The sequence below is a fragment of the Triticum aestivum genome, chromosome 2B, assembly GCF_018294505.1.
Source record: "Triticum aestivum cultivar Chinese Spring chromosome 2B, IWGSC CS RefSeq v2.1, whole genome shotgun sequence".
NCBI classification, from domain to species: Eukaryota; Viridiplantae; Streptophyta; class Magnoliopsida; order Poales; family Poaceae; genus Triticum; species Triticum aestivum.
The window spans coordinates 27,808,020-27,876,303 of NC_057798.1; the positions used below are offsets into that span (position 1 = coordinate 27,808,020).

Here is a 68,284-nt window from a genome sequence, read left to right on the forward strand (position 1 = left end):
CATGGGGCAGGGAACCAGCCCCTGGAGGGCTGGGCGCGCCCCCCCTTGGGCCCATGCACCTAGGGTTGGGGGGGGGACCCTAAAGGGGGCGCACCCCCTTTGCTTGGGGGGCAAGCCCCCTCCCTGGCCGCTGCCCCCCCCTCTAGATCTCATCTAGAGGGGGCCGGCCCCCTTCCCCCTTCCCCTATAAATAGAGGGGCTAGGGGAGGGCTGAACACCTGATCCAAGGCGCAGCCCCTCCCCTCCCCAACACCTCTCCTCCTCCGTTAGCGCTTGGCAAAGCCCTGTCGGAGTACTGCCTCTCCACCAACACCACGCCGTCGTGCTGCTGCTGGAGCCTTCTTCCTCAACCTCTCCTTCCCCCTTGCTGGATCAATAAGGAGGAGACGTCGTCCGTTCCATACGTGTGTTGAACGCGGAGGTGCTGTCCGTTCAGCACTTGGTCATCGGTGATTTGGATCACAGCGAGTACGACTCCATCATCCCCGTTCCCTTGAACGCTTCCGCACGCGATCTACAAAGTGGTATGTAGATGCAATCTCTCTCCCATGACTCGTTCTTAGATGAACTCATAGATGGATCTTGGTGAAACCGTAGGGAAAATTTTAATTTTCTGCAACGTTCCCCAACAATGGTATCAGAGCCAGGTTTATGCGTAGTTCTCTATTGCACGAGTAGAACACAATTTTGTTGTGGGCGTAGATGTTGTCAACTTACTTGCCGCTACTAGTCTTATTTTGCTTCAGCGGTATCGTGGGATGAAGCGGCCCGGACCGACCTTACACGTACGCTTACGTGAGACAGGTTCCACCGACTGACATGCACTAGTTGCATAAGGTGGCTAGCGCGTGTCTGTCTCTCCCATTTTATTGGAGCGGATTCGACGAAAAGGGTCCTGATGAAGGGTAAATAGAAGTTGACAAAATCACAATGTGGTTATTCGTAGGTAAGAAAACGTTCTTGCTAGAACCCAATTGAAGACACGTAAAAGATGCAACAACAATTAGAGGACGTCTAACTTGTTTTTGCAGCAATTGTCATGTGATGTGATATGGCCAGAAGTTGTGATGAATGATGAATGATATATTGTGATGTATGAGATCATGTTCTTGTAATAGGAATCACGACTTGCATGTCGATGAGTATGACAACTGGCAGGAGCCATAGGAGTTGTCTTTATTTTTTGTATGACCTGCGTGTCATTGAAGAACGCCATGTAATTACTTTACTTTATTGCTAAACGCGTTAGCCATAGAAGTAGAAGTAGTCGTTGGCGTGACAACTTCATGAAGACACAATGATGGAGATCATGATGATGGAGATCATGGTGTCATGCCGGTGACGAAGATGATCATGGAGCCCCGAAGATGGAGATCGAAGGAGCTATATGATATTGGCCATATCATGTCACTACTATATAATTGCATGTGATGTTTATTATGTTTTATGAATCTTGTTTACTTAGAACGGCGGTAGTAAATAAGATGATCCCTTATAATAATTTCAAGAAAGTGTTCCCCCTAACTGTGCACCGTTGCTAAAGTTCATCGTTTCGAAGCACCACATGATGATCGGGTGTGATAGATCCTTACGTTCACATACAACGGGTGTAAGACAGATTTAGACATGCATAACACTTAGGGTTAACTTGACGAGCCTAGCATGTACAGACATGGCCTCGGAACATAGAGACCGAAAGGTCAAACATGAGTTGTATGGAAGATACGATCAACATGGAGATGTTCACCGATGATGACTAGTCCGTCTCACGTGATGATCGGACACGGTCTAGTTGACTCGGATCGTGTAACACTTAGAGACTAGAGGGATGTCTAATCTGAGTGGGAGTTCATTAAATAATTTGATTAGATGAACTTAATTATCATGAACTTAGTCTAAAACTTTTGCAAAATATGTCTTGTAGATCAAAATGGCCAACGCTCATGTCAACATGAACTTCAACGCGTTCCTAGAGAAAACCAAGCTGAAAGATGATGGCAGCAACTATTCGGACTGGGTCCAGAACCTGAGGATCATCCTCATAGCAGCCAAGAAAGATTATGTCGTAGATGCACCGCTAGGTGAAGCATCCATCCCAGAGAACCAAGACGTTATGAACACTTGGCAATCATGTGCTGATGATTACTCCCTCGTTCAGTGCGGCATGCTTTACAGCTTAGAACCGGGGCTCCAAAAGCGTTTTGAGAAGCACGGAGCATATGAGATGTTCGAGGAGCTGAAAATGGTTTTCCAAGCTCATGCCCGGGTCGAGAGATATGAAGTCTCCGACAAGTTCTATAGTTGTAAGATGGAGGAAAACAGTTCTGTCAGTGAGCACATACTCAAAATGTCTGGGTTGCACAACCACCTGTCCCAGTTGGAGATTAATCTCCCGGATGAGGCGGTCATTGACAAAATCCTTCAGTCGCTCCCACCAAGCTACAAGAGCTTTGTGTTGAACTACAATATGCAGGGGATGGTGAAGACCATTCTTGAAGTATTCTCAATGCTGAAGTCAGCAGAGGTTGAAATCAAGAAAGAACATCAAGTGTTGATGGTCAATAAGACCACTAAGTTCAAGAAGGGCAAGGGTAAGAAGAACTTCAAGAAGGACGGCAAAGATGTTGCCGCGCCCTGTAAGCCAGTTGCCGGGAAGAAGTCAAAGAATGGACCCAAGCCTGAGACTGAGTGCTTTTATTGCAAGGGGAAGGGTCACTGGAAGCGGAACTGCCCCAAATACTTAGCGGACAAGAAGGCCGGCAACACTAAAGGTATATTTGATATACATGTAATTGATGTGTACCTTACCAGTACTCGTAGTAACTCCTGGGTATTTGATACCGGTGCCGTTGCTCACATTTGTAACTCACAGCAGGAGCTGCGGAATAAGCGGAGACTGGCGAAGGACGAGGTGACGATGCGCGTCGGGAATGGTTCCAAGGTCGATGTGACCGCCGTCGGCATGCTACCTCTACATTTACCTACGGGATTAGTTTTAAACCTCAATAATTGTTATTTAGTGCCAAGTTTGAGCATGAACATTGTATCTAGATCTCGTTTGATACGAGATGGCTACTCATTTAAATCCGAGAATAATGGTTGTCCTATTTATATGAGAGATATGTTTTATGGTCATGCCCCGATGGTCAATGGTTTATTCTTAATGAATCTCGAGCGTAACACATATTCATAGTGTGAATACCAAAAGATGTAAAGTTGATAACGATAGTCCCACATACTTGTGGCACTGCCGCCTTGGTCACATTGGTGTCAAGCGCATGAAGAAGCTCCATGCTGATGGACTTTTAGAGTCTCTCGATTATGAATCATTTGACACATGCGAACCATGCCTCATGGGCAAAATGACCAAGACTCCGTTCTCCGGAACAATGGAGCGAGCAACCAACTTATTGGAAATCATACATACTGATGTGTGCGGTCCAATGAGCGTTGAGGCTCGCAGAGGATATCGTTATGTTCTCACTCTCACTGATTACTTAAGTAGATATGGGTATGTCTACTTGATGAAACACAAGTCTGAGACCTTTGAAAAGTTCAAGGAATTTCAGAATGAAGTAGAGAATCAACGTGACCGAAAGATAAAGTTCTTACGATCGGATCGTGGAGGAGAATATTTAAGTCACAAATTTGGTACACACTTAAGAAAATGTGGAATTGTTTCACAACTCACGCCGCCTGGAACACCTCAGCGTAACGGTGTGTCCGAACGTCGTAATCGCACTCTATTGGATATGGTGCGATCTATGATGTCTCTTACGGATTTACCGCTATAATTTTGGGGATACGCTCTAGAGACAGCTACATTCACTTTAAATAGAGCACCGTCTAAATCCGTTGGGACGACACCGTATGAATTATGGTTTGGGAAGAAACATAAGCTGTCGTTTCTGAAAGTTTGGGGATGCGATGCTTATGTCAAGAAACTTCAACCTGAAAAGCTCGAACCCAAGTCGGAAAAATGCGTCTTCATAGGATACCCTAAGGAAACCATTGGGTATACCTTCTACTTAAGATCCGAGGGCAAGATCTTTGTTGCCAAGAACGGATCCTTTCTGGAAAAAGAGATTCTCTCGAAAGGAGTAAGTGGGAGGAAAGTAGAACTCGATGAAGTACTACCTCTTGAACCGGAAAGTAGTGCAGCTCAGGAAAACATTCCTGTGGTGCCTACACCGAATGGAGAGGAAATTAATGATGATGATCAAGGTACTTCTGATCAAGTTGCTACTGAACTTCGTAGGTCCACAAGGACACGTTCCACACCAGAGTGGTATGGCAACCCTGTCCTGGAAATCATGTTGTTAGACAACGGTGAACCTTCGAACTATGAAGAAGCGATGGCGGGCCCAGATTCCAACAAATGGCTAGAAGCCATGAAATCCGAGATAGAATCCATGTATGAAAACAAAGTATGTACTTTGACTGACTTGCCCGATGATCGGCGAGCGATAGAAAACAAATGGATCTTTAAGAAGAAGACGGACACGGATGGTAATGTAACCATCTATAAAGCTCGACTTGTCGCTAAGGGTTATCGGCAAGTTCAAGGGATTGACTACGATGAGACTTTCTCTCCCGTAGCAAAGCTTAAGTCCGTCCGAATCATGTTAGCAATTGCTGCATACTATGATTATGAGATATGGCAGATGGACGTCAAAACGGCATTCCTTAACGGGCATCTTAAGGAAGAACTGTATATGATGCAGCCGGAGGGTTTTGTCGATCCTAAGAATGCTAACAAAGTATGCAAGCTCCAGCGATCCATTTATGGGCTGGTGCAAGCATCTCAGAGTTGGAACATTCGCTTTGATGAAATGATCAAAGCGTTTGGGTTTATGCAGACTTATGGAGAAGCCTGCGTTTACAAGAAAGTGAGTGGGAGCTCTGTAGCTTTTCTCATATTATATGTAGATGACATACTTTTGATGGGAAATGATATAGAATTCTTGGACAGCATTAAGGCCTACTTGAATAAGTGTTTTTCAATGAAGGACCTTGGAGAAGCTGCATATATATTAGGCATCAAGATCTATAGGGATAGATCGAGACGCCTCATAGGTCTTTCACAAAGCACATACCTTGATAAGATTTTGAAGAAGTTCAAAATGGATCAGTCCAAGAAAGGGTTCTTGCCTGTACTGCAAGGTGTGAGATTGAGCTCGGCTCAATGCCCGACCACGGCAAAAGATAAAGAAGAGATGAGCGTCATCCCCTATGCCTCAGCCATAGGATCTATTATGTATGCCATGTTGTGTACCAGACCTGATGTAAACCTTGCCGTAAGTTTGGTAGGAAGGTACCAAAGTAATCCCGGCAAGGAACACTGGACAGCGGTCAAGAATATCCTGAAGTACCTAAAAAGGACAAAGGACATGTTTCTCGTTAATGGAGGTGACGAAGAGCTCGTCGTAAAGGGTTACATCGACGCTAGCTTCGACACAGATCTGGATGACTCTAAGTCACAAACCGGATACGTGTATATGTTGAATGGTGGAGCAGTAAGCTGGTGCAGCTGCAAGCAGAGCGTCGTGGCGGGATCTACATGTGAAGCGGAGTACATGGCAGCCTCGGAGGCAGCGCATGAAGCAATATGGGTGAAGGAGTTCATCACCTACCTAGGAGTCATACCCAATGCGTCGGGGCCGATCAAACTCTTATGTGACAACACTAGAGCTATTGCCCTTGCTAAGGAGCCCAGGTTTCACAAGAAGACCAGGCACATCAAGCGTCGCTTCAACTCCATCCGTGAAAATGTTCAAGATGGAGACATAGATATTTGCAAAGTACATACGGATCTGAATGTCGCAGATCCGTTGACTAAACCTCTTCCGCGAGCAAAACATGATCAGCACCAGAGCTCTATGGGTGTTCGATTCATCACAATGTAACTAGATTATTGACTCTAGTGCAAGTGGGAGACTGTTGGAAATATGCCCTAGAGGCAATAATAAAAGGATTATTATTATATTTCCTTGTTCATGATAATTGTCTTTTATTCATGCTATAATTGTATTATCCGGAAATCGTAATGCACGTGTGAATACATAGACCACAATACGTCCCTAGTAAGCCTCTAGTTGACTAGCTCGTTGGTCAACAGATAGTCATGGTTTCCTAACTATGGACATTAGATGTCGTTGACAACGGATCACATCATTAGGAGAATGATGTGATGAAGACCCAATCCTAAGCATAGCACAAGATTGTGTAGTTCGTTTTGCTAGAGTTTTCTTAATGTCAAGTATCTTTTCCTTAGACCATGAGATCGTGTAACTCCCGGATACCGTAGGAGTGCTTTGGGTGTACCAAACGTCACCACGTAACAGGGTGACTATAAAGGTGCACTACAGGTATCTCCGAAAGTGTCTGTTGGGTTGACACGGATCGAGACTGGGATTTGTCACTCCGTATGACGGAGAGGTATCACTGGGCCCACTTGGTAGTGCATCATCATAATGAGCTCAAAGTGACCAAGTGTCTGGTCACGGGATCATGCATTACGGTACGAGTAAAGTGACTTGCCGGTAACGAGACTGAACGAGGTATTGGGATACCGACGATCGAGTCTCGGGCATGTAACGTACCGATTGACAAAGGGAGTAGTATACGGGGTTGATTGAATCCTCGACATCGTGGTTCATCCGATGACATCATCGAGGAGTATGTGGGAGCCAACATGGGTATCCAGATCCCGCTGTTGGTTATTGCCCAGAGAGCTGTCTCGGTCATGTTTGCATGTCTCCCGAACCCGTAGGGTCTACACACTTAAGGTTCGGTGACGCTAGGGTTATTAGGAAGACTTGTATGTGATTACCGAATGTTGTTCGGAGTCCCGGATGAGATCCCGGACGTCACGAGGAGTTCCGGAAGGGTCCGGAGGTAAAGATTTGTATATGGGAAGTTGTCATGCGGACACCGGAAAGTTTCGGGGGCATATCGGTATTGTACCGGGGCCACCGGAAGGGTTCCGGGGGTCCACCGGGAGGGGCCACCCCTCTCGGAGGCCCCCATGGGCCGCATGGGGCAGGGAACCAGCCCCTGGAGGGCTGGGCGCGCCCCCCCTTGGGCCCATGCGCCTAGGGTTGGGGGGGAACCCTAAAGGGGGCGCACCCCCTTTGCTTGGGGGCCAAGCCCCCTCCCTGGCCGCCGCCCCCCCCCCTCTAGATCTCATCTAGAGGGGGCCAGCCCCCTTCCCCCTTCCCCTATAAATAGAGGGGCGAGGGGAGGGCTGAACACCTGATCCAAGGCGCAGCCCCTCCCCTCCCCAACACCTCTCCTCCTCCGTTAGCGCTTGGCGAAGCCCTGTCGGAGTACTGCCTCTCCACCAACACCACGCCGTCGTGCTGCTGCTGGAGCCTTCTTCCTCAACCTCTCCTTCCCCCTTGCTGGATCAAGAAGGACGAGACGTCGTCCGTTCCGTACGTGTGTTGAACGCGGAGGTGCTGTCCGTTCAGCACTTGGTCATCGGTGATTTGGATCACGGCGAGTACGACTCCATCATCCCCGTTCCCTTGAATGCTTCCGCACGCGATCTACAAGGTGGTATGTAGATGCAATCTCTCTCCCATGACTCGTTGCTTAGATGAACTCATAGATGGATCTTGGTGAAACCGTAGGAAAATTTTTAATTTTCTGCAACGTTCCCCAACAAGGGCTAGGCGCTGCACGTCAAAGTGTGGCACCTAGCCCTTAGGCGCTGCAAAGTTGTGTGTGTGGCCGCAACTGGACCAGGGCTGCCACGGTGGCAGGAGGTGCGACGCCTAAAGGAAGGGCGCTGCACAGTAGGGTGCGGCGCCCAGCTGTCGGGCGCCACACCAAAGGGTCAGCAGAGTGAAATTTTTTCATGACCAGGTCAGTTTGTGATTTGATTTGGGTCTCAGGTCAAATATGTGATTTTTGCCTATATATATATATTAGTTAAGCCCGTGTTGACTAATTAATTGATGCTTCCATTGTTTTGGTATATGTACACATATTAATTACTCTCGTCTTTCTTCCTTATAATTTCTAGCCCTCCGGATCGAGCACAACTTCGGTAAGGAGACGAGGCCCGAAGAAAAGTTGAGCTCGGATGAAAAGTTTGAGATCATAGAAATCGCGCCCGACGGCGAACCGATTGAACCCATCCGGACAAGGAAGGCATTTTTTTCTCAGTGCGGGGTTCTTGTTAGGGAGAAGATCCCGATCAGCATCCAGCAATGGTATAAGCCTAAGGAGGAAGACCCTGAGGTGTCTTATGTCAATGATATGCAGAAAGAATATCTTTGGACTGAGTTGAAGGCAAATTTCACCCTACCGCCAGAGGAGGATCCGGAGAAGCCAGTTAAAGAGGAATTAATCAAGTCTTGTGCTCTTAAGAAGATGGCAACCCTAATGAGGAGGTGGAGGAAAGAGCTGAACCCGTTTGTCAAAAATAAAAAGACACCAGAATTCATCGGCAAATATGAGAAGATCAAAGATCACTGGCCCGCATTTTTGGCCCACAAGACATTGAAAAAGAGTAAGAAGATGTCGGAGACAAACAAGAAAAATGATGCGAAGAAGACGCTTCACCATCGCACGGGGTCAGGTGGCTACCTGCAAGCCCGGCCTAAGTGGTCCAAGGCTGAGAATGATCTGCTTGAAAAAGGGATCGAACCAGAGACGATGAGATGGCCAGACCGTCGTCCGACTTGGTTCTTTGGGTCTGGCGGAACCTTGGACCCTGTAACAGGGTTTTGCTAGTGGAAGGATGAGCAACTGGAAATACCAGTCAAGAACGTTTGACACTATATCGATGCAGTGCAGCGAGGGACATTCCTTCCAAACAGGAAGAAGGACGAGCTCACAATGGCCCTTGGGAATCCTGAGCACCCTGGACGGACACGAGGCACGCCAGGCTCCATTCTGTGGAAGGTTGGTTTTCCGGACGCAGGGGGTTACAAAACCCACGAGAGGAGGAAGAAACTGGAGCAGGACCAACTGCAGGCGTTGCACAAAAGGGTAATGGGGCTAGAGGATCGAGAAGAGGAACGAGAAGCAGCAGATCGCAGCAAACGACCTGCCGAAGCATCCCCCGAAGCTACCCTGCCATCTCAGCGGAGAAGCAGCGTGGCTTCCACCGAGCTGCTTTAGCCGGAGCATGTCTTGATGGCTCCTGCCAGCTATCCCGTGGATGGTATCATAGAGTCTCAAAATTGCCACATGATGGCGCGATGGATGAATTTGAAGGTCAAGGTGGCTGTTGGCCAAGTTTATCCTAGTGGACCCGGCACAACTTATCACTGCCAGCCGATTCCAAAAGGATATGCTAAGGTGATGGTGGATGAAATAACGGAGAGATTTGAGGACCTCATGCTTGACAACCCTAACGGTGAAGGGGAGACTTGGCTGGGTTCTGCTCTGAAGACTCCATGCCTATGGAAGAAGGAGCTCATCAACCTTCTGAACTGGATGCCTCCGCCTCCTCCTCCTGCTCCGGCGAGTCAGGGCACTCCACCTCCTCCACCGCCTCCTCCTCCGACGAGTGACGATCAGGGCATGCGTGGCGGCACTCCGCCTCCTTCTCCGGCGCATGGCGGCACTCCGCCTCCTTCTCCGCCTGCGCCGACGCTCCCGAGCAGCCAGCAGCATCCTCCTTCTCCGCCTCGCCAGCAAGGGCGGAAGAGACCCGCCGCCGCCCCGGCTGCTCCGGCGCGTCGTACTCCTTCTCCTCAGCCGCAGCCGCTCCGTCTGCTCCGGCGTCTAGCAGCACAACCAGAGGCGGGAGGCAATACAAATACGGTCCATCATCTCTCAAGCCTCTAGAGAAGTTACCGTACGAGAGGTCCGAGGAGGAAAACGATACGATTGTGCGGACCCACGTGAAGGAGTTCTTTGAAGGGGTGAAAGCAAAGAGACATCCACCTCCGGAGGAGAAGGTAGTGTTGGGGAACGTAGTAATTTCAAAAAAATTCCTACGCACACGCAAGATCATGGTGATGCATAGCAACGAGGGGAGAGTATGATCTACGTACCCTTGTAGATCGCAACGGAAGCGTTGACACAACATAGAGGAAGTAGTCGTACGTCTTCTTCGCGATCCGACCGATCCAAGCACCGTTACTCCGGCACCTCCGAGTTCTTAGCACACGTACAGCTTGATGACAATCCCCGGGCTCCGATCCAGCAAAGCTTCGGGGAGGAGTTCCGTCAGCACGACGACGTGGTGACGATCTTGATGTTCTACCGTTGTAGGGCTTCGCCTAAGCACCGCTACAATATGATCGAGGTGGAATATGGTGGAGGGGGGCACCGCACACGGCTAAGGAACAATCACGAAGATCAACTTGTATGTCTAGAGGTGCCCCCTGCCTCTGTATATAAAGGAGCCAAGGGGGAGAGGTGCGTCGGCCAGGAGGAGGGCGCAGGAGGAGTCCTACTCCTACCGGGAGTAGGACTCCCCCCCCCCAATCCTATTCCAACTAGGATTCCCAAGGGGGAAAGAGGGAGAGGGGTGGCCGGCCACCTCTCCTAGTCCTAATAGGACTAGGGGAGGGGGGGAGGCGCGCAGCCCTTATGGGCAGCCCTTTCACCTTTCCACTAAGGCCCAATAAGGCCCATATGACTCCCGGGGGGTTCCGGTAACCTCCCGGTAATTCGGTAAAATCCTGATTTCACCTGGAACACTTCCGATGTCCAAACATAGGCTTCCAATATATCAATCTTTATGTCTCGACCATTTCGAGACTCCTCGTCATGTCCGTGATCACATCCGGGACTCCGAACAACCTTCGGTACATCAAAATGCATAAACTCATAATAACTGTCATCGTAACGTTAAGCGTGCGGACCCTACGGTTCGAGAACAATGTAGACATGACCGAGACACGTCTCCGGTCAATAACCAATAGCGGGACCTGGATGCCCATATTGGCTCCTACATATTCTACGAAGATCTTTATCGGTCAGACCGCATAACAACATACGTTGTTCCCTTTGTCATTGGTATGTTACTTGCCCGAGATTCGATCGTCGGTATCCAATACCTAGTTCAATCTCGTTACCGGCAAGTCTCTTTACTCGTTCCGTAATACATCATCTCACAACTACCATATTAGTTGTAATGCTTGCAAGGCTTATGTGATGTGCATTACCGAGAGGGCCCAGAGATACCTCTCCGACAATCGGAGTGACAAAACCTAATCTCGAAATACGCCAACCCAACATGTACCATTGGAGACACCTGTAGTACTCCTTTATAATCACCCAGTTACGTTGTGACGTTTGGTAGTACCCAAAGTGTTCCTCCGGTAAACGGGAGTTGCATAATCTCATAGTTATAGGAACATGTATAAGTCATGAAGAAAGCAATAGCAACATACTAAACGATCGGGTGCTAAGCTAATGGAATGGGTCATGTCAATCAGATCATTCAACTAATGATGTGACTTCGTTAATCAAATAACAACTCATTGTTCATGGTTAGGAAACATAACCATCTTTGATTAGCGAGCTAGTCAAGTAGAGGCATACTAGTGACACTTTGTTTGTCTATTTATTCACACATGTATTATGTTTCCGGTTAATACAATTCTAGCATGAATAATAAACATTTATCATGATTATAAGGAAATAAATAATAACTTTATTATTGCCTCTAGGGCATATTTCCTTCAGTCTCCCACTTGCACTAGAGTCAATAATCTAGATTACACTGTAATGATTCTAACACCCATGGAGCCTTGGTGCTGATCATGTTTTGCTCGTGGAAGAGGCTTAGTCAACGGGTCTGCAACATTCAGATCCGTATGTATCTTGCAAATCTCTATGTCTCCCACCTGGACTAGATCCTGGATGGAGTTGAAGCGTCTCTTGATGTGCTTGGTCCTTTTGTGAAATCTGGATTCCTTTGCCAAGGCAATTGCACCAGTATTGTCACAAAAGATTTTCATTGGACCCGATGCACTAGGTATGACACCTAGATCGGATATGAACTCCTTCATCAAGACTCCTTCGTTTGCTGCTTCCGAAGCAGCTATGTACTCCACTTCACATGTAGATCCCGCTACGACGCTTTGTTTAGAACTGCATCAACTGACAGCTCCACCGTTCAATGTAAACACGTATCCGGTTTGCGATTTAGAATCATCCGGATCAGTGTCAAAGCTTGCATCAACGTAACCTTTTACGGTGAGCTCTTTGTCACCTCCATATACGAGAAACATATCCTTAGTCCTTTTCAGGTATTTCAGGCTGTTCTTGACCGCTGTCCAGTGATCCACTCCTGGATTACTTTGGTACCTCCCTGCTAAACTTATAGCAAGGCACACATCAGGTCTGGTACACAGCATTGCATACATGATAGAGCCTATGGCTGAAGCATAGGGAACATCTTTCATTTTCTCTCTATCTTCTGCAGTGGTCGGGCATTGAGTCTGACTCAACTTCACACCTTGTAACACAGGCAAGAACCCTTTCTTTGCTTGATCCATTTTGAACTTTTTCAAAATCTTGTCAAGGTATGTGCTTTGTGAAAGTCCAATTAAGCGTTTTGATCTATCTCTATAGATCTTTATGCCTAATATTTAAGCAGCTTCACCGAGGTCTTTCATTGAAAAACTCTTATTCAAGTATCCCTTTATGCTATCCAGAAATTCTATATCATTTCCAATCAATAATATGTCATCCACATATAATATCAGAAATGCTACAGAGCTCCCACTCACTTTCTTGTAAATACAGGCTTCTCTGGAAGTCTGTATAAACCCAAATGCTTTAATCACACTATCAAAGCGTTTATTCCAACTCCGAGAGGCTTGCACCAGTCCATAAATGGATCGCTGGAGCTTGCACACTTTGTTAGCTCCCTTTGGATCAACAAAACCTTCTGGTTGCATCATATACAACTCTTCTTCCAGAAATCCATTCAGGAATGCAGTTTTGACATCCATCTGCCAAATTTCATAATTATAAAATGCGGCAATTGCTAACATGATTCGGACAGACTTAAGCATCGCTACGGGTGAGAAGGTCTCATCGTAGTCAACCCCTTGAACTTGTCGAAAACCTTTTGCGACAAGTCGAGCTTTATAGACAGTAACATTACCGTCAGCGTCAGTCTTTTTCTTGAAAATCCATTTATTCTCAATTGCTTGCCGATCATCGGGCAAGTCAACCAAAGTCCATACTTTGTTCTCATACATGGATCCCATCTCAGATTTCATGGCTTCAAGCCACTTTGCGGAATCTGGGCTCACCATCGCTTCTTCATAGTTCGTAGGTTCATCATGATCTAGTAGCATCACTTCCAGAACTGGATTACCATACCACTCTGGTGCGGATCTTACTCTGGTTGATCTACGAGGTTCAGTAGTATCTTGTTCTGAAGTTTCATGATCATTATCATTAACTTCCTCACTTATTGGTGTAGGTGTCGCAGAAACAGTTTTCTGTGATGTACTATTTTCCAACAAGGGAGCAGGTACAGTTACCTCGTCAAGTTCTACTTTCCTCCCACTCACTTCTTTCGAGAGAAACTCCTTCTCAAGAAAGTTTCTGAATTTAGCAACAAAAGTCTTGCCTTCGGATCTGTGATAGAAGGTGTATCCAATAGTTTCCTTTGGATATCCTATGAAGACACATTTGTCCGATTTGGGTTCGAGCTTATCAGGTTGAAGCTTTTTCACATAAGCATCGCAGCCCCAAACTTTCAGAAACGACAACTTTGGTTTCTTGCCAAACCACAGTTCATAAGGCGTCGTTTCAACGGATTTTGATGGTGCCCTGTTTAACATGAATGCGGCCGTCTCTAGAGCGTATCCCCAAAATGATAGCGGTAAATCAGTTAGAGACATCATAGATCGCACCATATCTAGTAAAGTACGATTACGATGTTCGGACACACCATTACGCTGTGGTGTTCCGGGTGGCGTGAGTTGCGAAACTATTCCACAATTTTTCAAATGTACACCAAACTCGTAACTCAAATATTCTCCTGCACGATCAGATCGTAGAAACTTTATTTTCTTGTTACGATGATTTTCCACTTCACTCTGAAATTCTTTGAACTTTTCAAATGTTTCAGACTTATGTTTCATTAAGTAGATATAACCATATCTGCTTAAATCATCTGTGAAGGTGAGAAAATAACGATATCCGCCACGAGCTTCAATATTCATCGGACCACATACATCTGTATGTATGATTTCCAACAAATCTGTTGCTCTCTCCATAGTACCGGAGAACGGTGTTTTAGTCATCTTGCCCATGAGGCACGGTTCGCAAGTACCAAGTGATTCATAATCAAGTGGTTCCAAAAGTCCATCAGTATGGAGTTTCTTCATGCGCTTTACACTGATATGACCTAAACGGCAGTGCCACAAATAAGTTGCACCATCATTATCAACTCTGCATCTTTTGGCTTCAACATTATGAATATGTGTATCACTACTCTCGAGGTTCAATAAGAATAGACCACTCTTCAAGGGTGCGTGACCATAAAAGATATTACTCATATAAATAGAACAACCATTATTCTCTGATTTAAATGAATAACCGTCTCGCATCAAACAAGATCCAGATATAATGTTCATGCTTAACGCTGGCACTAAATAACAATTATTTAGGTCTAATACTAATCCCGGAGGTAGATGTAGAGGTAGCGTGCCGACCGCGATCACATCGACTTTGGAACCGTTTCCCACGCACATCGTCACCTCGTCCTTAGCCAATCTTCGCTTAATCCGTAGCCCCTGTTTCGAGTTGCAAATATTAGCAATAGAACCAGTATCAAATACCCAGGTGCTACTGCGAGCATTAGTAAGGTACACATCAATAACATGTATATCATATATACCTTTGTTCACCTTGCCATCCTTCTTATCCGCCAAATACTTTGGGCAGTTCCGCTTCCAGTGACCAGTCTGCTTGCAGTAGAAGCACTCAGTTTCAGCCTTAGGTCCAGACTTGGGTTTCTTCTCTTGAGCAGCAACTTGCTTGCCGTTCTTCTTGAAGTTCCCCTTCTTCTTCCCTTTGCCCTTTTTCTTGAAACTAGTGGTTTTGTTAACCATCAACACTTGATGCTCCTTTTTGATTTCTACCTCCGCAGCTTTCAGCATTGCGAAGAGCTCGGGAATAGTCTTGTTCATCCCTTGCATATTGTAGTTCATCACGAAGCTCTTGTAGCTTGGTGGCAGTGATTGGAGAATTCTGTCAATGACGCAATCATCTGGAAGATTAACTCCCAATTGAATCAAGTGATTATTATACCCAGACACTTTGAGTATATGCTCACTGACAGAACTGTTCTCTTCCATCTTGCAGCTATAGAACTTATTGGAGACTTCATATCTCTCAATCCGGGCATTTGCTTGAAATATTAACTTCAACTCTTGAAACATCTCATATGCTCCATGACGTTCAAAACATCGTTGAAGTCCTGATTCTAAGCCGTAAAGCATGGCACACTGAACTATCGAGTAGTCATCAGCTTTGCTCTGCCAGACGTTCATAACATCTGGTGTTGCTCCAGCAGCAGGCCTGGCACCCAGCGGTGCTTCCAGGACGTAATTCTTCTGTGCAGCAATGAGGATAATCCTCAAGTTACGGACCTAGTCCGTGTAATTGCTACCATCATCTTTCAACTTTGCTTTCTCAAGGAACGCATTAAAATTCAACAAAACAACAGCACGAGCCATCTATCTACAATCAACATAAACAAGCAAGATACTATCAGGTACTAAGTTCATGATAAATTTAAGTTCAATTTATCATATTACTTAAGAACTCCCACTTAGATAGACATCCCTCTAATCCTCTAAGTGATCACGTGATCCAAATCAACTAAACCATGTCCGATCATCACGTGAGATGGAGTAGTTTCATCGGTGAACATCATTATGTTGATCATATCTACTATATGATTCACGCTCGACCTTTCAGTCTCCGTGTTCCGAGGCCATATCTGTATATGCTTGCCTCGTCAAGTATAACCTGAGTATTCCGCGTGTGCAACTGTTTTGCACCCGTTGTATTTGAATGTAGAGCCTATCACACCCGATCATCATGTGGTGTCTCAGCACGAAGAACTTTAGCAACGGTGCATACTCAGGGAGAACACTTCTTGATAATTTTGTGAGAGATCATCTTATAATGCTACCGTCAATCAAAGCAAGATAAGATGCAAAAAAGATAAACATCACATGCAATCAATATAAGTGATATGATATGGCCATCATCATCTTGTGCCTGTGATCTCCATCTCCGAAGCACCGTCATGATCACCATCGTCACCGGCGCGACACCTTGATCTCCATCGTAGCATCATTGTCGTCTCGCCAATCTTATGCTTCCACGACTATCGCTACCGCTTAGTGATAAAGTAAAGCATTACATCGCGATTGCATTGCATACAATAAAGCGACAACCATATGGCTCCTGCCAGTTGCCGATAACTCGGTTACAAAACATGATCATCTCATACAATAAAATTCAACATCATGTCTTGACCATATCACATCACAACATGCCCTACAAAAACAAGTTAGACGTCCTCTACTTTGTTGTTGCAAGTTTTACGTGGCTGCTACGGGCTTAAGCAAGAACCAATCTCACCTACGCATCAAAACCACAACGATAGTTTGTCAAATAGACTCCGTTTTAACCTTCGCAAGGACCGGGCGTAGCCATACTCGGTTCAACTAAAGTTGGAGAGACAGTCGCCCGCAAGCCATCTATGTGCAAAGCACGTCGAGGGAACCGGTCTCGCGTAAGCGTACGCGTAAGGTTGGTCCGGGTCGTCTCGTCCAACAATACCGCCGAACCAAAGTATGACATGCTGGTAGGCAGTATGACTTGTATCGTCCACAACTCACTTGTGTTCTACTCATGCAAATAACATCAAACCATAAAACCTGGCTCTGATACCACTGTTGGGGAACGTAGTAATTTCAAAAAAATTCCTACGCACATGCAAGATCATGGTGATGCATAGCAACGAGGGGAGAGTATGATCTACGTACCCTTGTGGATCGCAACGGAAGCGTTGACACAACGTAGAGGAAGTAGTCGTACGTCTTCTTCCCGATCCGACCGATCCAAGCACCGTTACTCCGGCACCTCCGAGTTCTTAGCACACGTACAGCTTGATGACGATCCCCGGGCTCCGATCCAGCAAAGCTTCGGGGAGGAGTTCCGTCAGCACGACGGCGTGGTGACGATCTTGATGTTCTACCGTTGCAGGGCTTCGCCTAAGCACCGCTACAATATGACCGAGGTGGAATATGGTGGAGGGGGGCACCGCACACGGCTAAGGAACGATCACAAAGATCAACTTGTGTGTCTAGAGGTGCCCCCTGCCTCCGTATATAAAGGAGCCAAGGGGGAGAGGTGCGCCGGCCAAGAGGAGGGCGCAGGAGGAGTCCTACTCCTACCGGGAGTAGGACTCCCCCCCCCCAATCCTATTCCAACTAGGATTCCCAAGGGGGAAAGAGGGAGAGGGGTGGCCGGCCACCGCTCCTAGTCCTAATAGGACTAGGGAAGGGGGGAGGCGCGCAGCCCTTATGGGCAGCCCTTTCACCTTTCCACTAAGGCCCAATAAGGCCCATATGACTCCCGGGGGGTTCCGGTAACCTCCCGGTAATCCGGTAAAATCCTGATTTCACCCGGAACACTTCCGATGTCCAAACATAGGCTTCCAATATATCAATCTTTATGTCTAGACCATTTCGAGACTCCTCGTCATGTCCGTGATCACATCCGGGACTCCGAACAACCTTCGGTACATCAAAATGCATAAACTCATAATAACTGTCATCGTAACGTTAAGCGTGCGGACCCTACGGTTCGAGAACAATGTAGACATGACCGAGACACGTCTCCGGTCAATAACCAATAGCGGGACCTGGATGCCCATATTGGCTCCTACATATTCTACGAAGATCTTTATCGGTCAGACCGCATAACAACATACGTTGTTCCCTTTTTCATTGGTATGTTACTTGCCCGAGATTCGATCGTCGGTATCCAATACCTAGTTCAATCTCGTTACCGGCAAGTCTCTTTACTCGTTCCGTAATACATCATCTCACAACTACCATATTAGTTGTAATGCTTGCAAGGCTTATGTGATGTGAATTACCGAGAGGGCCCAGAGATACCTCTCCGACAATCGGAGTGACAAAACCTAATCTCGAAATACGCCAACCCAACATGTACCATTGGAGACACCTGTAGTACTCCTTTATAATCACCCAGTTACGTTGTGACGTTTGGTAGTACCCAAAGTGTTCCTCCGGTAAACGGGAGTTGCATAATCTCATAGTTATAGGAACATGTATAAGTCATGAAGAAAGCAATAGCAACATACTAAACGATCGGGTGCTAAGCTAATGGAATGGGTCATGTCAATCAGATCATTCAACTAATGATGTGACTTCGTTAATCAAATAACAACTCATTGTTCATGGTTAGGAAACATAACCATCTTTGATTAACGAGCTAGTCAAGTAGAGGCATACTAGTGACACTTTGTTTGTCTATTTATTCACACATGTATTATGTTTCCGGTTAATACAATTCTAGCATGAATCATAAACATTTATCATGATTATAAGGAAATAAATAATAACTTTATTATTGCCTCTAGGGCATATTTCCTTCAGGTAGATCCGGTGAAAGCAAAGCGCACTATCGATGCCCTGAGGAAACCACCAAAGTCTCCACCGAGAACCAACTATGAGCGCATTACTGAACAGACATATCTCCAAGCCCAGCGGTCGGGAACTATTGTCAGTGCTAAAAGGTCAAAAGAACGAGCAAAGGGAAAAAAATTGCCCAGCTCGGCGAACAAGCACAGCAATCGTGCCCCCCGCTCAATGTGTCTAATGCTCCGGGGACGGTGGCCGGTTATGGCAATCTTGACGATTACCTGCCTGACGATGCACTTCCTGATTTCTTGGAGGTGGACGAACACAGATACGAGTGGGAAGCCTCTCGTCAAAGATGAAAAATCTCTGACAACAATGATGCGAAGATTCCATAATTGGTACATGGAAACCTGCAGAGATTCTGAGGGTAAGAATGCTTTGTATCTGCATATTAAAGAGGAGCACGATCTCGTTGCAAATGATCTGTTGACTGTTCCATTTAATGAGTTCTTCGCGTTCTTCAATCAAAAGGCCCTCGATAAACTAATGGTCTTTTGCTACTATCTGTAAGTACTATTTCTGTCATTAAGTCTCTATATATAGCTCGGCTCTATCATTTCATGTATTTATAATTAATTATCCTCAATATATTATGCAGATTGAAGATCGTCGAGTGCAAAAAACAAGAAATTTATGATATTGGGTTCATTAACACAAATATCATAGATGAATTTCTGGTTAAAAAGGACATCAAAGAGGCCGAGGACAACGTTCTACAATCATTGATAAAAAATCAAGACAAAGATACCATACTCTTTCCTTACAACGGCAAATGAGTGTTACTGTCGTGTGCATATTCGGTTTCCCTTATTACTCGAGCGAGGTTATAGTAATGTAATTGATGAGTTATGCATGCGTGCGTAGGTACCACTATATTCTTCTGGAGATTAAGCTTGAGCGTGGACTAGTAACCGTCTTAGACTCGAGACGGAAAGATCCCAAATCCTATGCGGACATGACTGAAATGCTCAGCAAGTAAGTTCAATCGATCATTATCGCACCATATCGGCAACTTTTTGTTCATTTCCTGATATCTCAAGTAATAATAATTATTTTCTTTGTCTTGCAGGGTTTGGAAACAGTTCACCGCAGAAGCTCCGGGACTGCCGAAGGAGCTGCGATATACATACCCGAAAGTAAGTACTAATGGCTAGCTAGTTGCGCGCATCTCCCGTTGATTCTATAGCTATACTTTCATCAATGCCACTACAAGAAATATGTCAGCTTATGACCACCACTATTGGTCACTGAAAGGTCACAAACTTCCATTTATGACCTTTTTGTGACCAAAAACAGAAGGTCAAAAGCTGGCCGTCATAAACTGACTATAGCGACCTTTCTTCTGGAATGGTCAAAGACGTTTACGACCAAAATATTCCTACTGTGGCGTTTTGGTCACTAGCAACCTCCCCAGGCCACGTAGGCATCCAGCGTGGCAAGCTGATGTGGCACAAGATTCAGCCCGGTCCGATTTGGTGTTCTACATGGGCTGAGCCCATTAATTCGGCCTTTTTAGTTATCATTTTTTTGTCATTCTGGTCTGCTACATGGGCCTGGCCTAATATTTCAGCCTTTTTTGTTTTTGGGTCAAGGCCTTTCTGGCTCAACGGTTTGTATTTTTTTAGGAGATGGGTCCAGTACTCAAATGGGTCCCGATTGTCATGTTCTAATATGTGGGTCCATGTTTTCTATTCATCGGTAAATAAATAACCAATATTCAAATCAAAACAACCAGAAAGCATAGATAATACTTCAAATATCAGCCAAAATAAGTCTGTTACATCATATAACTTAGATACAATGGTAATCACAGCCACAAGCTCTACAAGTCTCTACAAGTGTAATCGCAACCACAAGCTCTACAAGTGCCCTTTGACAACTTCAAGTAGCCCTTCGGTTTCTATCAGTCCCGATTTGAGGAACACACCAGGCTTCAGGGTCTTCTCCATAGTGTCGACCAAAGATCTCACCCTTCATCGGCATCAGAGTGATGCACCTGAACATGGCAGGGAAAAGGATTACCTGCCAAAAGCCAAATTTATACAAGATATCAGCCTTTCAGTGGTGCAGAATATCAGAGAACCATGCTTCAGCATTACAGGGCATGGAAACGTAAAATGCAATTTTTTCACAAAAGGCGTACAATCGCAAATTTACTATCCACAAAATTAAATTGGAAAAAACAAGTGAAACAGTGAAGTGCATGTCAGCCTTAGTGTTTCTATTTCCTACAAATGACTGAGACCATGGTGTTTCAACCTTTTGCAGAACACTATTCTATAACAATATATATTGAGCATGCTACAGCAGAAGCTTGAATTTATGGTTTCTATACTTCTACATTATACATCCTCAGTAATATAGACCTTTTTGCTACATACTGTACACGGCAATAGGAGAAAAATTCTAATAAATTCATTACACGCTTGCCAATAAAAATGACAAGTTAACTACACACCAGGGAACATAAACTTGAGAGGTTGAGATCAAGGCCTATCAACTACATCATATATATGCATTAAAAAAGAAGGCCATATGGACGACCAATGCATCATAATTATCAGTTTTAAACACTACAGGACCAGAAAGTAGGTGCTACTTCAAGTTTTAGAACTCAACCATTCATCAGTAATAGTAGCAATTTAATCTTACTAAAGATAGGCACTACAGCCAGAACTTACACGCAAAGATCCTGGAATTTTATGCACAACACCAGCAGATTAGCTATATGAACACAATACCAGAATTTTATGCATCATGAATGAAGAAATCAAAATAGGATGCTTCGCTTTACTTGTGTGCGGAGGATAAGCAAAAGTAGCAGCACATGCTTTTCCTATTTGCTTTGCTTTCCTATTAGCATCTCCGGTCAATCAAACAGGATGCAGCAAGTGATTACATTAACCCCGATTCAAATATTTGAAGTACTGGACAATCATTTCATGCAGCCATTCATAAACATACTACTACAAGGGAATTACAACTTTTATTTTAAGCATAATGTTTAAGTACGTAAACTTTCCTCAAGAGTCCCTACACACTACTACTCAACTACTATACGTGCGTAGTACTCTGTCAGTAAGCAGCAGAGGAGATTGAAACGTAAGGACCATGTGTGTGTGTGTGTAGAAAACACACACAATAAACACTGAACATCACTAGTCACCCTACACACAGCAAGCTTCAGATGTTTAGAACAGATCAACATGTTGAGCAGTTAGGGAATCACGAGAAGGAAGTAGGAGGGTGGATCACGATGGTCTCACCTTGTTGCCATCGTCCTCATCCAACCCCGGCGACCAAGTACACATCCAAGCCAGTTCACGAATCCATGGGTGCTAGCTTGCCTACCAGCACCAGCATTGTGCCCCTGGATGCCACAAAAACAACCTGACTTGTAAGCATAGATAGAGAAGAACAAAAGCGAAACAACACACTAATGCTACAGTGCCTCCGAGTATAATCTTAATATAGCCAGCAACACTTAAAAGAAATAATATCTATAGAAGATTCCATACAAAGTAGAACAGTTGTACTTGGCAATGCACACATAGCTACTGGTAACTGGTTATTTTGGTTCATTGTCATCAAATTAAAAAAGAACCAAAGGAACATACAAAGAGTACAAGAACAAACAAAGCTCATTGTCTGATTTCATTTTAGCTAACAGAATGTTGTGACAGCAAATGTGAAATGCTTGATGATGTACATGAATTCACATTTAGAAGGAAATAACTGAAACTACTCATCATTCATGAACATACATATGTAATCTTAATCTATGAAATTACTGCAGAAAGAACTACTGTAATGGACCATTCATCAACATACATCTATAATCTTAATCTTTTGATATTGTGTTGGAAAGAAAGAACTACTGCAGATTCATAGTACAACGAAGGAACTGCTGTTGAACTGAAAATACTGCAGAACCAACACCAAACAGCTATTGCAGACAACACTGACAAAGAAGGAGACCGGGGTTGCACTCGCAATGCGCTAGCGTGTAGACCAGGGTTCAGTAATAGGAAACAACTGAATATGACATAAGGATGCAACAAAACTAACATGACAGGGTAACATGGCATTCAGCTACCCCAAACCATCTAGATCCCAAAATCCGGGGCATTTCCCACTCCCAAATCGCTGCATCCTCCAACTTAAAAGGATGCAAACACTTGACAGTAACTCCATCCTAGCTATGTAATTCAAGTTCAGCAACAGAAAACAAAACCGCTGGATATGACAGTAGGATGCAACAAAATTAACATGACACGGCACGGGGACGAAATAAACAAGTTCTAACTGAGATGCACAAAACAGTCTACTGCCTCAACCCATCTGAACCCCGAATCCTAGTACCAGCAATTCAATCGAGTAGAGAGGAGGAGAGGACGAGCTCACCTACAGCCAGAATAAGATCCATGGCTGATACATCCCGACAAGCAGCCATGGTCGAGCACTCCCTCCCCAGGCGCCATCCATCCTTGTTGTCCAGTCTATCTACAATCCATCCTTCCTCCTGCATACCTACAATCGAAGAACAGAGCAGAGTTAGAGAGAGAGAGAGGGAGAGAAAGAGGAGGGGATGGAGTCACTGGAGGAGAGCTCGAGTACCCCATGGCCACCGGGCGGAATAGCACCATCCAGGGGCTAAGCCACGTGTGAGGGCGCGGCAGATGTCGGGGAGGAGCTGCCAAAGTCGCCGGAGCCGTGCTGACGATGGATCTGGAAGGGAGGCGGCGCAGATGTGTCTGATTTGATCTGGGCGGGGCGGGGCACACCGGCGTCAGCCAGGCCCAGCCGCGAGAACGCCTCTGCCAGGCACACCGGCGTCAGATCCGCCCACTCCCTCTGCCCCTCCTCCTCCACCGGCGCCGCCTCGCCGGCCTCGCGTCCGGTCGCCATCTCGCCTCCGCTCGCTTTTCTCTTCGGGTTGGTGAGCTGGTTGGTTCGGTTGGGTGGTGAGGGAAGGGGAGGGGCGAGAGGAGGGGGGCGTGGGGGAGACCATGAACGACGGCGAGCTCCGCCGGAGGGAGGTGGCGGTGGCGGCGATGGATCTGGAAGGGAGGCGGGGATGGATTGGGTTGCGGGGCTCGCGGTGAGGTGAGACGAGGGAGAGATGGTGAGGCGAGGGAGGGACGAGGTCGGCAGCAGTGGGTGAGGAGGACGGCAAGGTCGGCGGTGAGTGAGGAGGAAGGCGAGGTCGGCGGTGGATCGGGAGGCGGCGGAGTGAGATTGGATCGGGAGGTGGCTGCGGCGGCGAGCAGATGGGGGAGAAGGGTGCGATGGGGGAAGGGGTGTGATGTGAGCTAGGGTTTGTGCTGCGGTGGGGTGGATGGACGGATGGATGGACGGATGGATGTGGGATGGTGAGATGGATGGATGGATGGATGAGTGCCATGTCATCGATCCGTGGGAATGGTTCTGATTGGTTCGGAAAATCAGTGATTTAAAAGAGTTTCCAAGTACAAAAACTAGAGGGATTTTGTGAAGTAGCTATCAAAAATATTTTGCAAAAGGGTACCACACAAATTTTCACTAGAGTTAGACCACATTTTATGGATAAGGACCAATTTGTACGCATTTCTCATCTTTCTAGCTATTTTTAATCATTTTTCGAGTGCCCCAAATGATGTTTTTTTGTGAAGAACCTACCAAATAATTATTGCAAAATTGCACCAAATCATTTTTCTAAAATACTAGGTCATATTTAACGCATAATTGACCAAATGGTTGGGTGTAAAAAGTTTTGATCCACATCTGGTGAAAAAGACAAATTTCCGCCGATTCAGTTGGAAGCGGGTCAAATTTGAACTGCAGCTGCCTCATAGTTTGCTATTTATTTTTTCCAAAAATCATTTCTAGTTACATAAGGACCTATTTAATCAGAGAAACAATAAAAAATTCCAAGATTCAACCACTAGCTAGGAACGGTCATTCCCGCCGTTTTGACCGCATTTTGGAACGGGCATAAAAAATTCAAAAAAAATCAAAAAATTGGGAAACCTTCGCATTGTGTCATCATATGTGGCCAAGTTCCTAGGAAAAATAACAAACTTGTAATACGACAATTATTTTAAAAAAGTGTTCTCAGAAACGAGCTATCATGTGTGGAGATCAATGGCTTTCAAGCCAAATGATCAATCTTATGGCCACATTCATGGCATAGTTTGTTCAAATGATCTCATATTGTGCACAAGGGTGCATATTGGAATGGCAAACAATGTTGCCTAAGGAAGTTTTCATTTTCGTTGGACGAAAAAACCATTTTCCATTTTTCGAGTGCCCAAAAGGAGGTTTTTTTGTGAAGGAACTACCAAATAATTGTTGCAAAATTGGACCAAATCATTTTTATAAAATATTAGGACATATTTAATGCACAATTGACAAAATGGTTGGGTGTCAAAAGTTTTGATCCACCTCTGGTGAAAAAGACAAATTCCCGCCGATTCAGTTGGAAGCGGGTCAAATTTGAACTGCAGCTGCCTCATAGTTTGCTATTTATTTTTTTCAAAAATCATTTCTAGGTACATAAGTATCTATTTAATCAGAGAAACATCAAAAGTTTTCCAAGATTCAACCACTAGCTAGGAACGGTCAAGCCCTCCGTTTTGACCGCATTTTCAAACGGGCATAAAAAATTCAAAAAAATCAAAAAAATTGGAAAACCTTCGCATTGTGTCATTATATGTGACCAAGTTTCCAGGAAAAATAATAATCTTGTAATACAGAAATTATTTTAGAAAAGTGTTCTCATAAATGAGCTATCATGTGTGAAGATTCATGGATTTCAACCCAAACGCTCAATCTCATGGTCACATTCATGGCATAGTTTGTTCAAATGATCTCATATTGTGCACAAGGGTGCATCTTGGAATTCCAAACAATGTTGCCAAAGGGAGTTTTCATTTTCTTTGCACGGAAAATTCATTTTCCATTTTTCGAGTGCCCGAAATGAGGTTTTTTTGTGAAGGACCTACCATATATTTGTTGCAAAATTGTACCAAATCATTTTTATAAAATATTAGGACATATTTAATGCACAATTGACAAAATGGTTGGGTGTCAAAAGTTTTGATCCACCTCTGGTGAAAAAGACAAATTCCCGCCGATTCAGTTGGAAGCGGGTCAAATTTGAACTGCAGCTGCCTCATAGTTTGCTATTTATTTTTTCCAAAAATCATTTCTAGTTACATAAGTACCTATTTAATCATAAATACATTGTTTGGTGGTGATACGTCGAGGTTTGGGCGGTGGCCGAGGGCCCCAACTCTAGAGCGCGTAAACTCGCATGCCCGTCGCGTGGTCACCGCGTGACCGTGGCGTTGCCTTGTGTTCTGGGCAGCCTAGGCATGTCTAGTGGGTTGATCACTCCCCAGGTAGGTGCTAGGAACAAAATTACAACATAAGATTCTCACGAGGAGACCGATCGATGCTCAAACATGAATTAGCGGCCAAGTGTTTGATTAGCGGTACGGGAAATGTACATGGCTAATGGGCGTGAGTTTTGGCTGAGGATGATCAGTTACTAAGAAGACCGTCTTCACAAATTTCCAGCTCAAAAGGAGGAGCCTAGGTGGTACTTGCTTTGCAAACCACCACACTGGACATAAATACGAATGTTGAAGCTCGGCTCAAAATAATGAATGGATTGAGCTGGCATTTGGTGGAGGATCATTATTTGGTCATAGGAAAGCACTGTAGAAAATGGATACTATTTGGACATGCCAAAGTGGTACTTCCTTCACAAACTGTTACTCTGAACAGAATAGGAAAATGAATATTTTTGAATTATTTTTGAACTAGGCAAGGAAGATTTTTACATATTTGATGAAGATATGACCCAAAGAATTTATGAGATTTTTTTGGGAATTTTGGGAATGATAGAAATATAGGTTGCTTCACAACCTAGGGCAAAAACTGCCACATGAACATGACACATAGGCAAAACTGATGAGATGGCGCCTAGTCATCACAACCCACCACAATCTACAAGGTTATGACCATCTATATTGGTCATTAACAACTAGAAATAAGGCAGCGGACTAGCACTGTTTGCTTTGTGACCATTTCGTGTAAGGAACTTACGACCTTTCTGACCAAAATGGTCGCAATGGTTTAGGGTTTGAAGCCCCCTGAACAGCTTTTGACCAATTGGTCTAAAATGGTCATAAATTTATGACCAATTCTTCGAGGGTCACTGACAGAAGGTCATAAGTTGACATATTTCTTGTAGTGTGCCATTTATAATGCTTCATTATCAGTTTGATTGACCTCTATTTCTCGTAAAGTGCTTGTGGCAGGAAGAAGGGAATGATTTCTGTGGATACTACGTGTGCGAGTTCATCCACAACGCGACTTTGAAAAACAAGCGGGGCTACTCTCAAAGACAATATGAAGTGCGTAAGCAATAATATTCACAATTTCATTTTATTACACCATCATTTTTGTTGAGTTTCGTTCATATATATGTATTAATTAACCCCCTTCTTCAAATTAGACGTGGCAGATGCGGAATGAAGTCCTAGAACCAGATCGCATGAAAGCAATTCAAGAGGAATTGGCGAGATTCTTTCTTGACCACGTCATCAATAAAGCCGGAGAATACCATGTGGAAATTGATTTCAATTGCTAGGGGATTGTAATTATAAGAGATCTTATACATATTGTACATGCATGTATGTAGCCAGTAGCGTCAGATACTTGTTGCTCGACCAATCTCTCGGAGAAGGAGAGAGGTCGATCGATCACTTCTCTCGGTATGCATGAACTTCTGTACTGAATGGTTCTCTCGATCACTTATGTATATATAGTACGTAGATTCGACCAAGCACAGACATAAGAGAGAACATTTCTCTCTATTAATTAGCTAGCTAACACAATATATGAAACACGTAAATTAACCCCCCAAAACCCCCAATCCCCCCTCCTTTCAAAAAAAATAACAAAACCCCCAACCAATGGAATGCTGACGCGTGGATGCTTTTTGGTCCCGGTTGGTGCCACCAACCAGGACCAAAGGCCCCCTGACTGGGCTCGGCGCACAGAGACACATGGAGGCACATTAGTCCCGGTTCTTGTTTGTACCGGGACTAATGGGTGGAGGTATTAGTAACGGCCCATTAGTCCCGGTTCATGAACTGGGACTAAAGGCCCTCACGAACCGGGACTATTAGGTGTTTTTCTACTAGTGCTAGCATATCCTTCTGGAATTGGACGGCACCAAAAAGTTGCACCGGGTTCAGTAGGTCGAACAGAGCCGATAGCCGCCTTCACCTTGTAGTTCTGCCATTGCGTCATAAGGTGGCACTGTTGAGACTCCATGATAGCATCCACGGGGTAGCTAGCAGGAGCCGTGAAGACAGGCTCCAGCTGAAGCGGCTCAGTGGAAGCCACACTGCTTCTCCGCTGAGATGGCGGGGTAGCTTCGGGGGTAACTTTGGCAGGTCGCTTGCTTCGGACTACATCTTGTTCCTCTAGCTTCCGTACCCTTGCGTGCAGCTCCTGCAGTTCGCTCTGCTCCTGTTTCCTCCTCCTCTCCTGGGTTTTGTAACCGCGTGCGTCCGGAAACCCAACCTTCCACGGAATGGAGCCTGGCGTGCCTCGTGTCCGTCCAGGGTGCTCAGGATTCCCGAGGGCCATTGTGAGCTCGTCCTTCTCTCTATCTGGAATGAACCTCCCTTCCTACGCTGCATCGATATAGTCCCGAAGCTTCGTGACGGGTATTCGCAGGTGCTCGCTCGTCCAAACGCACTTCCCTGTTACAGGGTCCAAGGTTCCACCAACCCCGAAGAACCAAGTCCTGGGACGGTCACTCCAGTTCAATGTCTCTGGTTCGACCCCTTTAGCAAGCAGGTCGTTCCCAGCCTTGGCCCACAACAGCCGGGCTTTGAGGTAGCCACCTGACCCCGTGCAATGGTGATGCTCCTTCTTCGCAGCATTTATCTTGTTTGTCGCTGACATCTTCTTACTCCTCTCCGATGTCTTGTTGGCCACAAATGCGTCCCATTGATCTTTGAGCTTCTCATATCGGCTGATGAATTCTGGTGTCTTTTTTTTGGTCAACAAACTTTGTTTTCATCTCATTCTTCCACCTCCTGAATAGATCTGCCATCTTCTTGAGAGCATAGGACTTGATCAATAGCTCTATAATAGGATTCTCCGGATACTCCTCTTCCGGTAGGGTGAAATTTACCTTGAGAGCATTCCAAAGATCCACTTTCTGTGCATCTTCGACAAAAGAAACTTTAAGCTCTTCCTTCTTAGGCTGATTCCATAGCTCGATGCTGATCGGGATCATGTCCCTAACAAGAACCCCGCATTGAGCAATAAATGCGTCCTTGGTCCGGAGGGGTTCAATCGGTTGGCCATCGCGCGCGATTGCTGCGATCGTGAACCTTTCATCCGAGCGCAATTTTTTCTTCGGGCCTCGTCTCTTTACAGAAGTTGTGCTCGATCCGGAGGGCTAGAAAAAAAAGAAGAAAGACAAGAGTTAATATGTGTAGATACCAAAACAATGAATGCATCAATTAGCTAGTTAGCACATGATTAATTAATATACCTCACTGGACTTTGCAACAGCTGATCCCGACTCCGTTCGGTCACCGGAGCCGTCATCACGGTCTCCTTCTTGCACCGGCATTCGGTCACCAGATCCATCATAATCATGTCCTTCCTCCTCCGTTGTTCGATAACCGTAGCCTACTTCACCCTCTCCTTCCAGACCACCGCTTTCGTTCAGATACGACATGACATCACCTCCGTTTGCGATTATGTCCCCCAACACCTGTTCTGCTTCCTCGTCTCGGCCGTGCTCCATAGTTTCTGCAAATATTACAACATGGTAATTATTATACAAACATGACATATGGATATATTAGTGGCAAACGACCCTCGACCCCTCGACGACCCTCGACCCTCGAACCCTCGACAACCCTAGAACCCTTGACCCTAGAACCCTAGAACCCTCGACCCTCGAACCCTGGATCCCTCAACCACCTCCCCCCTCCTCATGTCGAAGTTATCGGGGAGGGGGTATATCGACCCCCCCCCCTCATTTCAAAGTTATCGGGGAGGTGGTATATATCGACAACGACATACCCGATAAAAAATAAGAAGAGGAAGAAAAAGAAGAGGATCAATAAGAAGAAAGGAATAGAGGAGAAGATCAAAGAAAAAAAGAAGAAAAAAAGAGGAGAAGAAGAAAGGAATAGAGGTGAAGAAAAAATACATAGAAATTAATCTATTTTCTTCTTCTTCTCTTCTATTCCTTTCTTCTTCTCCTCTTTTTTTCTTTTTTTCTCTTCTTATTTATTTCTCCTCTCTCCTCTTCTTCTCCTTTCTTATTCTCCTTCTTACTCTTCTTATTTTCCTTTTTCCACTCCTTCTTTTTCTTCTTCTTTCTCTTTTCTTCCTTTTCCTTATTTTACTTTTTCCTCTACACTAACCTATGCACTAACCTAAAATCGATATCTACTAATTAACAACCTAAATAAAAAAATTAATACATATATGAAAAAAAACATCATATGCACAAAAAAAATGAACCCTCCCCTCATGTCGAAGTTATCGGGGAGGGGGTATATCGACCCCCACCCCCCCTCATGTCGAAGTTATCGGGGAGGGGGTATATCGACCCCCCTCATGTCGAAGTTACCGGGGGAGGGGGTATATCGACAATGACATACCCCCCTTCTCTTCCTTCTTCCTTCTTTCCTAAATATATAAAACTTTTCTAAAAATGAAAATAACCTAAAATGTACTAAATCAGAGAACATACATAGATAAAACTTTTCTAAATATCTATCTTTTGCATACATGAACATATATACACAGAGAACATACATACATATATACATTTTTATCAAAATGCAAAAACAAATCATCATATATATGAACAACAAATCTGAAAAAAGGACATATAATCAGATATATACACACATACATATAATCTGGAAAAAAAATTCTAAAAAAGGACATATAATCATTAGGGAGGAAGGGGGCGGCGCTGGCCTGACCAAGGAGAGATGCGGCATGGTCGGGGCAGGGGCAGAGGCACGGCGTCGGTGTAGACTGCGGCGTGCTCGGGGCAGGGGCGACGACAGCGTGGTCGATCGGGCCGGGCAGGGCGAGGCAGAGGCACGACGAGGGCGTGCAGCGTGGTCGGGGCAGGGGCGACGATGGCGTGGTCGGGGTTGTGGCGGCGACGTCGACGGCGCAGAGGGCAGCGACGAAGTCGACGGGGCGAGCTCGGGCAGCCTAGTGTCGTCGTCAGGGGGCAACTGCAGAGATGAATCTGAAAAACGCTAAGTGTCTGCTTATATAGCAAAGCAATTGGTCCCGGTTCATGGCACCAACCGGGACCAATGCCCCCCTTTAGTCCCGGCTGGTGCCACCAACCGGGACCAAAGGTCTCTTTTCAGCAGCCCAAAGGGCGGGAAGCAGAGGCCTTTGGTCCCGGTTGGTGGCACCAACCGAGACTAAAGGTGGAGCATTGGTCCCATTTGTTGCGCCGAACCGGGACCAATGTTGCCCTCTAGCCCTGGTTGGTGTAACCAACCGGGACCAAAGGCCTAGTGCGTCGCGGCCAAAAGTTTAGTCCCACCTCGCTAGTTGAGAGGGACTCAGAGTGGTTTATAAACCCCACTGCCCTCTCGAGCTCCTCACCAATGCAGGCTTACGAGCCTAATCTATGTCACGCTATGCCTGTGGGCCTATTGGGCCTGCTGCGGGCCTAAATCCTGGCCCATTGTGGGGTTTCTAGTCGTACTCAGGTCGTGGTGGCCCATTAGGTGGCACTTTTATTAATTTTTTTGTTTTCTTTTTTGCTTTATTTATTTTATTTTGTTTCTACTTGCAGCAAAATACTTACTAGTTTTTCAGTGATTCTTTTTGTTTTTAGGTAATAAAAATTATAAACTTTCTATTAATGCCATTTGTTTTCTAATTTGAATAGTTTAAATTTGAATTTTTGGAAATTTGTGTGAATCACTAGTTTTTGAATAGCTTTACTATAAAAATAGATTTTTGAGTGATTCTTTTTCTTGCTATTTAATATTACCGTGTTTTATCATTATATTCAAAAACATATTTTGTTACTTTAGTTTCTAACAAAAAATTCTTTATGATAATTCTTTTTGCTATTAAAGTTTCTAACAAAAAAATTGTTTATGAAAATTCTTTTTTCTTTTAGTGTTTTGAACAGAAAATACTTTGATAATTTTAGTTGCATAAATTTTATATAATTTTAGTTTCAATAATACTAGAGGTTTTATAAAAGTTAATTTTGGTTTTACTTATTTATTAAAGTTTATTTTGTTTCTAATTATTTATTTTCTTTTTTTGGCTTTATTTATTTATTTTATGAATATTCTTTCTGTTTTGCTTTATTTATTTTATTTTGTTTCTACTCACTGCTGTTATTTTTATTTATTTTATTAAAGTTTATTTATTTTACTTTATTAAAGTATTTTTTCTACTTATTTATTAAAGTTTTTCCTGCTTCTACTTATTTATTTTATTTTGTTTCTACTTATTTAATTTCTTTTCTTTTTTTGCTTTTTTTATTTATTTTATGAAAATTCTTTTTGCTTTTAATGTTTTACACACAAAAGCCTTCTCCCCTAACCGGTTCATTGGTCCCGGTTCTTGGCTAGAACCGGTACTAAAGACGACCCTTTAGTCCCGGCTCACGCCACTAACCGGGACCAATGGTGGTGGGCCAGGGGAGAAGCCCATTGGTCCTGGTTTGTCCCACCAACCGAGACCAAAGGGGCAAGACGAACCGGAACCAATGCCTCCACGAGGCCCGGCAGGCCCCCTGGCCTCACGAACCGGAACCAATGGGCCCATGGGTCCCGGTTCATGACTGAACCGGGACTAATGGGTTTACCTGGACCGAGCGTATGCCCTGTTTTCTACTAGTGTCAAGACCACACTTTCCTGTTCTAGGGTGAACACATCCCTCGCTCGATGGTGCGGTGTCCTTTGAGTCAGGACGAGGGGGAAGGGTCACCCTTCAGCGAGGCTATAGGGCGTGTGGTGTCTTCTCGTTTCTCAGGGCCGGCGTATGGCGAGTTTATTGCCAAGTCGGTTGGCATTTCCCTTGGTGTTCTTCTTCTTCGCCCATGTTTCGAGCTAGAAGGCTTCTCACTATGCAAGCGGTGCTTCTCTTTCTCCAATTTTTAGTTGCTTGCAGCATGGGTTGTGATGTAAGCCGTGTACCAGGCTCCCCTGTATCTTTCAGTCGTTGTTGTTTTCTTTTCTTTGTGTGTGGTGTTGGAAGATGTAATGATGGTTGTAATTCCTGACCAGTTGATGACTTTGTTAATTCAAAGTTGAGCTCCTCTCGAACCTTCGTTCTAAAAAAACATATGTCGTCCATCTGTAACCGAACTAGAACCAACCACCGAGGATCTGCAGGATTCTTCCAAGACAAGATCATAAGCTGATTTTACTATGAAGACTCTCAGCTTCCGAGGACCCCAAGCAATAACATCTTCCCCGATCCATGGCGATGCTCTAATTTTCTGAATTTTCTAAAACATAACTGTGAGAAGATACGTTGATTTGTACTTTGCAAGAAAAGTACAAGAATAAGAGCTAGAAAATGATCTCAGTTTGTTTTGTTGACTTGCCACAAAAAATAGAAAACTTTTCATGAAACTTTAATGTAGTACATAAAAGTCGGTCATCTATAGGTGCGATTTTCTCTTTGTTTCGGTAGTTTTTTTTCTCTTTGTTTCGGTAGTTACTGTTCTATTTGAATGAATCAAGAGCATAATTGGTTTGATGCCAACATTTGGCATTGCCAATACTTGACAAGCCAACAATTGGCAATGTCAAAAGTTGCCAACAAATGGTAACATTTTGTGAGGTTGGCAAGTAAACATGGTAGCCAACCAAGCACTAGCCAAAATTTGGCATTTGTCAAATGTTGGCACGTCAATTATGCTCTAATACTGTTTGAAAGAACTAAAGTTAGTACAGTATTTTTAGTCCGTAGCACATGCTCGGAATCCCGAGCTCTGCGTCGCTGATAAACGTGGACGAATGCACGCCACAGAATGGCTGGTAGCCTGGTACGACAAGTTTCAGTCTGGTATATTTTTCCTTGAAAGACAAATCTGTGGTAGTTGGCAGTTGGCAGTTCTTAAACGGACACTAAATGAATGCCTAACTTACTCTGTAGACTGATTTCGAGCGTGCAAACGATTTTATTTTTTGGAATCTTGATCTTCCTATATAATATATGGAGGCCATACCGAACGACTCCAGGAAGCATAACACTTCGAGGAGTTGAAGTTCTTGTTCAGGTATGCTCTACGAGTTAACTCTTGTGTTATTTCTATGATAGTTAGCGGCATTTTGTGGCAAAAAAGTTGGCTGCATTAGACATCTGAACTTAACATTAGTGCTGCATTTGTAGTATAACTACATCTTGCCAAGTCTACACTAAATTATTGCTTTGCTTAGCAGAAATCAGTTTTTCTGTTCACATTTGTTTTGCTCCACTGCCGGTGACTGTGTGCACGTAAATTTATTCTTCATATTTTTCAAGTATTTTCCTCTCTTTCTTGTTGTATTCTCGCTAGGCTCACATCTACCACTCACCCCTCCCCCACCCTGTTCTGCAATGTGTTTCTTAACTTTTACTCCCTTCATTTCTTTATATAAGGTGTATTATTTTAGGCATGGTGACCAAGACACATAATTATACACAATTTAAGACAAAATTAACCTTGGCTAAAACATTGATTAGCCGCAAGTAAATCATTTAGGCTAGGAAAGGAAGAGACACATGCAATCGATACAGAGATACTTTTCTTTTTTTCTCTATACTGGAAGAAAACATGCAATCGGAGCGAGATATTTTCCTTTTTCCAGAGGGCCAAAGACGGAATTACGAGAAATTAGAACAAATGCACCTTATATTATGGGATTTTTTTATGAAACAAATGCACCTTATATAAAGTAATGGAGGGAGTACTAGTTTTTCTGAGGAACTAACTTTTACTTCTTTTTTGAGTAGGAGAAACTAACTTTTATTAGTAATATAATGTGCCCTGCAATTACTGGGCTGTTGGTCCATGCTTTGTGTCACGTCGTCCACAACTTAGTCGAAATCACTAATTAAGGAGTACTTCTTTTAAAGATCATTCCCACCTCCTCATGTTGCGACAAGTGGTGCACTGCATGCGCGTCACATGTCGCAACCTATGAGTTTTTTCTTTTTTGTACATCCGTTTATTCAAAAAGTTTTATCTCTTAAACCGTGCATCCAAATCTCGAATTGTTTTCATCATTGGATTCCTCATATTAAGATCTTCAAAACTAGATACCACGTTGATAGGTTTTGTTGATTTTTTCACAAAAAACCAGACGAAAAAACCAAACCAAGAGCATGTTTTTCCCCTTCCAAAAGAGGCACGACCGTGGCTCTCACGAAAGCAAAACCGTGCCTCTTGCGGAAGCAAAACCATGCCTCTCGCGGAAGGAAAAAAACCAGAAAACACATTCTTTTTTCCGTTTCCAAGAGGCACGGCCCTGCCTCTCACGAGAGCACAACAGTGTTTCTCGTGGATGCAAAAACGTGCCTCTCGCGAAAGAAAAAAAAACAAAATACGTGTTTTTTTTGTTTTTGAGAGGCATGGTCGTGCCTCTCGCGGAAGAAAAAACCCAGAAAACACGTCTTTTTTGTTTCCGAGAGGCATGACCATGCCTTTCGCGATAGCATAACCGGACCTCTAACGGAAGCAAAACCATGCCTCTTGAAGAAGGAAAAAACAGAAAGTGCATTTTTTTCCGTTTTCGAGAGGCATGACATGTCTCTCGCGGAAGAAAAATAACAAGTTTTTTTGCGCATTTTTTTCTATTTTTGTTCCAAAAGCTAACGAAGACAGGTGAAAAGCCAAAAAGTCAAAAAAAACCCAAAAAATCATTTAAAAAGCCAAAAAGGCGTGCCGAAAAGAAAAAAAATTCGAAGGGAGCGCCTAGAGCGCGACACGTGGCGGCGGCTGAGAGCGCGCCAAATGGCGTGCTCTCGGTCCACCCCAAGTGATCGTTATGAGGCTCCCAAAGAAGTGCTCGCCAACTAGTTGCTCTCAGCTGCCACGGGCTACAGGTCCTGGGTTTAGCCAACGTGTCCCTAGGGGCCCAACACCGGGCAACACAATGTCTCGCCTTCAGCGAATCTAGCTTCCTACTTGCTGAAGGGGCGAGCGAGCTGGGCTGGCCCACTAGCGCGGGGGAGGTGGGGGGGGGCAACCTCCTTTTCCTGTCTTATATATATATATATATATATATATATATATATATATATATATATATATATATATAGGGAAAATCCATCCTACCATCCGGTGGTAGTTACCCCACATATCTAATATACTACCATGTGGTCCTATATATACTATTTTATTATTTTAAATATGTTCATATACTATATTTAAGATATTTCAAAGCAAGTTACGTGAAAAAATTGCATATTAGCCCATAGTTTTTGTTATATTTATGAAATACGTATATATTTGTACGTAAAAAAGAGCATACTCAAAAAATGGTATATACTACCTAAAAACTAGTATATATACTACCTAATCATTATTATATACTACATACTACACGTACATACTTTCGGTTTCAATAGATACTACATACAACATACAAAACGCAAGTGGTGGTAACTACCACTACTTGTAGAAAACATTTGTCCTATATATATATATATATATATATATATATATATATATATATATATATATAGGGAAAATGCATCCTACTACCGGGTGTAGTTACACCCATTTCTCATATACTATCATGTGGTAGTATATACTCTACTTTATTATTTTTAGTATGTTCACATACTATATCTAAGATACTCTAAAGCGAGTTATGTGAATAAATTGCATGTGAGCCCATATTTTTATAATATTTGTGAAATACGTACATATTTGTACGTACAAAGGAGTATGCTCAAAATATACAACATACTACCTCAAAAATAGTATATATATTACCTAAACATTCTTACATACTACATACTATGCGTACATACTCTCCCATATGATAGATACTACCTAGAATGTATGAAACAAAAGTGGGAGTAACTACACCCGGTAGTAGGAAAAAATTGTCCTATATATATATATATATATATATATATATATATATATATATATATATATATATATATATATATATGTGTGTGTGTGTGTGTGTGTGTGTGTGTATGTATGTATATATTTGAAAAATGTTGAGCAAGTATTTGAAAAATGTTGAACTAGTATTTGAAAAATGTTAAACAAGTACTTGGAAAATGTTGAACAAGGATTTTAAAAAATGTTCAACAAGTATTTGAGAAAATGTTGATCAAGTATTGGAAAAAGGTTGAACAAGTATTTGAAAAGTGTGGAACAAGTATTTGAAAAAATGTTGATCATGTATATACAAATGTTGAACAAGTATTTTAAAAAATGTTGAACAAATATTTAAAAAATATCGAACAAGTATTTCAATTGTTTTTGATCATGTATATAAGAATGTACAATGAAAAACAAAATAAAAAAAGAAAAAAATGAAAACCAATAAAGAAACCAAAAACCAAAGAAATAGAAAAACATAAAAAACAAAGAAACAAATGCGACAAGAATGAAAAAATGGAGAAGAAAAAAGAAAAGAAATAAAAAAAGTACAAAATAAGAAAAAATTGGATAAAACCGGCTACACTCACTTCAAGTAGATTGCGTCCTTACAAATATCATGAATTGTATGCTTGCGTTTTGGCTAGTAGCGCTGGTTATCTTCGCGGTGACCTGGGATCGATCCCTCCTGCGCCCATTTTCCTTCTTCTTTTCCACTGTGCCCGAAAATGGGCCGGCCTGTAACGACGATGACCAGGAAAAAGTCGGGGCGAGAGTTTCCTCTCGACTCGCTTAAGGCGAGATATAGTCGCCGTGCCCAACACCCACCATCGTTTGTCACAGGGTTAGGTGCCACGCCTCTTGGGCGCTACGACCGCTGTACACCATGGGTTGGGCATCAACACATCCCTAGGGAGACAACTGATGGCTTGCAAGTGCACATTTTAGTTGTTACTACTTTCTGAAGTAAGGGTATCAATCCACGAAGAGATGAGGAAATGGTCATTTGCCCTTTGTACAAGTTCATAGTAATGTGCCCGTAAGTTATTACTTGATTCCAAAATGAAGGCATAATGGTGATGGACTAAATAGAAAGTGGATAAAAGTAAATAACTTGACCGTGCAGTGGTTAAAGTAAAGAACATGGGAGAACTTAGTAAGCTATAATATTGAGGCAATATGTTAAATCTAGTGCATTATCCTTTTTTACTTGTGAGTATATTTTGGTCTAAGCATATTTCATTTTACAGAGGTTCATCTTTTATGGAAATTAATATGCCATATGCATAAAATTACATATCAATACAATATGCATAGTAGATATGACACTTTAGAAACTAACGATTGCCTTAAATATTACCATATTGGCATTCAAATTTTAATTATCCAGTTCGCCTTGGTCACTTGTATTCAAGTCCTTGGAGACACAAATTGGTTTCCTATTTATGGTCAAGCTTAGAGCAACTCTAGCAGAGTCATCATATGCTCCAGAGCTCCATAATAATTGCCAATATGGAGGTTAGGGAGCAAAAGTGCACTCTAGTAGAGTCTCCATATGGGTTGCTATGTCCATGCATTATAGATCGTCCTCCATATCTAACCTCTCAGTCTTCGTATTTGCTGTCTTGAGGCCAAATTTTGGAGCACACTACATCCAACAAAATTGTTTGGCGCGTAGGAAACTTCACATCACCCCCTCCTCACATGGAGCTGGAACGGAGATTGGGGGAAAAAGATATCTCATTGATGAGTGGGTCCCAAATTTTGGAGGCTGAGACATGACGATCCTTAGTTTGCGCGTCGCCTAGGTAGCTAGCTTCCATATGCATTTTGGCGACCACATATATGGCGACTCTGCTAGAGTTTCTCTTATATTTTTCCTTCAAAACATTTTTTTTATTAAAGGTACAATCATGAAGTTTATCGAGCAGTAACAAAACATTTAACTTCGTACTCATGATTTTCATGTTTTTGCAGTACCGACAGAACTACGGACAATAGCAACATGGGCTTGACAATTGACGCCATGTGGTTGTTCCTAGCTATTTTTCTCATCACTGTAATAATCATTAAGAATGCAAATGCAAGAGTTAACTCTGATCCAGGGTGTGTACGACCACCTCCACCTGTGGTCAATATCATTGCTCTCCTAAAACTCTTACCTACCTTGTGTACAAAGGACCCCGAAGTTACAATGACCTATCTGTATAACAGGTTTGGTAGTGTGTTCACAATAAGTTTTCTTTGGAAAAGAATAAGCTTCTTGGTTGGGCCAGAGGTCTCTGGTCTTTTCTTTCAAGGTTCAGAGTCCGAGGTTTCCCAAGGCAATATGATTGAGTTCACTGTGCCCATGTTTGGCCTAGAGAACGGATATGCTGTAGATTACAACACTCGAATGCAAGAGACTCGCTTCTTCATTGACGCTTTAAAGCCATCGCAACTGAGGAGCCATGTTGACCCCATGCTTCGTGAAGTGGAGGTAAGAATATATTAGACACTGTGCCTCCTCACATTATTAGATTTCTCAACATAAGTTGCAACTAATTCATGCAGTACTAGAAAATAAGCAAGCTTAGTAGTTATATCCATTTCTAAATCGATGACTTCTTTTTTACTTTTCAAATTTTGAAGGGAGCAACTTTGACTCCGATTTCGTTTTTGTTGCACTCTATTCTGTCCAATGTACTGTACTTTGTTTAATATAATCAACGAAGTCAGGTTGTCTGCTAAAAAATGATCATTAAGGAACCTAGTTTGCTACTTCATGTTACTCTATCAATTTCTAAATAGATGATGCTTCTTACTTTGCTAAGTCTAAAGAGGGCAAATTTGAGCCCTAATGTTATTGTGTATACGTAAGTAGAACTTGTAAGAATAGGTATGTAGTGTAAATTTTTATTGCAAATTCGTCTTCAGTTCAATCTAAAAATTCTAATATTTTTTGCAAGTTAAAAAACCTGCTTGTTAGTGAAAAAAGTAGTGAAATTTGATCACTTGCTTTCTAGTAAGCAATCAATGTATTCTGGAACGAGTGTTTATATTTCTTATAGATCTACAACTATCTCAGAATCTGCACAATTTAAAGTACTCCATACATGCCATAGATAAATCCAATTGATGCTTCATATTGAGTAAATAAAATTTACTCTGACGAAAAAGTGCTGTAGATAAAACTAGTTTAGTCTCCATGTACATCAAATTTGCTTTGTAGAAGGGTACAATACATAAATAAATAAATAAATGGAGACAATACTTTTTTTCACTTTGTCCTTATATGTCGGTATATTTTACACAGAAATCTGGATGCTGCCGCAAAATGATATGAAAATAAAATGACAACAATTATCAGAAAAATCATTTCTTGTAACAAAACAACTATAAAAAGAAAGGTGATACGTTATTAATAATTAGATAGATTTTTACTTTTGAAGTATTTATTTATTTCCCTGATATTTGGTAGGGGCAGGGTTTAGAATTTTGGTACCAATATGTAAATTTTTATAAAATCCAAATTTTATTTTATAACTCTTTGATCTGAAGTTAGTTTAATTTACTACAAATTTGAATTTGGTTTGAATATAGTATAAAGTTATGTGGTAACAAGTATTTTGGTACCCATGAAATTACCGAAATTTTGAAAACATTGTTGAAATTTTGAAACCTGGATACAAACATGTTCCCATATGAAATTATTGTACTTGAAAGAATAATATTAAATTGACAAAAGAAATTGGTTTCCTTCGTAATAGTGTTACATATAGTTCATTAGCATGTACACGATTGCTCAACACGCTCATTATACCAGCCTTGCCTAGAAAGTTATGGTGTTTCACGATGTTATACGAGTAGACAAACTCGTGGTGCATGTTAAGTTGCTATATATATATATTAATCCAACTAGCCGACGTTGTGATAATGTATGCTATATATTTTCCATAGGACTACTTTGCAAAATGGGGGAGAAGAGGGGGTAGTCGAGCTGAAAGATGAGCTCAACCAGATACTCATGTTGATCGCAAGTCGATGCTTACTTGGAAATGAGGTTAGAGAAAAGCTATTCGGTGAGATTTACACGTTGTTTAGTGGAATCGAAGAAGGGGTGAACTTGGTGTGTTTCATGCTCCCATATATGCCTATTCCGGCAAACCACCGACGAGACAAAGCACGGATCAGACTTACAGAGATTGTTTATGATATTATGAGGTCAAGAAAGACATGCGACGGTGTCGAGGAAGATGTGCTCCAGAAATTGATGGACTCTAGGTATAAAGACGGCCGTTGTACAACAGAAGCGGCGGTCGCCGGGATGATCATCGCATTGATATTTGCTGGAAAACACTCAAGCACAATTGTATCCACCTGGACAGGAGCTTGCCTATTGACCCATACAATGTTTTTAGATGCTGTTGTGGAAGAGCAAAGGGAAATAATGAGAAAATATAAGGACAATATAGACTATAATGTCTTGTCAAAGATGGAGACATTGCATAGTTGCATCAAAGAGGCAGGACGTATGCATCCAGCAACACTAGGGTTGATTCACCAAACACAAAAGAATATCACTGTGAGGGCAAAAGAGGGAAGTGAATATGGCATCCCGAAAGGTGACACCTTAGTAAATCTTGTAATGCTAACCAGTAAGTTGTCACACATTTACAAGGACCCTGAAGTGTACGACCCATACCGGTTTCATCCTGGAAGAGAGGAGGACAAAGTTGGTGGTAAATTCTCGTACGCAATATTTGGCGGTGGAAGCCATGCTTGTCCTGGGGAGGCCTATGCTTTCTTGCAAATCAAAATTATATGGAGCCATTTGCTGAGAAATTTTGAAATCAAACTCACTTCTCCTTTTCCGAAGACAGATTGGAGCAAGTTCGTGTTAGAGCCTAAAGGGAAAGTGCTGGTAAACTATAGGAGACGTCGTCTGGAAAGCAACTGAGATATGCTATATGTCCATCGATATGTATTTGCATGGACGTACCTTTGCATGTGTGTGGTAATACATATTTGATAGTTGCCTATGGTTTCTGGGGCATCATAAGTTCAAGTTATGCGTAACTTGATTGTTTAATCACTTCTACTTCATTGTCCAAATATTTGGCTTGTTGACCCTGCTATGTAAGAGACTATAATAATGAGTGGCATATATATCTTTATGTTTATCTACACGCTACACCAGGTTTATCATTCTATTTATGCATGGATTGATGTGATGCAATGACACAATTAGTGTATCTATTATATACTAAAAGAACAATATGGGTCAACAATATAAAATAGGCTAGAAATTCCCACAAAATTTAGAAACATTTAGCCTAATATGCCAAAAAAATCACAACCTATTATCCTAGATCTACTGTTATTATACTCAAAGTTAGAACAAATTACCAACCGTTGCCACCATTAAAATCACCTCCGCTTTGACATGACAAAAGGAAAAAACGTCCCAGTCCTTACTCTTTCCGGTTGCCACAGAAGCCCTCACTGATGTTTCCTGCTCGACTCCAGCAGGTTGCCAGAGCCGGGCCAACAAAACCAGGGCCATGTGCGAAACTAAAAAATGGGGCTCTATCTCACTAAAAAAAGAATTAACAAGCAACTATTATGTAGCATATGGTATGATGTCGTACATGACAGCTGGATATATAAAACTCATACCTATTCAACTCCCGGTTGTATAATGTTTATTGAACAACATCATTCTTTTAGTATTCTTTGAAACTAAATCTTCAATGATGGCAACGTGGTGGGGCATGTGGTCACGATAGCTCATGTGGCGAATCCCTTTGAACTCTTATGCTGTGATCTTTAACCGAGGAGGAAAGAACCAATCTATAACGATCCCTGCCAAAAGTTAATTAGGAAATTAAGAATTAGGAGTAGGAGCTGAAGTTATTCAAAAGGAGCACTCATCAACGACAAGCTACCTGTTTTGAGCCGTGAGAGTTGCCGTAAAAGGAGGCCCCGAAGCCATCAGAGTTGTTGCCATGTGCCCGAGTCAATCCGCTCGCCAGGAACTGTCGTCGTGTGCTCGTCAGGAATTGTTGTTTTGTGCTCGTCTCACCCGTCGCCGTTGGTCAGGAGTCTGGAACTATCGCGGTTGCCGATCGATACGACAATTCTGTTTCCAATCGAGCAGCTGCCTGAGGACTGTCTCCAATTGATTCGATGAGGCGACAATCTCGTTTCTTGTAGGCTAGGCTATAGGCTATAGTGACAGGATCGCTAGTGCTTGTGTTTTGCGATTTTGCCTTTTGTGACTGATTCTAGTACTCTTGACGATCCGTTTTCCTTTTCTTTTATAGCTTGTTTGTTTGGGGGGAGTTGTTGATAGGGAATGGGAGTTTAAGGTAAGTGAGACTCAAAATCCTTTGATTGGCTCAGGGACATGGGAATTAAGAAAGGAGGGGGAAGGGGAATTAGGAGGGCCAACTCCCTCAGATCTCTTCCCTAGGGGACCCTGCTAATTGGACTGAGGATTGGGAATTAGCAAAAAAGAAAAAGATTTCGTTGGTTGTGCATGTCCATGAGGGACCTTTGGTTAGGTGAGCACAAATGTGAGGAAGGTATTCCCCTGCCTAATCCCACCAATCAAACAGGGGCAGTTAACTCCCTCTTAAAATCCCACTTCTAATTGCTTTCATAAGCCAAACAAAGGAATGGGACTTAAAATCAATTTCCCATGTCTAATCCCTTGGCAAACTCTCATATGTAAACTCCCATTCCCTCTCCCTGTTGTTACCAAACACGCTCTTAGGGAACCGACGATCCCGTTGGCAATATTTGGGAACAGAAATGAGAGTTTAGAGGAGGGAGTTGTGTTGAGATTAGACATGGGATGAGTCATTTTATTCACAATCCTCTGTTTGGTGCGTGATAGGAATTATGTGTGAGAATATGAGAAGAAATTGTACCCCCTTGTTTGGTTCTTGAGAATTGACATGTGACTAGACAAGGGAAGTTAGAATGAAGGGTTAAGATTGACTCACTAAAACAATTCCCATCCAACTCCCACCCCCTCCCTTATTAATAAAACAGTGGGAGTTGGAGTCTGTCCCATGCCTATTCCCTTGTGAATTCCCAATACCTCCAACCAAACGATAGATTTGAAGTCTCGTGCCCATTCAATTCTCATTCCCTAACTCTAATTACCCGCAACCAAACACGCTGACAGCAGCCTTGCTTGACGCCTCGATCCTCAACTCATGCAGATGCGCAAGCGGGGCCCAACGGCATGCCAGGCCCAACGCTCAGCTCGGGAACAGTTAAAAAAACATACATGGCCTATAAAAAAATTGGGCCCCCAAAATTCATGGGTTCTATGTGGGCCGCACATTCTGTACAACTATGGGCCCGGCCCTGCGGGTTGCAGCTTGCCAGCTATCTCACGGCCTGAGCAACCTCCTCAAGATACCGTTCACCGATGTTTCATGCTTGACTCCAGCGGGCTGCAACTTATTGCCAACTCTCCCACGGCCTGAGCAATCTCGTCAACCTGCTGCCACGCTCCAATTAGTGTGTCAAAGAGGTAGACTGACTATAAACTAGCTTGATGGTGAGCTGCCCACACGTTCTGCTTCTCTTCACCCCACACTTACTGAAGAAGAAGCATATGAAGCCGAAATAACAAATACTGGAGCAACACCACTAGACACCTCTGAAGTCTGAACAGTTGCTGTAGTTCAAGAGAATGAAGGGTCAACTCAACCAGTCTCTCCTCCTTTTCCTGCTAATGAAATATCATCTGAAGGACAAGCAGCAAACGTAGAACACTCTCATCAACATGAACCCACAAGTCAGCCTAATGTATCTTATGATGATCGAGAGGCTCAGATGATCTCAATTGTTGAGCATGCTAGCTTGCCAAAGTGTTCATCAAGCTTAGCAACTGAAGATCTTCACAAGATGGAAAAAGCTGTTACAAGGATAAGACGAGAAGACCCATTCTCAAATGAAGATGGATCAGCAAAAGAGAAATCCTGCCCAAACCCACGTTTCTATGCTGTTGCAATTCAATAAGAAACTGGTTCAACACAGATGGGCGTGTTGGTTTCACATCAGCAACCAGTAAGATCTGAAATCGGTCATTCGCTTATTTGAATCCTGCAAGTTGACTTGGTTTTATGGATTTCAGCAGAGATATGATGAGAATATCATCAGATAATTCCATGCCAGTCTCTACATCCGCGAGTCCAAAATTCTGTTGTTTTGGATGTTCAGCTAAAGAGTTTGCCAGTGTGTTCAATCTACCATCTGGAGATGCCTTGCCCCAACTGCACTTATTTGACCAAATGACTAACAAAGAGAAAAGGAAATTCTACACACGAGGGGCAAATAAAATGGGATTTGTAGCAGAAGGAGTTCTAGTGCCAAAGACAACAAATCAAATTGCTAGAATAACTTTTCATCCCAAAGTTGGTAATCCAGATCGAGTGATAAGTTTGGATGTCATGTAATGGATTTCATTATGAAAATGATCATTTTTCTGTTCTTATTAGATTATTAGAGAAATGGATGACTGCCAGAGGGACATTATGAAGAATCTATACTTTGCCCCATATCTTATAATGAATTCTTGATAAGGCGCAGACTGATGATCTCAAGTTAGTAGCTCATCCATCATACCAGCGAACAGGAGATAAACAAACCTCAACACACTCTTCTCCTCTCATGAAAAGAAAGACAACATGTCCTTTTGAACCAGCTGAAGCTTCAGACCTCAGTGCCGACAGAGACAAGACGACAACAACAACAACAACAACATACTAAGCATCAACAGAAGCTGAAAGTAGCAGTTCAAATAGTGAGGAAAGTGGCAGCTCAGGAACCTACAAGCTTATTAAGATCTTCATCAACAAAAAAATTCGTGATGGCATGAAGCACATAGCCAACCAGTCTGCTACTTTGAGCAAGATATTAGATAAGCTATCATCTATTGGAAAGATCAACTCTGTTAGGATATGTCAGATTGAAGACACTCTCAGAGGCACCTCTCCTGTGATCCTTCTCCTGTCCTATGTCTTTGTCTCAATGACTTCAAGATTGCTAAACAATTTTTTTAAAGGGAGATTGCTAAACAATGACTCAATAAAATGCTAATGTTTTTATCCTTCCCAAAATCTTCAGCTCGTTCTATTCTAACCTGACTTACTTTACTTCCTCTAAAAGAAGAGTTCTATTCCAACAAAAGGGTGTGGTAATTTGTTACACCCCCCGCCCCAACATCAGATTATTTCCATTCCTGCCTCCGCCACTGTTTGGTGTCAGTCAATAAAACTGATCACCTGAACAAAAGTGTATGCAATTGGTGTTGGTCAATCAAGTAATTGTTGGAATAAAATTTCAACTTCTGTTGTTGCAGATACGTTGGTTTCTACAAGGGTGTGCAGAGTGCAGGTCTGTAGGAGCAGCCGTGGCATCGCATGTAGACACCCACAAGACGTCCCTGCTGTCGTAGCTGATCGTGAACTCGTGGCTGACCACCGTCAGCTACCCGTTGCTGGCGGTCCTGGTGCTCCTGGCCGTGAAGAACGAGGACTACTCGGTATCCAACATCGACGACGGTGGCAAAGATAAAGACACCAAGATGGCCAAGCCATCAAGCTTCCACTGAGGAAAAGATAAGTTTCAGTCATTCAACGTGCTCGCCTGCCATGATACTTCACAAGCACGATGGTTTAGGCCGTGTTGTAGGCGTGAGTGCTTGCTGCTCGACGATCATGCAATCTTCGCCTTGTGTCAGATTGTTTGTTACCGGTGTGTGTGTGTGTGTGTGTGTGTGTGTGTGTGTGTGTGTGTGTGTGTGTGTGTGTGTGTGTGTGTGTGTGTTGTTCATGGCGGTGGTGTGGTGTTCATTGGTGAGATCATGTGATAATTTTTTTCTCTGTTTTTGTTGTCTTCAGTTCACTTTAGCTGCAGTATACAGTATACACTATATAGTTACATTTCTTGTTCAGACCGCTATGTCAATCAGGAAATGGTAACCAGTTATGCATAGCGCGCTTCCCTTCGGTGCTGTTTCCTGTTCATATTTGAACTAATGGAAACAGAACTTTCAACTGCAGATAGCTAGTTCTGTGTTCTCTGAATTTCCAGACAGTCTGAAGTGGGCAGGCTACAACTTGCAGACTGTCTGGAGTAGGCACACCTTGAGCATATGGATTGGAAGTAGCATGATTTCGAATTCCTTGGCGTATCTAGCAAACCTTATCATGCTATAGTACAGTGAAGGACAAGGACTACTCGGTGTCCAACGTCGACGACGGGGGTAATGATAAAGACAATAAGGATGCGTTTGGTTGCTCGCATTAGGCCTAGCCAGGCGCGCGCGCGCAGTTTTTAGTCTGTTTGTTTGGCTGGGCCGCATCAAAAAACTGAGCCGTACGAATCTCAAAGTAGGACTTAGCCTCGCTCTGGAGGAACGACCGAATCGGCCGTTTTTGTGAGCCAGGCTCGCTCAAGCCACGCGTGGCGAGCGCCTGCATGCCTTGGGATGTGCGGGAGACGATGCGACTTCTCTTAACTCCCCATGCCCTCTCCCGTCACCTCCCTCGCCAGTTCACACCCACTCCCTCTCTCTCACCTCACCGCCCGTTCGGTTTCTCCGATGGCCACGCCACCATCTCCCCGCGCCCCACCCACTCCGGTCATCGCCGGAAGCAATCCCATCCAAGAGAGGTGTGGGTTGTCGGCCTGTCTGCGGCCGGAGTAGATCTGACGGTAGCACTGTGCGCTCCCTCCCCTTTCTGCACCAGGCCGCCGCCCCGGGCCAATGCAGTGCCGGCGCCTGTCGCTCCGGCTCCGCCACCGGAGCCGGTGGTCCTCTCCATCGGCTCGAACATCGCGGGGATCCAATACCCGCTGGCGCCGTCCTTTGCAGGCCCCTCTTATGGGGGTCTTTTTACCCCCATAGGAGGGTTTTCTCCTCTGCGTTTGGTGCAAGGGGAGGAGAGCTCGAGGATGCCGCCGTCATCTTCGAGCCGGCGTAGGCCGACGTGCGCAGCCGCGACCCTAAGAATGGCCGGCTCCTCTTCATCGGTGGCGGCAGCAGCACCCCTCTTCCCGCTGGGGTTTTCACCACGGCCGGCGTACACTACACCGCCAACCCCCACTGTAAGCTCTCAAATCCCCTTCTGCTTCTTAGTTAGGGTTCTTAGTGTAGTTCATAGTGTGCTAGATTAGATTGTGGCATGTACATTTGACCCGATTCGATCCAAAACGATTGGATTCTACTAGATTCGACCGGATTCGATGATAATCCACTATTTCGGGGATGAACAAGAGTGCATGCTTACTTTGTTCATCCCACATGCCTAGATTGTTCATACTATAGTGTTAGTTTGCATCATTTTAGTGCCACATTGTTACTTTCTACTGCCAAATTGTTAGTTTGTAGTGGCCACATTGTGTGTTCTTGATGCTGTCACTAGTGTATATGCTACTGTTGTCAGTGGTTACTAATGTTGTTCATGCTACTCTTTTGCTGCTGTTGTTGATGCTACTATTCTTGTTGTGGTTATGTTGCTCTTGTTGCTAGGGTACGTGAGTGCATGTGGCATGCAAGTAGGACATAACTGAATGCTAAAAATAGTATGCAAGTAGGACATGTGAGCGGTGGCTTCATCTGATCATTGTTAGCACTGATAACTATAATCACTGATAACTGTAACCACTGATGAGAGTAGCACTGATAATGTGTTATTACTTAGTAGTAATCATTGTAAGATGTGTTTAGTGAGCATACATCATGTTCTACTTGTTAGCTTTGATCATGTGACATATGTGTTGCTAACTGATGGCCATCTTACTGACAAGATAATGAAGACGGAGTGGGACAGAGCCGGCGGTGGTGCGCAGGTCGTCACTGGCATAGAGGGGGCCGAGGACCTCATCCCCACCAACCGGTGGCTGAAGAGGGTGGTGCTCCCTAGCAGGGTGGAGTTCATGAGAATGCCGCTGGGCGCTGGCAGGAGGCCAAGGACGGGGCATGAAGAGGGTGGACGGGAACCTATGAGGTTCTACGTGCAGATCGCTGACCAGGAAGACATCACCATGGTCATCATCCCTCGGTGGTTTAGGCCTGTGATGAAGCAATGGCTGGTCAGTGGCCCTCCTCGTGTCGTCAGCCTCTCTGCCAACAAGTGGTGCTAGTTTTGGGTCTAGGTGCAGATGTTCAAGGGGCACATGGTGCTGGGGCGCGACTGGGAGTACTTATGCGGCTGGCACAAGATCGTCCCCGGTGACCTTGTCGTCTTCAAGCTCTCCGGCGTAGGGCTCAAGGTGCAGATCTACAATGCCAACAGCTCCAACATCTGCACCGTCCGGTGTACCAGGTACAGCTGCCCCGGCGACATCACTCAAGCCCTCTAGTTCACCTGTCAGTCTGAACCATGCGTGCTACTATGAACCATGCATAGTACTCTGAACTTAAGTAGTGTAGGTTTGAACTCAAGCCCGATCATCTCTTTTGCTGTGAACATGTCCATATTTTGCCCAGGGAGCAGCACCCTAGGGTCCAGCAGGGGCATGGGTTGCCCTGATGTTTTAAACTTATGCCTAGTAGCTTATGATCTGCCTGTTCTTTGCTTGTTCTTGCTGTTTTTGGGCTGCTGTTGATCATAGTGTGTTGTGTGTGTGTGTTGTGTGCTGTCAAATGGGTGGTAACTCCACCACATTTGAAAGGGGTGAGCAGATCATAAACTTGCACACAACCAAATAGCTGTGCTTTGCATCTGCTCACACCTAAGCACAAACACAGGCAACCAAACAATTTGCAGCCATCTGGGCGTTGACGCAATGCAGACAACCAATCAACATGCAGATATTGGTTTTTGGCCTGCATTTGCTCAGCCAGGCCCAGTTGGGACAAGTATGCAAAGTGCCCAAAAACGATGGAGGTAACTAAACACGCCCTAAGATTGCACAACAGTGGCATCTCACAAGTACAGTGGTTCTAAGGAAAGGATACTTTTGAGTTATTCATCAGCATGTTCATCTGTCGTGACATCTCACAAGTACAGCAGGTTAGCCCGTGGTGTAGGGCAGTTCAGCCGGCAGAGGAACTGAATGTGCAAAAACTTGTCGTCGAGCTGGTTGTGATGTCGATGTTGAACGACACAAACATGAACTTGTCGGTATCTGGTCCGCTTGTGGAGGAAATTAAGGCGATGCTTAGAGCTTTTTTGGAGTCCATAGTCCAATTGTAAGGCGCACAACTAATGGTGCGGCTCACTCGCTGGCAAGGGAAGGTTGCTGTAGTGAAATTTGTAAAGCCTGGTTTCAGTTTCTGCCAGACTATATCATGAACACTGTAGGCTGTGAGCTACCTGAATAATAATCTCTCCTTCTAATGTCTGAGTTGGTGAATAGTATCCACGGGTTATTTTTGTCCCACCACTTTCGTCCATTTTATTTAGCAGGTTTTTTTTCGTCCCCCCTCCCACCATCCCCTCTCACTGGTTTATTTTCGCCTCATTTCCGGCACAATAAAAAAAATCTGAACTGATCAGAACTTTCCATGCGGGGGCAAGTTATTTAGGGACGAGACTTGCCTGCTCCCTCCTCATGCTCCCATCCGTGCTCCCGCATACGTGGCATGATTTGATTGAAACAAAATAAGGCCCGGGCCCACCCCGTTAAAATCAGGGGGATGATTAAATAATAGAAAGGAAAAGGTAAAAACAACAGCCGTAGGATGAAGTGGAGGCACAGATGGGAGCATGGGGAGGGAGAAGGCAAGCCGAATCCGTTATTTAGACTCGCTCCGTTTCTTTTTAGTCTGCACATAAGATTTGGTCAAAGTCAAACTTTATAAAGTTTGACCAACTTTATAGGAAAAAATATTAACATCTACAATACTAAAGCTATATGTTATGAAAATTAATTTCATGACGCATCTAACAATATTGATTTCATATTATGAATCTCGATATACTTTTCTATAAACTTAGTCAAAGTTAACAAAGTTTGACTTTGACCAAACCTTATATGCAGACTAAAAAGAAACGGGGGAGTAATGTCTTTATGTGAAAGAATCAATCACGGTCAAACTTTAAAAATCAAATTTAAATTAATTAAACTTACCATAAATTGTTCGATCACATAAATTAATCTTTTCATACGTTACCAAAATTGCAGCTAACATTACCATATGTCACCCAATCTTCTACTCCTAAAGGAGCAATCTGGGGCGGTGATGGTTGGTCGTCGTAGGTCGTTCGTTCATCCTCGCTTGTGCTTCAGCCCCCACACGCAAGTTTCTCTGGAGAGAGATACATACAAATAATTGTTCTTCTGTATATATGTTGCATATGATAATATAAAAGGTGTATTTGTACATATGTTAATTTTTGCGTATTATGTGAGAGATGGGTATAGATTATGTCGATGTTAAAAAATAATCAAGCGACAAGGGTTCCAAGGCGATGTCATTGAAAGGGGCAAAAAATCATTAAGTTTATACAACAATACAAGTATATATGTGTAACTGAAAAACGTTAAAAGGCTTGTGGCAACGCACGGGCGTTCTACTAGTAATTGAATAAAGGCAACACTTCCAACTAAATAAATACGCGATGAATTTATCGCCCCACACTCCCGACTCGGTTAATGTCGTGTTATCTCAGGCATCTCCAAGATTAGGTGTGAAACGATCATCGCCAACACTGCCTCAGATTCCTTGTAAGTTTTAATGTCTATTCTGCACACACATGTTAAGTTTTAATGTCAATTGTGCGCATATCTCAAATGTCTTGGCATAAGTTATTTGTTCATCTCAAATTCCGTAGGTCTTTCACATAAAAGAAAAGGAAGGAAACTTAAATCTGAAATCTAGAATGATTATGATCCTGTGTATGATGGCAACAAACTCAAGGAAGCCCACTGTAAACATTGCAAGAGAGTTTTTGGTTGTACAAGAGCAGCTGGTACTAGTCATTGCATTAGGCATTTGTTAGTTTGCGAGGAAAGAGCCAAGATCAATGAGTTTCTCGACTCAGTTAAATCAGCCATGCCACAACCTGATCCAAATAATAGTCTAGAGAAATGGAACTATGACCCCAGAGAGCTCATTGGGAGTTGGTGAGGATGATTGCTGTTCATGAATTGCCATTCTCGTTTGTGGAATACGAGGGATTTAGAAGATTTGTGTACAGTCTGAATCCCACATTTGAGGTGGTGTCTAGGACGACAATAAGAGTTGATTGCCTCATGCTATTTCATGAACAAAGGGAAAAGTTTCGAGAGGCTATACAGAACTTAACCTCTCGTGTCTCTTTAACCGCCGACATGTGGACTTCAAGTCAAGCCGTGAGCTATATGTGTATAACATGCCATTTTGTTAGTACGACGAAGTGGAAATTGCAGAAAAAAGTGATTTGGTTTTGCAAGGCAGAAACACCACATAATGGACCAAATTTATTTAATATCATGTTAGAATGCATGCAATATTGGGGTTTGCCAAAGAAGATTTTCTCCATCACGCTAGACAATGCATCAAATAACAACTCGTGTGTGAAGTACATCAAATCCAATCTGTTAGGAAAGAATTTCCTACCTTGTAAAGGAGATCTTTTACATGGTCAATGTGCAGCTCATGTGATCAACCTTATTGTCCAAGATGGGTTGGAGATTACATGCAAAGCAGTGGATAATATCAGGGAAAGCATCAGGTTTGTTAGAAGCTCCCCCACTCGGAAACAGAAATTTTAAGGAAATAGTTGCACAAGAAGGTATTGGTTGCCAAAAGAGCCTATCTCTAGACGTTGTCACATGGTGGAATTCAACGCACTTGATGATCAAAACAGCCCTAGAGTATAGGAGAGCATTCATCGCTATGAAGTTGCAGGACACAACATTTACATGTCAACCTACAAATGTTGAATGGGAAACGGCACAATATGTTTGCATCTTGTTAGAGCTTTTCCTTGACGCAACTATGGTGGTATCCGGTACATTATATCCAACGGCTCATTTGTATTTCCACCAACTTTGGAAAATTCATCTAACATTGCAAAGAAAGGCCAACCAGACCGATATTGTCATCAAGTCCATGGTTGAAGCAATGCAAGAAAAGTTCATGAAGTATTGGAAGCTTTCATTCTTGACCATTTGTATTCCGGTCATACTCGATCCAAGATACAAGTTCAAATTCTTGGAGTTTTGCTTGAAATCTAGACTTGAAAGTGACGCAACGAGATATCTTGCTAAAGTGAAGAGAACATTCAAAGATTTATTTGTTGAATATTCTGTGCATGAGGGTGACTCAAGTATGGGAAATGATCAAGGAACCAGCAATGTTGGTACAAGTACTGATAACCCATGGGATCAATGGAACAAGCATGTTCAACAACATCAACAAAATCGAGCAAAGCTGAGTGAACTTGATATTTACCTAAAAGATGAAATTTGCCCGCAAGAAGATGGCTTCGACATACTATCCTGGTGGTGCACAAATGCACACAAGTACCCCATAGTATCTCGGATAGCAAAGGATATACTGGCTGCACCTGCATCTTCTGTAGCATCAGAGTCAGCCTTCTCCACCGGAGGAAGAATACTGAGTGACTATAGGAGCAGAATGATAGAAACCACTGTAGAGGCATTAATCTGTCTACAAGATTGGATGCGACCTCGAGGTAACAAACTCTCTTTTTAGTGATAGTTAGCATTCTTTAGTGTTATGATGATATAACTTGTAACTTTTTTTTGTCTCATTGCAGGAACTAATCATGTTGGCACGATAATAAACGATTTATTTATGGAACAAGTGTTGATATTGATGCTCATTGATTGCAGCATTAGGTAAGCCTAATCTTGAAATACATATTAGTTTTTTTATTCCAGGAACTGTATAATGGTAGTGAACATCAGTTTTTGTCAAGGTGAGATACATGAACATCAGTTATTTTCCCTGTTTGCATTTTTTTGCTCAGTTTCAGTTTCAGGACCCTGCATGCTTGTTTCTTTTCCTTGAATAATCACAACAGCAGGTTAACCAGTAAAATGCATTTAATTTCCACGAAAGCTAGCTAACTTATATACATATTGTAGTTCAAGTCAGAGCTTGCAAACTTTCTTATGAGTTTAGTTTGGCAGTGAAGTTCTTTTTTAGAAGATGAGATACATAGCAGTTGGAGACAACTTCCTGTTCTTCTCTCGAGTGTATTCTAATTTCATCCATTGGCTAAATATCGTACACCTTATTCATATGCAGAACCTCCGTTCAATATATCTGGAGACCCTCGGCATCAGTAGCAGTATATTTGGAGACCCTCGGCATCGGCATCCGCAGCAGTATTAAGCCCAGAAGATCAAGCTTTTTGTACAAGCGACGAAGCATCTGAAGCTTTTTGTATATTATCAGTCAGTTTCATATCAGGAGTCGCCTGATTTAGCTGTAGTAGTTAATTGAATTCTTGCTATCTTGTTGAATTTAGCTGTACTAATTCGTGCCACTTACCTTCTGCAGTAATATGTGTTAACATTGTTGAGTTTACTGAATGAGCAATTGAGCATAATGTTTTAGAAATCAAAGGGTTCTCTTGCTGCTGTACATACTACTAGTTTGCTGAATGAGTACACTGCTGTGCGTACATTGCTGTCCTCAAAGGCTGAAACAAGCAGCTTACTGTGATACATGTGGCTCTTGTAGTCTTGTGATGAATTTTGTGACTGTACAACGTTGGGACGGAACTGTACAGTACATGTGCCTGGCGGGTCTTTGCGGTCACATGCGGGCTGCCGCATTGTCCGCTTAATAATTATGCGGCTTGAGGCGGGCAGCCGCGTTGGCCCGCTAAACTAGTTGGCTCCCGCTTTGGCGTCCGACGGGCAGCCGCAACCCGCCCCGCTTGCACCCTGACTCCCGAGTATCTTTCCCCGTACCTGAGGAACAGTGGAGGCGGCGTCGCTCCTCCTCGCCCTGCCTCCTCCATGCGCACCCCTGCTACTGCCTGCTCGTCTTTCGGTTGCTGCGGTCGGCATGGCGGCCTTGTTGAGGGCATTGAATAGGTGAGCTCCCCTCCCTTTTTCCTCTTCGCCCGGTCCTCTTGTCTTCCTCAATGCTACTCCTCCAATCTCTCACATCCAGGCAGGATGGAGAAGACGCACATGTGCTAGGAAGGTCTCATCTTCCCTTGGTGACTTGAGCTCCTCCATCTATTTCATGTCCACCTAAATTTAATTTTCTTATGCACCTAGGGTTTGGGTGGGGTTGACTCCTACAGTGATGGCTGCATCAACCAGCAGCTGCACCTCCTTCGACTTCCACAATCTTGCCCACCGAGCTGCCTTGTTGTAGGAAGACCTTCTGTATTTCGGTGGTGCCATGGTGTTCCTCTCCAGGTGAGCTGCCACCTTCTTCCCCCATAATTCCCCATAGTTGGTCTGATCTGTTCTAGTAGGTAAAACCAATCCTAATTTATGTTGGGGTTTTCATGTGCAGGTTAACAATTGTGCTCCCGGCGGCTCCAGCGATGCGGGGTGATTGTGCCCGGTCCATGCTCCGGTTTTGCTTCGAGCGGCTACACCGTTCATGTCTTTGTTGGCTGAGCTGAAGAAGCTACAGAGAGTGACTTCTTTTCAGCTGGTATTGAGATATTTATGCACTCGGTCACACCTCATGAAGTTACTACCGTGCATTGATTCTGTTGAAATTGATTAAAAGAGCATTTTATTAGTTTCCTATTACCATTTCCCATGAAACATGATGACTATGTTCAGTGAGGTTCTCAGTTTAATATTCTGAATGCGCATATGTTTGATTTTAAATTTGATAACAAAGACTAATAGTTTTTGTCCCTCTGCATATAGGTTGAGAGGGTATTCCTTTCTTCGAGAAGCATTTTTGACTAAAGCTTCTTCGATGCCCCATGGACGCTCAGGTTTGCTTTCATAGATGCAGCGAATTTCTAAAATGTATTGTGGTTCATGAGTTATTTAGCAATGATAAAATGTTCTCTATCGTTCTTTTCTTTTAGTACGTAACAAGTTCCCCAGGTAGTGCTGGATGTTTATCTTAGCACCTGAGCAGTTCAACAACGTTTATAATTTATCTTTGTCAAGTCAGCCTTTGCGTGATTCAAAAAGAACACACAGACTGCTGCGGGGTACAAAATTATTTTTCAGCCGGGGTTGTTCAATAGGATGTAGTTTTTAAGTAGAATAGGATACAGATCAGCGGTCCATGTTTACATACACTGGCATAAGAATTTGTTGTGCGGCGAGGATTTGTACAGATTGGAAGGGGAATTAGTAGCTAACATCTTCATAGCGGCACATTGTTCCATGATTCTTCTTGTAAGATACTAAGATCTCTTGATGATGCTTTGTTTGAGGTTCTGTGTGGAAGTTGTTTGTGTTGCACTTCAGTTCAGAACATAGAGGGCTAAGCGGCTCACCAACTGATGACTATTTCTTGTGCTTATGCAAATGGTACCCTGTAATGAATATCTTCAGCTATACATATTCCTCAGGCAAAGTTTATATAACTATTGTCTCGTACGACATTAGTATGTAGTATTATTTAGCAGTCCGGTTGCAAACTTCTCATGCAATAACCTTCTTTTTATCAGTTCAGTTTAACTATTTCTAGAAAAGCACATCCTTACCCAAGCTTGCATATTTTAAGGTCATGAGGCTTCAGTTTACTCTGTTTGCCTCACTACAGGAGAACATTCAGGTACTTTTTGGACGATTTCACCTCTCCTATTCCCAAGATATGCTCTGCCATTTTGTACTGGCACTGTACTAATTATTCTGGATGTTATCCATGTTACTGTCATTTATAATGATAAAAGTCGACTCGCAGCTGTGCCAGGTTAATTTAGTTCAATTTTGATATGCCTAGAGTTCAGATGATGGGCTATAATTTTGATATGCTTTTGGTTATGTAATTGCAGAATAAACAAATTACAGCCATATTTTGTAGTGATCATATTATTGTGGTGCTGGTTCTCAAATTTATGCGGGTACTTCTCGTCTTTTGTTAATAGCTCACTAGTTTCATTCCCTTTTGGTTTTTGGATATACATCCATGCCCCTCTTTTATATCTTCTAGGTTATTTCTGATTATTTTAGTTCTCATTTGTACATAAGTAATACTAGCAGCAGGCTGTGTGTTCTTACATAGCAGTTAGTCTCTAAGCTACCAATTCAGCTCCAAGCTTACGTTGTATTCTCTTTTAGGCTGAAAGGAAAAGGTACAAACAATGAACAATGTAAAAGCCCTCAACACTAAAGTACAGACTAAGGAGAGAAGTACAAGGAAGAAAATGAAAAAGGCAGCAAAAATCTGATAATATGCAAAATCCCATTCAGAGTATGTACCATAGTAAAAAAGATTCAGTTCAGTTATTAAAAGTTCTTTACATGCAGATCACTTTCTACATGTTTCTCCAATTCTCTCCTATTATATGGTTTGGTGTTTGTCCCGGTGTGCCGTATTTGGTATCCCATTTCAGCATCTTTAAGTCGAATGGACACTATTTTGTTTATCAATCACTTTTGAACTAATATTCTTCCAGCACTTCTGAAATAGTTAAAAAATCTTAACTGAAATTTAAGAAAGCTGACACTGCATCTCTGTTTCGTTTAATGTAATTTTCTACTCTCCAATGTGACTTTCTGTGGCTAGTTCTCCTAAAACTCTTACCTACCCTGTGTACAAAGGGCCCCGAAGTTACAATGACCTATCTGTATAACAAGTTTGGCAGTGTGTTCACTGTAAGTTTTCTTTGGAAAAGGATAAGCTTCTTGGTTGGGCCAGAGGTCTCTGGTCCTTTCTTTCAAGGTTCCGAGTCAGAATTTTCCCAGGGTAATTTCAACGAGTTCATGCCCATGTTTGGCCAAGAGAATGGATTTGCCGTAGATTGCACCACTCGAATGGAGGAGATTCGCTTCTACATCGATGCCCTAAAACCATCATAGCTAAGAGGCCATGTTGACCCCATGATTTGTGAAGTGGAGGTAAGGGTATATCACACATCATGCCTCCTCACGTAATTATATTTCTGAACAAGGTTGCAATTAATTCAAGCAGTATTATAAAATAACAAAGCTTCCTGCTTTTATACATTTCTAAATAGATGACGTTTTTTTACTTCAAATTCCCAAGAAAGCAACTTTGACTCCGAGCTTCCAATTTTCTTGTTTGTTCAGTTCAATGCACTATGCATTATTTAATTTAATCAAAGAAGTCAGATTGTTTGCTCAAAAGATTATTAGAGAACCTAACTTGCTATTTCATGTTACTCCCTCTGTGTCTAAGTAGACAATGTTTCTTACTTTGCAAAATCTCAAGAGTGCTCCTTGTTGTGAAGACGAAGTAGAATTTGCGAAAATAAGTATATAGTGGGATCTTTGATGGAAAAATTGACGGCGGAATTTTATTTAACAATTTCCTATTTTTTCTGCAAAGTTTGAAAGAAACTATTTGTCAGCGAAATACGTAGTGAAATTTGACCACACACTTCCTATCACACTTCCTATTATGCAATTAATGTATTCTGGTATGAGTTTTAACATATTTCTTAAATTATACATCTATGAGAAAATCCACACTATTTAAAGTACTCTACACGTGCCATAAATAAAATTAGTCTGATATCCATGCTCATTGTAAAATGGTACAATACACAAATACATAAATGCCATCAATACTATTTTTATTCAGTTTATCTTTATAAGTCATTATAATTTGACACTTAATCTGGATGTTGCTGCAAAATGATATCAAAATAAGGTGAACTCAATTATCGGATAAATACTTTTTTTAACAAAACAATAGCGGTGCACTTAATGGCCAGATGCACCACTCCCTTGTTAAAAGTAAAAATTGGGATTCCAAGATGTTCAATAGGGATAGATTTTTGAATTTGCGTACGAATATTATTTTAAGCCTCTAAAATATGTGAACTATTACACATTTAAGAAGTATTTCATTAATATTTAAATAAATTTTGTTTTTTTAGTATAGTCCACACTTTTGTGGAAATGCTTCAAATCACCCGATCGATTTGTCGCTACGTTGGCCGGACACGTGGCCGTCAGATGAGATTGATTGTGCACGTTATTTTGCTAGATCCCATCCTCTTCTAAACCTAGCCTGGAACCACCCTTCCCTATCTCCCTTCCGAATCCCACCTCATGCCGCCACCACTCAGCCTCACGCAGGACACGCCCGTGCACCTCCGTGCGCACGACCTCCTCCCCGCCAGCGATCGCTAGAGTACGCCGCTGCCAACCCCTTTGTCCTTCCTTCCTCCTCTCTCCTTACCCGTCCCTCTCTCCACACATGAGCTCCCGGCTGCGCTCGACTCTCTCTCTCTCTCTCTCTCAATTGGGATTTGATGTATTGCAACATGGGTGATGTTTCTGAAGCATAACCAATGTTTGAATGCATGAGGCGAGGTTTTTTTCTGCAACATGAATTCGTTTCGGAAAAACAAATTCTATAACATGACCTCTGTTGCAAAAAGTTACCGCAACATCATCTTTGCTATAAAGGAGCAATGGTGGAGAATCCCGCTCGGCCACTCGACGCGTAAATTTCATGGCTCGCGACCAAGCAGATCTTTTAAAAGGATCAACCGGCCGATGCGAAGCACACTCCATACTTTTGGGGTGACTAGTATTTTGGTACCCACAAAATTACCAAAATTTGGATATATTGTTGAAAATTTTAAACCTGGATATGGTGTACTACATGGACATTTTCCTGTAAATTATTGTATTATAAATAAGAATATTAATTCAAAAAAGGAATTATTGATTTCCATCGTAGTAGTGTTACATATATTTAATTAGCACACACATGTTGCAAAATACAAATATTGTACCAACCTTTCATAGAAGGCATACTCTTTCCAGATGCTATATATGTGCACAAACACGCGGTGTTTGTTAATTTGCTACATAGGGTTAACACAACTAATTGACGTTGTGATAATGTGTTATATTCAACATAACTACTTTGCAAGATGGGGAGAAGAGGGGGTAGTCGATCTGAAAGAGGAGCTCAACCGGATATTCATGTTGATCGCAAGTCGATGCTTACATGGAAATGAGGTTCGAGACAAGGTATTTGCCGAATTTTACACATTGTTTACTGAAATCGAAGGAGTTAACTTGGTCGGTTTCATTCATATATCCCCGTTCTGGTAAACCGGCGAGGTGACAGAGCACGGAACAAGCTTACAGAGATCGTTTCATAGATTCTGATATCACGGAAGAGATGCAACCGCATTGAGGAGGATGTGCTCCAGAAATAGATGGATCCTAGGTATAAAGACAGACGCCATACAACAGAAGCAGTAGTCGCGGGGATGATCATCGCATTGATATTTGCTAGAAAACATACAAGCGCAGTCGTATCCACCTGGACTGGAGCTTGCCTATTTTTTCGAAAAGGGGGGTTCACCCCGGCCTCTGCATCAGAAAGATGCATACGGCCATGATTGTTAATAAGCAAAAGGTCTTACACAAGTCTTGCTGTCTCAATCAAGGAAAAAAAGGCTCACAAAGAGCTAAAAAGTAAAAGAGAAGCCACAACCGGCTGGCAAAAACGATAGGAACTAAATGCCTATCCTATTATATGACCGCCATCCAAACCGGTTGAAAATATCCTGAGCTACTATCTCCCACCGGATAGATCTAGTAATCAAACGATCACTGGCCTCCGTCAGAGTGAGCAGCGACCACATACGGATCAACACAGTGGCTTAGAAAATAACCTGCAAAAAATGAATATTTGTTGTTCTGTTAAAGACCAAATCATTTTTGCAGTTCCAGACTGCCCATAATAAAGCACACATACTCCTACACGAATGTGTCTCACTGTTGCGAAATCTATCCCATCTGGCCACGTCCCAAATAACATGGTGATGGAGTTCGGAGGAGTTATGTTGAAAGCTATGTGAACCGACCGCCACAGCATTTTTTCCAGAGGACAATCCAGAAAAAGGTGTTTGATTGACTCATGTTGGTCGCAAAAGCTGCATCTTGTAGATCCTATCCAATTGTGTTTTGCCAAATTATCCTTAGTTAAAATAACTTGTTTATGCACAAACCACATAAACACTTTGATTTTCAAAGGTACTTTGACTTTCCAAACATGCTTTGAACGAGGAATCACGCTAGAGTTGATTACATCCAAGTACATGGATTTGACTGAAAACTCTCCATTCTTAGTTAGCTTCTAGCATAATCGATCGGGCTGTTGAGACAGCTGAACATCCATCAATCTTCGCACAAGATTGAGCCAGACTTCCCAACGGTTTCCCACTAGCATCCTCCTAAACTGAATATTGAGCAGAATGGACTGGAATACTGAAGCCACATACGCGTCTCTATGCTGAACAATACTATACAGACACGAATATTGGAGTGCAAGGGGCGTGTCCCCTAGCCATGTGTCCTCCCAGAATCTTGTAGTGTTACCGTTTCCAACTATGAACCTTGTCCTATTGAAAAAGAGTGATTTGACTCTCATCAATCCCTTCCAAAAAGGCGAATCAGTAGCCTCATTGTCACCTGGGACAAGGTCTTTGAGTGAAGGTACTTATTACGCAGCAGTTGAGCCCATGTGGCCTCTGTCTCAATCGAAAGTTTGAACATCCACTTGCTAAGAAGACATATGTTCTTCACCTCCAAATTTTCAATGCCTAGACCTCCTTGGTCATTTGGCCGACAAATGATATCCCACTTAGCAAGTCTGTACTTTCTTTTTAGTTCATCGCTCTGCCAAAAGAATCGTGATCGATAGAAGTCTAGCCTTTTCCGGACCCCAACAGGTACCTCGAAGAAGGAAAGAAGAAACATGGGCATACTCGTGAGGACCGAATTAATGAGAATTAATCAGCCTCCGTATGACATCAGCTTGCCCTTCCAGCAGCTCAGCTTCTTTTCAAATCGATCCTCAATGCACTTCCATTCTCTGTTAGTCAGCTTATGATGGTGGATGTGTATACCTAAATACGTGAAAGGTAGAGCCCCCAATTCACGCCCGAACAATTGTTTATATGCGTCTTGGTCATCATTATCTCTTCCAAAACAGAACAATTCGCTCTTATGGAAGTTAATCTTTAACCCTGTCAATTGTTCGAATAAGCATAACACAAGCTTCATGTTTTGCGCTTTTGCCAAGTCATGCTCCATGAAGATGATGGTATCATCAGTGTACTGTAGGATGGATACACCTCCATCAACTAAGTGCGGAACTAGGCCACCTACCTGCCCCGCATCCTTAGCCCTTCCTATGAGAATTGTCAACATATCAACCACTATGTTGAATAGGATAGGTGACATCGGGTCGCCTTGCCTCAATCCTTTGTGTGTTTGGAAGTAGTGACCTATATCATCATTCACTTTAATTCCAACACTCCCTTTTTGCGTGAAAGATTCTACCTGGTGCCTCCAGGCTTGATCAAAACCTTTCATTCGCACGGCCTATTGAAGGAAAGGCCATTTGACCTTATCGTACGCTTTCTCAAAGTCCACTTTGAAAACAACTCCGTCAAGTTTTTTCGTGTGGAGTTCATGGAGTGTTTCATGCAGGACGACCACCCCTTCTAGGATATTTCTGTCCGGCATGAAAGCAGTCTGGGATGGTTGCACTACAGAGTGCACAATTTGCGTAAGCCTATTGGTCCCGACCTTGGTGAAAATTTTGAAACTTACATTAAGAAGACAGATAGGCCTCAACTACCCAATACGAACGACCTCTGTTTTCTAAGGAAGTAAAGTTATCGTTCCAAAATTCAATTGAAACAAATGATGTTGTCCAGAGAATAAATCATGGAAAATCGGAAGTAAATCTCCTTTGACAATGTGCCAACACTTTTTATAAAACTCCACCGGAAAACCATTCGGCCCTAGAGCCTTATTGTTCTTCATTTGTGAAATAGCCTCAAACACCTCTTTCTCCATAAATGGGGCGGTTAAAATATCATTCTCATCCGCCGCGAGTTGGGGGACATCCTCAACCCTGGACTCATCTAAGGACACAAAGTTGTCCTCCGAAGGCCCAAACAGCTGCTTATAGTAATTTGTTATATACACTTTGAGGTTTTCTTGTCCTAAAATCGTCCCCTCGTCCTGCTCCAATAGAAAGATCCTCTTTTTTCGATGTTTGCCATTAGCAATCATATGAAAGAATTGAGTGTTATCATCCCCTTGGACGATTTTGCGAACCTTAGCCCGCAGTGCCCACTTCAATTCCTCCTCTCGAAGGAGTTCTTTCAGTCTGAACTCCACCTCCACTTTAGTTTCCACCTCTCTGGTATCTAAAATGGTGGACTCAGCTTTTAAGTCTAGGGATTGAATAAGTAAAAGGAGCCTTTCCTTTTCATCCTTATAAATCCCATGCATGTGCTTAGCCCATCCACGAAGGAACCTTTGTAAATGCCTAATCTTATTCTGCCATCTTTCCACAGGAGATCTCCCACCTGAATCTTTAGCCCATTCTCTGGCTATCAGATCCAGGAACCCTGCTCTTTCAAACCACGCTAATTCAAAAGAAAAAGTGTTTTTGTTCCCCACGTGAGTGGCCTCGTCAGAATCAACTAGCAATGGGGTGTGATCCGAGATTGCGCGCGATAACGCTTGGACCGTGACTAGGGGAAACTGTTGTTCCCATTTGACACTAGCAAGGACATGGTCCAGCTTCTCAAATGTCGGGTTTGGTAACATATTCCTACCCGAAAACTCGATCTCTCTAAGATCCAGGCTTTCGATTGGAGGGGGTCTGGACGCTGGCGAGTCCTTGGCGGAGCCTAGCCTCCTATTATGAATGACACGAACAAATCAAAGAGAAGAGAGGAGAGAGAGCACATCTGAAGATACAGAAAAAAGGGTCCGAGGTCAACACATACAGAACAAAAAATCAGAGTTAGTACGTCCACGGGCGGAGACGGCCGAGCATGAGCATATGGCCATGGCCGCCCATCTGTCGGTGCTGGAGCGGTGGCAAACACGAGCGGTTGGAGCCCGCTCGTCTGTAGAGGTCGCCATCGCCGCCGCCGTGGGACTCCCGGTGGCGCGCGGGTGGCCACTTGCGGTGTTGGAGCAGGGAGCGGGGGATCCATCACGCGGGTGTGTAGCCCGCCATGGCCACTGGTGGTGGTGGAGCACGAGGCCAGGGGATCCTGGCGGCGTGGTGAGCCGAGCGGCAGGAGCCCACTCGCCTACAGAGGTCATCTTGTTTGCCGCCGTGGGATTACGGGTGCTGGAGTAGGGGAACGGGAGATCCAGCGCACCCGCGTGTTGCCCGCCATGGTCACTTGCGATGGTTGGAGCAGGGGAGCGGGGAACCCGGCGACAAGGGGAGAGTGAAGGGAAAGGGTGTGGGGAATAATGGAGGCGGTGGGGCAGGCAGGCGGAAGTGGCGGCGCGCCTGACACCATCCCTTACCGGCCCTGGAGTCCTCTCCTGGCCCAAGGCGGACATGACCCCACGACAGTGCACTCAAGTAGTGGAGGAGCGCATAGTCGGCGCAGCACGGGTGGCTATTGTGGGGAGCACAGCACGGCCAGGCGATGATAGGATGGGGAACTGGGGGCCGGGGCGATGCCAAGCCGTTCATGGGCGCTGCTAGGTGCTAGGTGGGTGGTGGCGGGGGGGGGGGGGGGGGGGCGCAGGGACGGCGGCCTCGAACAGGCCGGCCCGCCATGGCTGTGCAACGAGGGATCCGCCGACATGCGAGGGTGGGGGTGCACGGACGGGAGGATCCGGTAGTGGTCGCTGCAGCGGGGCTACGCCTAGCTGTGCATGGGCACACTGGACAGAGAAGAGGAGGAGGAGCAGCGCTTGGTGGTGTGACGAGGATGGAGGCGGAGGAATGGAGATGTTGTGTGGATAAGGGACATGATGTGCGGCTCGGTGGGGATTTGCTGCCTATTGCTTTTTTGGACGACGATAACTGCCACATGTGTGGGCGTTAAGGGGTCTGGCCACATGTTTTGTGTGGTGTCTAAGAGGACCAGCCCACACGCCTACATGTGGGCAAAACAACTAGCGCCCACACGCCTCTTTTTTCCTTGTGGTCCCTCTTACACGCCTACGTGTGGGCAAAATGGATAACTTACACACGACCTCTCTCAGCCACCTAACTCATGGTCCCGCACGTCCCGCGTGACAGTCAACATGCGTCCCCGCAGTTGCCATGGTCTGGACCCTCTTCAATGTCCGTTTAACTGCAGTTGCCATGGTTGCTCAACTGCAGTTACCATCTCAGGTCAAGTGCGAGATGCCGTTTTGGACAACTGCAGCTGTTGCCATGTATGATCTGGTTTACTATAGTTGTCATGATTTGAAAATTTTAGAGGTTGCCACCTACTAACACTAAGCAGTTGCCATGTATCGTCTGGTTTACAACAGTTGCCATGATTCAAAAACCTTAGGAGTTGCCACCTGCTAACACTAGGCAGTTGTCGTGTAGCTCTACAAAAAAGACATGACAAAACAACATGTTCGGGTAAAGAGAGAGTTGTCATCTGCTTACAAACACACTAGGGCAGTTGTCGTGTACCCTGCAAAACACATGGCAACTGACATGTTCGAGTAAAAAAAGAGAGAGTTGCCATCTGCTTACAAGCACACTAAAGCAGTTGCCATGTACACTACAAAACACATGGCAACTGGCAGCTTGGGTGTGGGAGAGGAGACGGGCGTGTGGGCGAGATGGCAAATGCCCACACACCAGCCCTTATGCGTGAGTGAAAACTAGCGTGTGGGCTAACTGCTAAACGCCCACACACCGGCCCCTCCGTGTGGTGAAACGGACATGTGGGCCACCGGGTGGATGTCCACACACCAGCCCAGTCCTACGTGGCATCACAAACATGCCAAGATTCATGCACCCACAAACGGACGCGGATCCACGCGTGTGGGGCGAGATGCAAACGCCCACACGTGTGGGCGTTAGTGTTTCCTTTTTTTAAATCAATCATTGTTGTTGGAAGCTGTTGGATGCATCGAATTACGTTGGATTTATATGTGATTGTTCTTGGCGTTCCAACAAATGGTTATCTGCTAGGTGTCACCTCCTCACATTGGTCCACTGTGATTATTTGACTGTACCGCCTTAGAGCATCTCCAATAGGCGCCCAACACGCGGCGCGCTAAAATCTGGTTTACTGCGCGCCAATCGCTAGGTTTGGCGCATTACGCAGCGCTTGCTCCAGCAGTAGCGCTAAAATGCAGCTCGTGCGTGCAGCTCTAGCAGCGCGCTAAAATGCAGCGCGCGCGAGCAGCCGGCGCTTACATTAGTTCTCATTTTGGGCACAAATTTCACACTTCAACACAAAACACATGGCATATATTGAATCAAAAACATCATTCCAACCAAATCCGTGCCCACAAGTTCATGCCCACAAGTTCAAATTCATGCCCACACCATAATTCAACCAAGTTCAAGATGCAAACCAAGTTTTATGATGACCCAAATGAAAGGCACAAGAATCAAGCCTCGTCATCGTCGGCCGCGCCACAGATGTCTTGCCCTTCTTTGGCCGTGCCGCATTTGGGAGCTTCGAGGGTGGTGCACGTGGCTTCATCACGGCGGGCGCCGGTGCGACGCCACCAGCCGCGGAGGTCATCCGCGGCGGCATGAAGAGGCCGCGCGCGAGGCCGATGCTCGGAGGAGCTCCGGCGGAGGCGTGGCCAATGCTCCGAGCGCTAGGGTTTGCGGTGGCGGCGGCGGTGAAGGGTTCGCGGCTGTAGGATGGGGTGAAAGGGGTGCCGGCGCGTGCGTCCATCGGGTCAGCTCGCCCGCGCCGGCGCATCCGGGGCGAAGGTGGTGCGGGGGAGAGAGTGCAGCGCAAGCGCTCGTGTGTTCCGCGCGCGGAAGCGGGCGCCCCAAATACGCAGCACGCGATAGAGATTCGGACCGCGCGCCCAACTCTATATGCCGCGCGCGAGGTTATTGCGCGCCCGCTGAAGACACACTAGCAATTGTGCGTCCGCTGAAGACACACTAGCAATTGCGTGCGCGCTAAAATGGGTAAATTTGCGGCGCGGCGCTTGTTTAATGCGGCTGTTGGAGATGCTCTTACACTCTTACAGTAACAGTTTCAACTTAGTAAGCCATTTGCTGATATTTATGTGAGTGTGATCTGAAAAATAAATGTTCACAGGAGAGGAACAAAAACCTTCACTGAATATAGAGTTGTCTTGTACCTGTACTGTGCTACCGATTGCAAAAAGAAAAAAATTATCCTAAATGAGCACCTACCAGAAAAGCTTTCATTTTTACGGTGATGACGGGGAGTGCGTGCGGTTTGGTCTTCGGGCCATGTTTAAATAGTGCAAAAGAAAAGGAACGGAATATATTCTTGCAAACCAAGCAACCAACATATTCTAAAAAAATCAACATAGTAAAAACATGTTTGTTTTTGAATATTGATAAATAACGTATATAAACAATCCTACTTCAACGCACCAGTACCCTTCCATCCAAAATAAATTCATTTGCATTGAAAATATTTTGAAATTATAAGAAAATACATTTGAATTAGTTATTAAACTCTCAAATAGTATACAACAATTTCACTCTCTGCAAATCCTGCTAAAAACACTCCCGCCATTCCTCTTCCACCCGATGATAATGTTAATATGAAGGAGGAGCCACCAAAGGACATCCCAACGACTTTCCCAACTTTATACTAACAATCCTTTTTTTTTACTGCGGATACCGAGCATGTGTGTGTTTTTCAAGATAAAAAGTGTTTCAAATTCTTCTTGCTTTTAAAAAAAATCATGTTTTAAATATGTTCACGTTTTTCTTTTAAATGCACAAAACTCCTACAAAAATGTTCCAATTTTTTTAACAAAATCATTTAAAATTGATCAAAAAAATATAAAATCATATTTTAAAAATATGTGTTCTATAAAATGTTAATCTTCAAAAGATGTTTCAATTCTAATAAAAAGATTAAAAGTGTCAAAAAGAATAATTAGTTTGAAACAAAGAAATATTTGTGTTTTCTAAAAAGTAGGAGATAAACCCCATTACTAGACTATTCCATGCACCATTGCTCTTCAATCAGGTGAAAGATGTTAGGATGGATTATTTACGATCCGATGTTTAACAGAACTGGATATAAGAAATGGCACTTACTGTCACACGGAGTATCTTTTACTATATTTTTAGCCTATTGCAACGCACGGGCATTTGTATTAGTACTATACAAAGGAGTTGTTTGGTTTGTGACTAACTTTGCCAAAGGTTGCCACATCTAAAGTTCGGCAAAATTGACTAACTTAGGTGAGTGTTGGTTCAAGCCACACTTTAGGCAAGCTAAACTTGAGCCCCACATGGCATACATATAAAAAATGTGGTAAGATTTCCTTAGGCTTGCCAACTTATGGCATTCATTTTAATAAACTAAGCTTAAGCAAGGTTAACAAAAATGTGTGACAAAGTATGGCAATACTAAGCCTAGAACCAGCCCCTAAGTGCGGAGA

At 43.6% G+C, this 68,284-nt stretch overlaps 1 pseudogene; it reads left to right on the forward strand.

Moving 5' to 3' along the window:
* Window positions 1-33,973: 33,973 nt before the first annotated feature.
* On the forward strand, window positions 33,974-41,999 carry LOC123040113 (obtusifoliol 14-alpha demethylase-like; annotated as a pseudogene).
* The last annotated feature ends 26,285 nt before the right edge of the window (window positions 42,000-68,284 follow it).